This window comes from Coregonus clupeaformis, chromosome 17, assembly GCF_020615455.1.
Source record: "Coregonus clupeaformis isolate EN_2021a chromosome 17, ASM2061545v1, whole genome shotgun sequence".
NCBI lineage: Eukaryota > Metazoa > Chordata > Actinopteri > Salmoniformes > Salmonidae > Coregonus > Coregonus clupeaformis.
The window spans coordinates 38,136,980-38,209,068 of NC_059208.1; the positions used below are offsets into that span (position 1 = coordinate 38,136,980).

Sequence of the window (72,089 nt, forward strand, 5' to 3'; positions counted from 1 at the left end):
CAGCCCCAAAGCATGATGTTTCCACCCCCATGCTTCACAGTAGGTATGGTGTTCTTTGGATGCAACAAAGCATTCTTTGTCCTCCAAACACGACGAGTTGAATTTTTACCAAAAAAGTTCTATTTTGATTTAATCTGACATTCTCCCAATCCTCTTCTGGATCATCCAAATGCACTCTAGCAAATTTCAGACGGGCCTGGACATGTACTGCCTTAAGCAGGGGGACACATCTTGCACTGCAGGATTTGAGTCCCTGGCGGCGTAGTGTGTTACTGATGGTAGGCTTTGTTACTTTGGTCCCAGCTCTCTGCAGGTCATTCACTAGGTCCCCGTGTGGTTCTGGGATTTTTGCTCACCGTTCTTGTGATCATTTTGACCCCACGGGGGTGAGATCTTGCGTGGAGCCCCAGATCGAGGGAGATTATCAGTGGTCTTGTTGTCTTCCATTTCCTAATAATTGCTCCCACAGTTGATTTCTTCAAACCAAGCTGCTTACCTATTGCAGATTCAGTCTTCCCAGCCTGGTGCAGGTCTACAATTTTGTTTCTGGTGTCCTTTGACAGCTCTTTGTTCTTGGCCATAGTGGAGTTTGGAGTGTGACTGTTTGAGGTTGTGAACAGGTGTCTTTTATACTGATAACAAGTTCAAACAGGTGCCATTAATACAGGTAACGAGTGGAGGACAGAGGAGCCTCTTAATGAAGAAGTTACAGGTCTGTGAGAGACAGAAATCTTGCTTGTTTGTAGTTGACCAAATACTTATTTTCCACCATAATTTGCAAATAAATTCATAAAAAATCCCACAATGTGATTTTCTGGATTTTTTTTCTCAATTTGTCTGTCATAGTTGACGTGTACCTATGATGAAAATTACAGGCCTCTCTCATCTTTTTAAGTGGGAGAACTTGCACAATTGGTGGCTGACTAAATACTTTTTTTCCCCACTGTAGTTCAAGAAATAGAGTTAAGAAAATATTTACTAAATAAACTAAAGTAAAAAAATTCAGAAGTTTACATACACTAAGTTGACTGTGCCTTTAAACAGCTTGGAAAATTCCAGAAAATGATGTCATGGCTTTAGAAGCTTCTTATAGGCTAATTGACATAATTTGAGTCAATTGGAGGTGTACCTGTGGATGTATTTCAAGGCCTACCTTCAAACTCAGTGCCTCTTTGCTCGACATCATGGGAAAATCAAAAGAAATCAGCCAAGACCTCAGAAAAGAAATTGTAGACCTCCACAAGTCTGGTTCATCCTTGGGAGCAATTTCCTAAAACCTGAAGGTACCACGTTCATCTGTACAAACAATAGTACGCAAGTATAAACACCATGGGACCACGCAGCCGTCATACCGCTCAGGAAGGAGACACGTTCTGTCTCCTAGAGATGAACGTACGTTGGTGTGAAAAGTGCAAATCAATCCTAGAACAACAGCAAAGGACCTTGTGAAGATGCTGGAGGAAACAGGTACAAAGGTATCTATATCCACAGTAAAATGAGTCCTATATCGACATAACCTGAAAGGCCACTCAGTAAGGAAGAAGCCACTGCTCCAAAACCACCATAAAAAAGCCAGACGACGGTTTGCAACTGCACATGGGGACAAAGATCGTACTTTTTGGAGAAATGTCCTCTGGTCTGATGAAACAAAAATAGAACTGTTTGGCCATAATGACCATTGTTATGTTTGGAGGAAAAAGGGGGACGCTTGCAAGCTGAAGAACACCATCCCATCTGTGAAGCATGGGGGTGGGAGCATCATGCTGTGGGGGTGCTTTGCTGCAGGAGGGACTGGTGCACTTCACAAAATCGATGGCATCATGAGGAAGGAAAATTATGTGGATATATTGAAGCAACATCTCAAGACATCAGTCAGGAAGTTAAAGCTTGGTCGCAAATGGGTCTTCCAAATGGACAATGACCCCAAGCATACTTTCAAAGTTGTGGCAAAATGGCTTAAGGACAACAAAGTTAAGGTATTGGAGTGGCCATCACAAAGCCCTGACCTCAATACTATAGAGACTTTGTGGGCAGAACTGAAAAAGCGTGTGTGAGCTAGGAGGCCTACAAACCTGACGCAGTTACACCAGCTCTGTCAGGAGTAATGGGCCAAAATTCACCCGACTTATTGTGGGAAGCTTGTGGAAGGCTAACCGAAACGTTTGACCCAAGTTAAACAATTTCAAGGCAATGCTACTAAATACTAATTGAGTGTATGTAAACTTCTGACCCACTGGGAATGTGATGAAAGAAATAAAAGCTGAAATAAATAATTATCTCTACTATTATTCTGACATTTCACATTCTTAAAATAAAGTGGTGATCCTAACTGACCTAAAACAGCGAATTTGTTCTAGGATTAAATGTCAGGAATTGTGAAAATGAGTTTAAATGTATTTGGCTAAGGTGTATGTAAACTTCTGACTTCAACTGTAGCTCCTGGATGTCAGGAAGCTTAGCCCCAGCAATGTACTGGGCCATACGCACTACCCTCTTAAAGGGAGTGCTCCTAATCTCAGTTTGTTACCTGTATAAAAGACACCTGTCCACAGAAGCAATCAATCAATCAGATTCCAAACTCTCCACCATGGCCAAGACCAAAGAGCTCTCCAAGGATGTCAGAGACAAGATGGTAGACCTACACAAGGCTGGAATGGGCTACAAGACCATCGCCAAGCAGCTTGGTGAGAAGGTGACAACAGTTATTCGCAGATGGAATAAACAAAAAATAACTGTCAATCTCCCTCGGCCTGGGGCTCCATGCAAGATCTCACCTCGTGGAGTTGCAATGATCATGAGAACGGTGAGGAATCAGCCCAGAACTACACGGGAGGATCGTGTCAATGATCTCAAGGCAGCTGGGACCATAGTCATCAAGAAAACAATTGGTAACACACTACGCCGTGAAGGACTGAAATCCTGCAGCGCCCGCAAGGTCCCCCTGCTCAAGAAAGCACATATACAGGGCCGTCTGAAGTTTGCCAATGAACATCTGAATGATTCAGAGGAGAACTGGGTGAAAGTGTTGTGGTCAGATGAGACCAAAATGGAGCTCTTTGGCATCAACTCAACTCGCCGTGTTTGGAGGAGGAGGAATGCTAGCCTATGACCCCAAGAACACCATCCCCACCGTCAAACATGGAGGTGGAAACATTATGCTTTGGGGGTGTTTTTCTGCTAAGGGGACAGGACAACTTCACCGCATCAAAGGGACGATGGACGGGGCCATGTACCCGTCAAATCTTGGGTGAGAACCTCTTCCCTCAGCCATGGCATTGAAAATGTGTCGTGGATGGGTATTCCAGCATGACAATGACCCAAAACACACGGCCAAGGCAACAAAGGAGTGGCTCAAGAAGAAGCACATTAAGGTCCTGGAGTGGCCTAGCCAGTCTCCAGACCTTAATCCCATAGAAAATCTGTGGAGGGAACTGAAGGTTCGAGTTGCCAAATGTCAGCCTCAAAACCTTAATGACTTGGAGAAGATCTGCAAAGAGGAGTGTAACAAAATTCCTCCTGAGATGTGTGCAAACCTGGTGGACAACTACAAGAAACGTCTGACCTCTGTGATTGCCAACAAGGGTTTTGCCACCAAGTACTAAGTCATGTTTTGCAGAGGGGTCAAATACTTATTTCCCTCATTAAAATGCAAATCAATTTATAACATTTTTGACATGCATTTTTCTGGATTTTTGTTGTTGTTATTCTGTCGCTCACTGTTCAAATAAACCTACCATTAAAATTATAGGCTGATCATGTCTTTGTCAGTGGGCAAACATACAAAATCGGCAAGGGATCAAATACTTTTTTTCCCTCACTGTAGGTGTTCCTTTTGTCTAGGTGGGAAAGGGCAGTGTGGAGTGCGATTGAGATTGCGTCATCTGTGGATCTGTTGGGGCGGCATGCGAATTGGAGTGGGTCTAGGGTGCGGGATGATGGTGTTGATGTGAGCCATGACCAGCCTTTCAAAGCACTTCATGGCTACCGACGTGAGTGCTACGGGGCGGTAGTCATTTAAGCAGGTTACCTTTGCTTTCTTGGGCACATGGACTATGGTGGTCTGCTTGAAACATGCAGGTATTATAGACTCGGTCAGGGAGAGGTTGAAAATGTCAGTGAAGACATTTGCCAGTTGGTCCACGTATGCTCTGAGTACACGTCCCGGTAGTCCGTCTGGCCCTGAGGCCTTGTGAATGTTGACCTGTTTAAAGGTCTTGCTCACATCGGCTACAGAGAGCATGATCACACAGTCGTCCGGAACAGCTGGTGCTCTCATACATGCTTCAGTGTTGCTTGCCTCGAGGCGAGTATAAAAGGCATTTAGCTTGTCTGGGAGGTTCACGTCACTGGGCAGCTCGCACCTGGGTTTCACTTTGTAGTCCGTAATAGTTTGCAAGCCCTGCCACATCTGGACGAGCGTCAGAGCCGGTGTAGTAGGATTCAGTCTTAGTCCTGTATTGATTCTTTGCCTGTTTGATGGTTCGTCTGAGGGCATAGCGGATTTCTTATAAGCGTCCGGATTAGTGTCCCGCTCCTTGAAAGCGGCAGCTCTAGCCTTTAGTTCGTAAGTGGATGTTGCCTGTAATCCATGGCTTCTGGTTGGGATATGTACGTACGGTCACTGTGGAATGTTCGAATGTTTTGTACACTGAGTGTATAACTAGTGAAAAGAAAGCAGTCTGTCTTCAATGAGAGTATATGAAGGTGTCCAAGCTCAAAGTCTGCTTTTCAATGGACGACAGTGAATTGGTTTTACCCTGTTTGGGAGCAAATTACCCTTTCCTCCCCTCCTAATTTTTCAATTTGCTGTGTCATTTATATTTAATTGAGGATCTCATTGGGCCATATTAGTCCCACAAATAGGATGATATACTTTATAAAGAGGCCCTCGTAAACCAAACATCAATTGTGGCCCTTGGAGGAGACTAGGGCTCTCTGGAGATTGGGGGGTATTGTATAAGAGGCTCTAAATATTTCTTGGAAGGCAATCCTGGTTGCTGCTCCACTACCTAGTCCCACAAATAGGATGATATACTTTACTGAAGTGCTCCTTTATAAAGAGGCCCTCGTAAAACAAAACCTCACTTGTGGCCCTTGGAGGAGATTAGGGCTCTCTGGAGATTGGGGGGTATTGTATAAGAGGCTCTAATTATTTATTGGAGGACAATCCTGGTTGCTGCTCCACTACCATTATCTGGACAGTCTTTTTTCAATGGGGTTGTAATGAAAAAAAAAGAGTGCTGTGTCACTCTGCTAGTGTTTGCAACTCCTATTCTTTAACCAAATAGGAAAAGCTTGTTTTCACCTGCGGAGACCTGGGCCAGCATAGGAATGTAAAGGTATTAGTATTTTTAAACATCAGAGCACCTTGCAGGAAGGTTGCTTTTCTTTCTGTTTGAGGAAGTATAAATTTGTTCCCTTGATACTTAACTGTTCACAGACTGAAAACAGCAGCAGGCATGGCATAAACGTATTCTGCTTTGTGCACAAAGACAAACCCTACCCTGATATTCAAGCATATGGGGCCACATTCAAAAGCTTTAAAAGTTGGCAAATGATGTGTAAAATACAGTTGGCTAACAAAGTCTGTTAAACTTTTGTTTTCGTTGTCTACTTTTTCCTTTGAAAAGTTGTGAAAACATTTAATGGACACCTGAGCTTGCTATATACACTCAGCACTATATAACTTTACAAATCACTGTGAAATCACCAAAGCCTTAACCTCCTGTCTCTGAGTGGGGTGGCTGGTTATTTGCAGGGGTGATTTCAGATGACTTTTTGGCAGCAGATGTTCCCTTCAGCCTGTCGCCAGGATTCCTTAGGGACAGAAGGGCCACACATCAAAACGCCATTAGGCACCCGCTAGACGAGCGTGTGCCCAGACTGTCAAATTTGGGCCAAGCCACAGCCACCCTACCACCCTCTACCATCGCCATGTCTTTTGCCCTATCCGTCACCCCAACTGAACCCTTAGATGCAAAACTACACATCAAGAAAAGGAAATGTTTATTTCCTTGTCTTAAACACACCTTGTTAGACAAAACAATGAAACACCACCTGGGCGTGACCCTGGCCCCAGCTGAACTGAATGAGAGACACAGTGGTAGCAGACGGGGAGTCTGTGAATAAATTGATTAGGGAGCCTTTGACGGATGGTGTTTTGTAGGGGCGCACGACACACAGGATAATTAATTTGGCTAGGCGGAAAAGCCGTGCCAGGACCATTCATCTCGGCACAAATTTGGCAATTTCCCTTGGTCTAGGGGCTCAATTAAGGGAGTGTTTCCAACAGTTTGGGGGAATAAGGCGTGTTGAGGAAAACGCAGCGCTGATGTGTCAGATGCGTGTGTTAATAATGAAAGATTTAAGGAATGAGCGAAAGATAAAGGGGAAATAAAGGAATAACTGAAGGTGTATAAGCTCTGATCACACCAGGTAGATTCCACATGGAGGTAAAGTCATTTGCTATATAGTATACTCATGTTAAGCAAAACAACATAATTTAGCTATAGTCAATCTCTTGCTCTCCTACATGTGCAACAGTGCCAATAGCTGAATTGCATTCCTGCATTTCTGAATCCCCTGTCTGATGAGTTCCACCCCACCCTAGTCCCCACCCTCTGATTCAGTGTCTCTCTAGATGATTTATGTAGCAGGGTCACTGTATGACCTCTAAACCCGCCCCATCCATACAGCACCTGTCAACAAACCCCGCCATGCGTGCAAAATGGCAATTTTCCATCCTCCCTAAAAATCAATTCGGTGGGAAAGTACGAATGTGATAAGTAAAACAGGTGTGCGCTCTGAATATGCTAACGAGGGAGCTGAACTGCACGCGCCACTGGCCACAACTTCTGTCACGCTGCTGAATTAGATTCTACCCCTGGAACACAGTTTGCAGAGTGAGAGACGATGATGGGGAGCTTAGATTGGATACAAATGAGATGAGGGAGGGGGCACAGAACCCCTGGTCCCCTTCCTGGTCCCCAGAGTGTAGTGGGCTGGTGACATTATAGAGAGGCATATGGGAGGGGTGCAGACCCATATCTGTCAGAGACCAGGGTGGTACCCCCTCTGACCCCTATACCCTCCCCTAAGATATGCAAATGAGCTCATCAACCTTAACGAGGCCTAATTGGAGGAGTTTGCGTGTCCCTGAAGGTCAGAGGGCAGGTTACAGAGCCAGCACTGGGACAGCTTGCCACTTCCTGTTGGCTAAGGTCAAAATCAGTTTATTGGTCACGTACATATATTTGCAGATGTTATCGCAGGTGCAACGAAATGCTTGTGTTTCTAGCTCCAACAGTGTAGAAATAATACCTAGAAAACAATACACACATAATCCAAAAAGTAAAAAGAAAGAAATTAAGAAATATCAGAAATCGAGCAATGTCAGAGTCCGGAATATATACAGTGAGGAAAAAGTATTTAGTCAGCCCATTGTGCAAGTTCTTCACTTAAAAAGATAGAGAGGGCCTTAATTTTCATCATAGGACGACATGACAGACAAAATGAGAAAAATCAGAAAAACATTGTAGATTTTTTAATGAATTTATTTGCAAATTATGGTGGAAAATAAGTATTTGGTCAATAACAAACATTTTCAATACTTTGTTATATACCCTTTGTTGGCAATGACACAGGTCAAACGTTTTTCGTAAGTCTTCACAGGTTTTCACACACGTTGCGCTATTTTGGCCCATTCCTCCATGCAGATCTCTTCAGAGCAGTGATGTTTGGGGCTGTGGGCAACACAGTCAACTCCCTCCAAAGATTTTAATGGGGGTTGAGATCAGAGACTGGCTAGCCACTCCAGACTTAAATGCTTCTAGGGCCACTCCTGTGCCCGCGGTGTGTTTGGGATCATTGTCATGCTGAAAGACCCAGCACGTTTCATCTTCAAGCCCTTGCTGATGGAAGGAGGTTTTCACTCAAAATCTCTCATCGACATGGCCCCATTCATTCTTTCCTTACAGATCATGTCCTGGTCCCTTTGTAGAAAAACAGCCCCAAAGCATGATGTTTCCACCCCATGCTTCACTGTAGGTATGGTGTTCTTTGGATGCAACTCAGCATTCTTTGTCTTCCAAACACGACAAGTTGAGTTTTTACCAAAAAGCTATATTTTGGTTTCATCTGACATTCTCCCAATCCTCTTCTGGATCATCCAAAATGCACTTCTAGCAAACTTCAGACAGGCCTGGACATGTACTGGCTTAAGCAGGGGGACACGCCTAGCACTGCAGGATTTGAGTCCCTGGCGTAGTGTGTTACTGATGGTAGGCTTGGTTACTTTGGTCCCAGCTCTCTGCAGGTCATTCACTAGGTCCCCCTGTGTGGTTCTGGGATTTTGTTCACCATTCTTGTGGTCATTTTGACCCCACGGGGTGAGATCTTGCGTGGAGCCCCAGATCAAGGGAGATTATCAGTGGTCTTGTATGTCTTCCATCTCCTAATAATTGCTTCCCACAGTTGATTTCTTCAAACAAAGCTGCTCACCTATTGCAGATTCAGTCTTCCCAGCCCGGTGCAGGTCTATAATTTTGTTTCTGGTGTCCTTTGACAGCTCTTTGGTCTTGGCCATAGTGGAGTTTGGAGTGTGACTGTTTGAGGGTTGTGGACAGGTATCTTTATCGATAACAAAGTTCAAACAGGTGCCATTAATACAGGTAACCAGTGGAGGACAGAGGAGCCTCTTAAAGAAAGAGTTACAGGTCTGTGAGAGCCATAAATCTTGCCTGTTTGTAGATGACCAAATACTTATTTTCCACCATAATTTGCAAATAAATTCATTAAAATCCTTCAATGTGATTTTCTGGATTTTTCTCATTTGTCTGTCATAGCTGACGTGTACCTGTGATGAAAATACAGGCCTCTCTCATCTTTTTAAGTGGGAGAACTTGCACAATTGGTGGCTGACTAAATACTTTTTTTCCCCACTGTATATACAGTGGGGGAAAAAAGTATTTAGTCAGCCACCAATTGTGCAAGTTCTCCAACTTAAAAAGATGAGAGAGGCCTGTAATTTTCATCATAGATACACGTCAACTATGACAGACAGATTGAGAAAAAAAAATCCAGAAAATCACATTGTAGGATTTTTTATGAATTTATTTGCAAATGATGGTGGAAAATAAGTATTTGGTCACCTACAAACAAGCAAGATTTCTGGCTCTCACAGACCTGTAACTTCATCTTTAAGAGGCTCCTCTGTCTCCACTGCTACCTGTATTAATGGCACCTGTTTGAACTTGTTATCAGTATAAAAGACACCTGTCCACAACCTCAAACAGTCACACTCCAAACTCCACTATGCCCAAGACCAAAGAGCTGTCAAAGGACACCAGAAACAAAATTGTAGACATGCACCAGGCTGGAAGACTGAATCTGCAATAGGTAAGCAGCTTGGTTTGAAGAAATCAACTGTGGGAGCAATTATTAGGAAATGGAAGACAACAAGACCACTGATAATCTCCTCGATCTCGGGGCTCCACGCAATATCTCACTCCGTGGGGTCAAAATTATCACAAAATCCCAGAACCACACGGGGGACTAGTGAATGACCTGCAGAGAGCTGGGACCAAAGTAACAAAGCCTACCATCAGTAACACACTTACGCCGCCGGGACCCAAATCCTGCAGTGGCAGATGTGTCCACCTGTTTAAGCCAGTACATGTCCAGGCCCGTCTGAAGTTTGCTAAAGTGCATTTGGATGATCCAGAAGAGGATTGGGAGAATGTCATATGGTCAGATGAAACCAAAATATAACTTTTGGTAAAACTCAACTCGTCATGTTTGGAGGACAAAGAATGCTGAGTGCATCCAAAGAAAACCATACCTACTGTGAAGCATGGGGGGAAACATCATGCTTTGGGGCTGTTTTTCTGCAAAGGGACCAGGACGATTTGATCCGTAAAGGAAAGAATGAATGGGGCCATGTATCGTGGAGATTTTGAGTGAAAACCTCCTTCCATCAGCAAGGGCATTGAAGATGAAACGTGGCTGGTCTTTCAGCATGACAATGATCCCAAACACACCACCCGGGCAACGAAGGATTGGCTTCGTAAGAAGCATTTCAAGTGTCCTGGAGTGGCCTAGCCAGTCTCCAGATCTCAACCCCATAGAAAATCTTTGAGGGAGTTGAAAGTCTGTGTTGCCCAGCAACAGCCCCAAAACATCACTGCTCTAGAGGAGATCTGCATGGAGGAATGGGCCAAAATACCAGCAACAGTGGTGAAAACCGTGAAGACTTACAGAAAACGTTTGACCTGTGTCATTGCCAACAAAGGGTATATAACAAAGTATTGAGAAACTTTTGTTATTGACCAAATACTTATTTTCCACCATAATTTGCAAATAAATTCATAAAAAATCCTACAATGTGATTTTCTTGATTTGTTTTCCTCATTTTGTCTGTCATAGTTGACGTGTACCTATGATGAAAATTACAGGCCTCTCTCATCTTTTTAAGTGGGAGAACTTGCACAATTGGTGACTGACTAAATACTTTTTTTCCCCACTGTATATATATGACATATCATATTATTATTATTATATATATACACACACATTGCCTTCAGTATTCACACCCCTTGACCTTTTCCACATTTTGTTGTGTCACTGGCCTACACACAATACCCTACAATGTCAAAGTGGAATTATGATTTTGACATTTTTGCTAGTTAATTAAAAATGAAAAGCTGAATCAATCAATCAATCAATTTTATTTTATATAGCCCTTCTTACATCAGCTAATATCTCGAAGTGCTGTACAGAAACCCAGCCTAAAACCCCAAACAGCTAGTAATGCAGGTGTAGAAGCACGGTGGCTAGGAAAAACTCCTAGAAAGGCAAAACCTAGGAAGAAACCTAGAGAGGAACCAGGCTATGAGGGGTGGCCAGTCCTCTTCTGGCTGTGCCGGGTGGAGATTATAACAGAACCATGCCAAGATGTTCAAAAATGTTCATAAGTGACAAGCATGGTCAAATAATAATCAGGGAATAAATCTCAGTTGGCTTTTCATAGCCGATCATTTAGAGTTGAAAACAGCAGGTCTGGGACAGGTAGGGGTTTCGTAGCCGCAGGCAGAACAGTTGAAACTGGAATAGCAGCAAGGCCAGGCGGACTGGGGACAGCAAGGTGTCATCATGCCCGGTAGTCCTGACGTATGGTCCTAGGGCTCAGGTTCTCAGAGAGAAAGAGAGAACGAGAGAATTAGAGAGAGCATACTTAAATTCACACAGGACACTGGATAAGACAGGAGAAGTACTCCAGGTATAACCAACTAACCCCAGCCCCCGACACATAAACTACTGCAGCATAAATACTGGAGGCTGAGACAGGAGCGGTCCGGAGACACTGTGGCCCCATCCGAAGAAACCCCGGACAGGGCCAAACAGGAAGGATATAACCCCACCCACTCCGCTCAAAGCACAGCCCCCGCACCACTAGAGGGATATCCCCAACCACCAACTTACAATCCTGAGACAAGGCCGAGTATAGCCCACAGAGGTCTCCACCACAGCACAAACCAAGGGGGGGCGCCAACCCAGACAGGAAGATCACGTCAGTAACTCAACCCACTCAAGTGACGCACCCCCCAGGGACGGCATGAAAGAGCACCAGCAAGCCAGTGACTCAGCCCCTGCAACAGGGTTAGAGGCAGAGAACCCCAGTGGAGAGGGGAACCGGCCCGGCAGAGACAGCAAGGGCTGTTCGTTGCTCCAGCCTTTCCGTTCACCTTCACACTCCTGGGCCAGACTACACTCAATCATATGACCTACTGAAGAGATAAGTCTTCAGTAAAGACTTAAAGGTTGAGACCGAGTCTGCGTCTCTCACATGGGTAGGCAGACTGTTCCATAAAAATGGAGATCTATAGGAGAAAGCCCTGCCTCCCGCTGTTTGCTTAGAAATTCTAGGGACAATTAGGAGGCCTCGTCTTGTGACCGTAGCGTACGTATTGGTATGTACGGCAGGACCAACTCGGAAAGATAGGTAGGAGCAAGCCCATGTAACGCTTTATAGGTTAACAGTAAAACCTTGAAATCAGCCCTTGCCTTAACAGGAAGCCAGTGTAGGGAAGCTAGCACTGGAGTAATATGATCAAATTTCTTGGTTCTAGTCAGGATTCTAGCAGCCGTATTTAGCACTAACTGAAGTTTATTTAGTGCTTTATCCGGTAGCCGGAAAATAGAGCATTGCAGTAGTCTAATCTAGAAGTAACAAATGCATGGATTAATTTTTCTGCATCATTTTTGGACAGAAAATTTCTGATTTTTGCAATGTTACGTAGATGGAAAAAGCTGTCCTTGAAACAGTCTTGATATGTTCGTCAAAAGAGAGATCAGGGTCAAGAGTAACGCCTAGGTCCTTCACAGTTTTATTTGAGACGACTTTACAACCATCAAGATGAATTGTCAGATTTAACAGAAGATCTCTTTGTTTCTTGGGACCTAGAACAAGCATCTCTGTTTTGTCCGAGTTTAAAAAGTAAAAAAGTTTTCAGCCATCCACTTCCTTATGTCTGAAACACAGGCTTCTAGCGAGGGCAATTTTGGGGCTTCACCATGCTTCATTGAAATGTACAGCTGTGTGTCATCCGCATAGCAGTGAAAGTTAACATTATGTTTTCGAATAACATCCCCAAGAGGTAAAATATATAGTGAAAACAATAGTGGTCCTAAAACGGAACCTTGAGGAACACCGAAATGTACAGTTGATTTGTCGGAGGACAGACCATTCACAGAGACAAACTGATATCTTTCCGACAGGTAGGATCTAAACCAGGCCAGAACTTGTCCGTGTAGACCAATTTGGGTTTCCAGTCTCTCCAAAAGAATGTGGTGATCGATGGTGTCAAAGGCAGCACTAAGGTCTAGTAGCACGAGGACAGATGCAGAGCCTCGGTCTGACGCCATTAAAAGGTCATTTACCACCTTCACAAGTGCAGTCTCAGTGCTATGATGGGGGCTCTAAAACCAGACTGAAGCATTTCGTATACATTGTTTGTCTTCAGAAAGGCAGTGAAGTTGCTGCGCAACAGCTTTTTCTAAAATTTTTGAGAGGAATGGAAGATTCGATATAGGCCGATAGTTTTTTATATTTTCCGGGTCAAGGTTTGGCTTTTTCAAGAGAGGCTTTATCACTGCCACTTTTAGTGAGTTTGGTACACATCCGGTGGATAGAGAGCTGTTTATTATGTTCAACATAGGAGGGCCAAGCACAGGAAGCAGCTCCTTCAGCAGTTTAGTAGGAATAGGATCCAGTATGCAGCTTGAAGGTTTAGAGGCCATGATTATTTTCATCATTGTGTCAAGAGATATAGTACTAAAACACTTAAGTGTCTCTCCCGATCCCAGGCCCTCGCAGAGCTGTGCAGATCCAGGACAGCTAAGCCCTGGAGGAATACGCAGATTCAAAGAGGAGTCCGTAATTTGCTTTCTAATGGTCATGATCTTTTCCTCAAAGAAGTTCATGAATTTATCACTGCTGAAGTGAAAACCATCCTCTCTTGGGGAATGCTGCTTTTTAGTTAGCTTTGCAACAGTATCAAAAGAAATTTTGGATTGTTCTTATTTTCCCTCGATTAATTTGGAAAAGTAGGATGATCGAGCAGCAGTGAGGGCTCTTCTGTACTGCACGGTACTGTCTTTTCCAAGCTAGTCGGAAGACTTCCAGTTTGGTGTGGCGCCATTTCCGTTCCAATTTCCTGAAGCTTGCTTCAAAGCTCGGGGTATTTTCTGTATACCAGGGAGCTAGTTTCTTATGACAAATGTTTTTCGTTTTTAGGGGGTGCAACTGCATCTAGGGTATTGCGCAAGGTTAAATTGAGTTCCTCAGTTAAGTGGTTAACTGATTTTTGTCCTCTGACGTCCTTGGGTAGGCAGAAGGAGTCTGGAAGGGCATCAATGAATTTTTGTGTTGTCTGAGAATTTATAGCACGACTTTTGATGCTCCTTGGTTGGGGTCTGAGCAGATTATTTGTTGCGATTGCAAACGTAATAAAATGGTGGTCCGATAGTCCAGGATTTTGTGGAAAAACATTAAGATCTACAACATTTATTCCATGGGACAAAACTAGGTCCAGAGTATGACTGTGGCAGTGAGTAGGTCCAGAGACATGTTGGACAAAACCCACTGAGTCGATAATGGCTCCGAAAGACTTTTGGAGTGGGTCTGTGGACTTCTCCATGTGAATATTAAAATCACCAAAAATTAGAATATGATCTGCTATGACTACAAGGTCTGATAGGAATTCAGGAAACTCAGAGAGAACGCTGTATATGGCCCAGGAGGCCTGTAAACAGTAGCTATAAAAGTGATTGAGTAGGCTGCATAGATTTCATGACTAGAAGCTCGAAAGATGAAAACGTCATTTTTTTTTGTAAATTGAAATTTGCTATCGTAAATGTTAGCAACACCTCCGCCTTTACGTGGATGCACGGGGAATATGGTCACTAGTGTAACCAGGAGGTGAGGCCTCATTTAACACAGCAAATTCATCAGGCTTAAGCCATGTTTCAGTCAGGCCAATCACATCAAGATTATGATCAGTGATTAGTTCATTGACTATGACTGCCTTTGAAGTGAGGGGATCTAACATTAAGTAACCCTATTTTGAGATGTGAGGTATCACGATCTCTTTCAATAATGGCAGGAATGGAGGAGGTCTTTATCCTAATAAGATTGCTAGGGTGAACACCACCATGTTTAGTTTTGCCCAACCTAGGTCGAGGGCACAGACACAGTCTCAATGGGTATGGCTGAGCTGACTACACTGACTATGCTATTGGCAGACTCCACTAAGCTGGCAGGTTGGCTAACAGCCTGCTGCCTGGCCTGCACCCTATTTCACTGTGGGGCTAGAGGGAGTTAGAGCCCTATCTATGTTGGTAGATAAGAGGAGAGCACCCCTCCAGTTAGGATGGAGTCCGTCACTCCTCAGCAGGTCAGGCTTGATCCTGTTTGTGGGTGAGTCCCAGAAAGAGGGCCAATTATCCACAAATGTTATCTTTTGGGAGGGGCAGAAAACAGTTTTCAACCAGCGATTGAGTGCTGAGACTCTGCTGTAGAGCTCGTCACTTCCCCTAACTGGGAGGGGGCCAGAGACAATTACTCGATGCCGACACATCTTTCTAGCTGATTTACACGCTGAAGCTATGTTGCACTTGGTGACCTCTGACTGTTTCATCCTAACATCGTTGGTGCCGACGTGGATAACAATATCTCTATACTCTCTACACTCGCCAGTTTTAGCTTTAGCCAGCACCATCTTTAGATTAGCCTTAACGTCTTGAGTTAATAAGTACTCAACCCCTTTGTTATGGCAAGCCTAAAATAGTTCAGGAGTGCTTAACAATTCACGTAAGTTGCATGGACTCACTGTGTGCAACAATAGCGTTTCACAAGATTTTTTTAATGACTACCTCATCTCTGTACCCCCACACACAATTATATGTAAGGTCCCTCAGTTGAGCAGTGAATTTCAAACACAGTTTCAGACCAGGGAGGTTTTCCAATGCCTCGCAAAGAAGGGCACCTATTGGTATATGGGTAAAAATAAAAAAGCAGACATTGAATATCCCTTTGAGCATGGTAAAGTTATACTGGACAAAAATATAAACGCAACATGTAAAGTGTTGGTCCCATGTTTCATGAGCTGAAATGAAATAATTTGTCCATATGCACAAAAAGCTTATTTCTCTCCAATTGTGTGCATTTCTCCTTTGCCAAGATAATCCATCCACTGACAGGTGTGGTATATCAAGAATCTGATTAAACAGCATGATCATTACACATGTGCACCTTGTGCTGGGGACAATAAAAGTTACACAACACAATTGCACAGATGTCTGAAGTTGACGGAGCATGCAATTGGCATGCTGACTGCAGGAATGTCCCTCCCAGAACAACGCATGGCTGCACCCCTGCCCAGTCAAGTGAAATCCAAAGATTAGGGCCTAATGAATTAATTTCAATTGACTAATTTCCTTATAGATTTGTTATATGTGTGCTATTTCTACGCTTCCTGTTCTTAAGTTTTGTTTTTGCTTTCGGTTTTGTACACCAACTTCAATCAGCTGAAAATACAATACTTTGGGTTACAGAAAATATATTTCACAGCGCTTTAGATGGTACAATGATTCTCTACACTATACTTGCTTGTTCTGTTACATAAACTGAAATTAGGCAAATGATTCAAATTTTACCAAACAGGAAATGGCGGAGCAATTTCTGCATAGTGCATCTTTAATCCATTTTGAATTCAGGCTGTAACACAACAAACATTTGGAATAAGTCAAGGGGTATGAATACTTTCTGAAGGTACTGTATATATAATGGTGTTTATAACAGTATACGAATAGAAAAGGTGTATACAGCAGTAGTTATATAGGATGAGCCATGACTATAATACAGTATATACAAGTAAAGCGGTTAAAACAGTATACACATTATTAAAGTGACCAGTGTTGAATGACTATGTACATAGGGCAAAGCAGTCTCTAAGGTGCAGGGTAGAGTACCCGGTGGTAGCCGACTAGTAACAGTGATTAAGGTTCAGGGCAGGGTACTGGGCAGAGGCCGGCTAGGGGTGCCTGTTTAACTGTCTGATGGCCTGGCAATAGAAGCTGTTTATCAGTCTCTCGGTCCCAGCTTTGATGCACCTGTAGTCTCCTCCTTCTAGATGGTGGTGGGGTGTACAGGCTGTGGCTCGGGTGGCTGAGGTCCTTGATGATCTTCTTGACATTCATGTGACACTGGGTGCTGTAGATGTCCTGGAGGGCAGGTAGTGTGCCCCCGATGATGCGTTGGGCTGACCGTACCACCCTCTGGAGGTGAAATTGCCGTACCAGGCGGTGATACAGCCCGACAGGATGCTCTCAATGGTGCATCTGTAGAGGTTTGTGAGGGTCTTAGGGGCCAAGCCTAATTTCTTCAGCCTGCTGAGGTTAAAGAGACACTGCTGTCCCTTCACCACACTGTCTGTGTGAAGGGACCATTTCAGGTCGTCAGTGATGTGCATGCCGAGGAACTTGAAGCTTTTTACCCTCTCCACTGCAGCCCTGTTGATGTGGACGTGCTCTCTCTGCTGTCTCCTGTAGTCGACGATCAGCTCCTTTGTTTTGTTGACTTTGAGGGAGAGGTTATTTCCTGGCACCACTTCAGGGCTCTCACCTCCCCTCCCTGTAGGCCGTCTCATAATTTTTTTGTAATCAGGCCTACCACTGTTGTCGTTGACAAACTTGATGATTGAATTGGTGATGTGCGTGGCACGCAGTCATGGGTGAACAGGGAGTACAGGAGGGGGCTGAGCACACACCACTGTGGGGGCCCCAGTGTTGAGGATCAGCATGGTGGATGTGTTGTTGCCTACCTTCACCACTTGGGGTCAGCCCGTCAGGAAGTCCAGGACCCAGTTGCACAGGGACAGGTTCAGACCCAGGGCTTAGTGATGAGCTTGGAGGACACTATGGAGTTGAAGGCTGAGCTGTTAAACAGATTTAAAATCCACCTACGCTTGTTAAACACATTTAAAACTAATAAGCTGAAATGTGTCCATTTCAAAAAGCAAAAAGCTTTCAGGCTATGGTGGATGGCACAATGGAGCAAGGTATACATTTTGTGCTTATTTTTGTCTTAATAGGGTAGTACTTTGATAAGACTGACTCGTCAATCATCGGTGAGGACTGTTCATCATTGTATTGGAAACCAGGGCAGTCTGGCTGACAGCAAAGGTTGCACAGTCAGAAATTGAGGTTCCATAGAGCTATTCCGTTACAACATACTGCCACCTACTGGGTATAGAGGACAAGTGCATCCTAGAGAAAGAGGTGGAAGCAATCTTACCCACAAAAAAGTTCCATTAAAGGAAAAGGTTAAAAAAGTTAAAGTGCGAAATTATTTAACATTGGCAAAACAATGGAAGAAATACAATTTTATTTAAAACAAATTGATTCCAAATTTCGGGTTTGTTACAAAGTTAGTGTTTATGAGAAACAAAAAATACTTTAAAAAGTTTATTTTTTGAAGTGAGTCTAATTTAGTTAGTTTGTAGGTTTCATTTGTTTAAATAATTTATTTCTAAAGAGTTGCATACATAGTACAGTAGTTTGTCAAACACCACCTGTATTCCCAGTGCAAGTTACTCTTCCCTCATCCTCACGCCACTCCTTAAATTTCCCTCCCTTCCCCAATTAATTTCTCCTCTCGCCGAACCTCCCCGGCGGACTGCGAGATCTGTGGCTAAATAGTGGACTGCGCTGGCCAATCCAATAGATCAAATCACCGCGCCTACGGCTTCCACGACCCCAGCCACAGCAAAGTTTGATACTAGAGTAGCCTACGTGAGATTTCATAACTTTTAAAACCATGACGAGAGAGAGACTGTCAAAGAATACAGCAAAGAGCTGCTGTTTTTATGAGTGAGTTCATGTCTACGTTTATTCAGCACTGTTAACACTGTTTTTATTCAACACTATTACAAAACATAAAAATGCGAGTCTCCCTACAGTGTGATTCTGCAACTTCGGGCACTTTGGGCCCTGCAAGCTTTCAGAAATTAAAACTGATTGAAACACCATTTTACTAGTATTATAATTGTCTTTGATTTGTCTAGAAACAATATCTGATAATGGCTTGGATCATACTATTCAGGAATGTACACTGCTCAAAAAAATAAAGGGAACACTTAAACAACCCATCCTAGATCTGAATGAATGAAATAATCTTATTAAATACTTTTTTCATTACATAGTTGAATGTGCTGACAACAAAATCACACAAAAATTATCAATGGAAATCAAATTTATCAACCCATGGAGGTCTGGATTTGGAGTCACCCTCAAAATTAAAGTGGAAAACCACACTACAGGCTAATCCAACTTTGATGTAATGTCCTTAAAACAAGTCAAAATGAGGCTCAGTAGTGTGTGTGGCCTCCACGTGCCTGTATGACCTCCCTACAACGCCTGGGCATGCTCCTGATGAGGTGGCGGATGGTCTCCTGAGGGATCTCCTCCCAGACCTGGACTAAAGCATCCGCCAACTCCTGGACAGTCTGTGGTGCAACGTGGTGTTGGTGGATGGAGCGAGACATGATGTCCCAGATGTGCTCAATTGGATTCAGGTCTGGGGAACGGGCGGGCCAGTCCATAGCATCAATGCCTTCCTCTTGCAGGAACTGCTGACACACTCCAGCCACATGAGGTCTAGCATTGTCTTGCATTAGGAGGAACCCAGGGCCAACCGCACCAGCATATGGTCTCACAAGGGGTCTGAGGATCTCATCTCGGTACCTAATGGCAGTCAGGCTACCTCTGGCGAGCACATGGAGGGCTGTGCGGCCCCCCAAAGAAATGCCACCCCACACCATGACTGACCCACCGCCAAACCGGTCATGCTGGAGGATGTTGCAGGCAGCAGCCGTGGTCCAGACTCTGTCAACGTCTGTCACGTGCTCAGTGTGAACCTGCTTTCATCTGTGAAGAGCACAGGGCGCCAGTGGTGAATTTGCCAATCTTGGTGTTCTCTGGCAAATGCCAAACGTCCTGCACGGTGTTGGGCTGTAAGCACAACCCCCAACTGTGGACGTCGGGCCCTCATACCACCCTCATGGAGTCTGTTTCTGACCGTTTGAGCAGACACATGCACATTTGTGGCCTGCTGGAGGTCATTTTGCAGGGCTCTGGCAGTGCTCCTCCTGCTCCTACTTGCACAAAGGCGGAGGTAGCGGTCCTGCTGCTGGGTTACTGCCCTCCTACGGCCTCCTCCACGTCTCCTGATGTACTGGCCTGTCTCCTGGTAGCGCCTCCATGCTCTGGACACTATGCTGACAGACACAGCAAACCTTCTTGCCACAGCTCGCATTGATGTGCCATCCTGGATGAGCTGCACTACCTGAGCCACTTGTGTGGGTTGTAGACTCCGTCTCATGCTACCACTAGAGTGAAAGCACCGCCAGCATTCAAAAGTGACCAAAACATCAACCAGGAAGCATGGGAACTGAGAAGTGGTCTGTGGTCACAACCTGCAGAACCACTTCTTTATTGGGTGTGTCTTGCTAATTGCCTATAATTTCCACCTGTTGTCTATTCCATTTGCACAACAGCATGTGAAATGTATTGTCAATCAGTGTTGCTTCCTAAGTGGACAGTTTGATTTCACAGAAGTGTGATTGACTTGGAGTTACATTGTGTTGTTTAAGTGTTCCCTTTATTTTTTTGAGCAGTGTATATATTGAGCCTTCCACAAGCTTCCCACAATAAGTTGGGTGAATTTTGGTCCATTCCTCCTGACAGAGCTGATGTAACTGAGTCAGGTTTGTAGGCCTCCTTGCTCGCACACGCCTTTTCAGTTCTGCCCACACATTTTCTATAGGATTGAGGTCAGGGCTTTGTGATGGCCACTCCAATACCTTGATTTTGTTGTCCTTAAGTCATTTTGCCACAACTTTGGAAGTATGCTTGGGGTCATTGTCCATTTGGAAGACCCATTTGCGACCAAGCTTTAACTTCCTGACTGATGTCTTGAGATGTTGCTTCAATATATCCACAAAATTTTCCTTCTTCATGATGCCATCTATTTATGAAGTGCACCAGTCCCTCCTGCAGCAAAGCACCCCCACAGCATGATACTGCCACCCCCGTGCTTCACGGTTGGGATGGTGCTCTTCGGCTTGCAAGGACCCCCTTTTTCCTCCAAACATAACGATGGTCAATATGGCCAAACAGTTCTATTTTTGTTTCATCAGACATTTACATTTTAGTCATTTAGCAGACGCTCTTATCCAGAGCGACTTACAGTTAGTGAGTGCATACATTTTCATACAGACCAGAGGATATTTCTCCAAAATGTACGATCTTTGTCCCCATGTGCAGTTGCAAACCGTAGTCTGGCTTTTTTATGGCGGTTTTGGAGCAGTGGCTTCTTCCTTGCTGAGCGGCCTTTCAGGTTATGTCGATATAGGACTTGTTTTACTGTGGATATAGATACTTTTGTACCTGTTTCCTCCAGCATCTTCACAAGGTCCTTTGGTGTTGTTCTGGGATTGATTTGCACTTTTCGCATCAAAGTACGTTCATCTCTAGGAGACAGAACGAGTCTCCTTCCTGAGCGGTATGACGGCTGCGTGGTCCCATGGTGTTTATACTTGCATACTATTGTTTGTACAGATGAACGTGGTACCTTCAGGCATTTGGAAATTGCTCCCAAGGATGAACCAGACTTGTGGAGGTCTACAATTTCTTTTCTGAGGTCTTGGCTGATTTCTTTTGATTTTCCCATGATGTCGAGCAAAGAGGCACTGAGTTTGAAGGTAGGCCTTGAAATACATCCACAGGTACACCTCCAATTGACTCAAATGATGTCAATTAGCCTACCAGAAGCTTCTAAAGCCATGACATAATTTTCTGGAATTTTCCAAGCTGTTTAAAGGCACAGTCAACTTAGTGTGTAAACTTCTGACCCACTGGAATTGTGATACAGTGAATTATAAGTGAAATAATCTGTCTGTAAACAATTGTTGGAAAAATTACTTGTGTCATGCACAAAGTAGATGTCCTAACCGACTTGTCAAAACCATAGTTTGTTAACAAGAAATGTGTGGAGTGGTTGAAAAACGAGTTTTAACGACTCCAACCTAAGTGTATGTAAACTTTCAACTTCAACTGTATACACTTGCTTGTGACAGCTGAAAACATTTATTTATCATGGAAAATAAAATATTTCCACCCAACCCTTTTATGATAACAACCATATGATTTCCCCAATTAAAACAAATCAATCAATGTAAATTATGCATAGTATAAAAAATATGAGTTTGGTGGAAATGACAAGGTGTGGTGGAAATGACATCTATGTAAAAAAAACAAAAAAACATTTTGAACAACAACCATTGTTAAACATTGAATTAATATAAGAGAAAGTAAGATTCCAAAAGTAGCCGATGGGCAGAGTTCAAGGAAGTAGGCCTGTGTTTTCGAGAGATGGGCCCAGATATCAGAGGGGTCATGCTGCATAGAAGAGCTCAGTGAGCAAAGTGAAACTGTATCATTTGTGGTATATCCAACACGTGTGGAGGGTCACCTGCTTGTGAGAATCACCAAAGTGAACTGCCTGGATTTCACTGGTGTATTTACACAGGTAGTTCTCTGCAAAGTCAATATGCACGATGATCTCCTCTCCCCAGATTCTCTTTTGATTCTCTCAGTTTGGAGTATTGGTGCCGAATGTTGTACACGTGTTTCCCAACTTCTCTTTCAATCCTTTGGAGAAGTCCTCCAGTAGAATCTGCAGTGTGCCACACACCTTTTCTTTTACTGTAAAATGTACAGTGAACTTCTCCATGTTTTTTTTTTCTCTCTCTCTCTCTCTCTCTCTCTAAACCACTGTCTGCTCACCAGCATCAAAGGCAGATGTTTAAGCTCTTTTGCTTGGCAAAGGGAGCATTCTGTGTACAACGACTCAATAAGGTTCTCAATGTTGTTGCAGCTGATCACTTTGTGATACTGTAGTTTTTCTGCCATGAACTGGAGGTTAGCGTGGGTTTGCAGAGGCATGTGTCCCTATCCTGGACTATTGGCTTGACAACCCAAAAAGGATGTATTTTGCAGAATTCCTAGTAGGACATTTGAATCTCTGAATATTCCATCTTAAACTTCTGATAAATGTTCTGAATTGTGTCATTCCAAGAAGCGCTTTTTCTTTTTCTTCTTGTTCCTCGTTAATGTGTCCTTTTTCCCTGTTGTTGCTCTCACTGTTGTCATCACGTTCATAGAATCTAGTGATTTTCTCTTCTGTGGCTGTGGCTCCTAGAATATTGAAGAATTGTTGGCCTGTTTTCATTTGCCCTCATTGCGTTTGCTGAAAATCCAAATTCTCTGTGTGTGGCTTTGACCAGGCCATACTTTCTCAGGATGTTGCCTCTGAGCATTTTTGAAGCCACTTTTTTGTCCTTTGCACTGCGCATTTTGAAACAAAATCCTTCTCAAGTTCTTCGGAGTTCCCTTCATTTGCTGTTTTGTCTTTGGGGAATCTTGTCTCTCCATTTTCTTCATCATTCGATCATACCGATTTTTGTATTTCTCAGCTTTCCGTAAAGCATTATCAAGTTTGACATTTGTCATACAAAGATCTCTGCATGTCTTTGAGCGACCTCTTCCAACCTTTTTCCTTCCAGCAAGTATTCAACTTCTCATTCCTTTTGCAGACGATGAGGAAGGGGTATCAGGGCATGCGCATCAGGGGAAGGTAAATTAGGGGCAGGTATGTTGGCCTCTGGCTGCAAGTCATCTGGTGACTGAGGTGGTGTGTTGCCTGATAGGTAGGTCTCCATTGCAACTGTTCTCTTTAAAGTCTGTCTTCTATTCCGTTGGTTGCATTTCCATTGCCTTCTCTTGCTTCTTTGTTCTCGCTTTGTAAGCTCAGAGATAGATCTCCCTTCTCTTTTTTCTTCCAGTATCTCTCCCTGTCTTTTTGCAGATGTTCCTGGTATCGTATAGGATAATTTTTTATTTTGTTTCTATGTCTGTGACCTCTGTGCTGTTTTATGTGGCATCTTCTAAAAAAGAAAAACACTACTTAGTTTTCAACCTTGGAGCATTTTCTAGATTAATTGAATTTAAAACATGATTAAATAAGCCTAAAGTTTTTAAAAAACTTTACAAAAAAACTAATAACAATGGATTTTTGTCATTTCCACCACGTTCTGTCATTTCCACCAGAGTTAAGTTTGTGATGGAAATGACTGTGATGGAAATTACGCTTCTACCGTTTTTGGAGAAAAATGACAGGCTGTTTAGCATGCTTTAGCTAGTATTACAACCAGCATATAGTTTACATTAAATACATAAAATATAAAGATGTTTTACAAAATTCCACAAATTAAAGAAACTTGGTTACCATGGAAACTTATTTTGACACTGAAGCACATGGCTGCAGCTGACAGTTGTTCCAGATGTGATGTCCAGAAGTTGAAGAAAAATCTAGGTAAATATTGCTTGTGTACAGAATATTTTTGTCAGTCATTTCCAAACAGGCTATAATATATATAATATATTATATATAATATATATATAATATAGGCAAAAGGGGGCTGGTTCTAATCCCAGAGCGATAGGTGAAAATCTGTGCAACTAGCCTGTAAGTCGTCTGGATAAGAGGTTCTAAATGACGAATTATTTATTATTTATAATAGCCTGTTTGGAAATGACTGACAAAAATATTCTGTACACAAGCAATATTTACCTAGATTTTTCTTCAACTTCTGGACATCACATCTGGAACAACTGTCAGCTGCAGCCATGTACTTCAGTGTCACAATAAGTTTCCATGGTAACCAAGTTAACATTCTCTTGAAAAAACTTTATTAATGAGGAATTTGTCCTCAGTGGTGGAAATGACACCACTACCAAAGGACAGGTATATTTTGTGTAAAAAACGATATAAAAGGGTATACTCACAATAAATATTGAAATAGATTTTATTGACTTTTTCTCTAGTAGATAACATTATATAATGTGTAATTAATGTTTTCTCATAGACAAACATAGTAGAAGCTCAAAGGTCGGTCAGGGACAAGGGCAAAACAGTGACATGTAGGTATAAAATGCATCTGAAAAGTAGCTAAAATACTTGATAGAGAGGTGTTAAAAAAGTCTGGGGTGATTGTAGTGTGAACTTAACATGTAACTAAACATTTTTAAAAATACAATTCCTAAAAATGTAGCCCGAGGACATAGAAGTACCCGTAGTTGCAGAATCACCCTACTATGAGTAGCCAGGTGTATCGATATCCCTGCGTTTGTATTATTATTAGCAGCCCATCATGTGTATTTTAATATTGAGGAATATTTCACTTTCTCTAGTCATAGGAACAACATAAATTTGTGCATGAGGCAGATGCAGTGCAAATCGAGTTTCGCCTTCAGGTGGAAGACGGTTTCCCCTCTCTCTGGTCAGTCTCACCGGAGGAAAGGAAGGGGAGAGCAGGGACAGTGAGAGGCAAACCCTCTGCTGCTCTCTCCCTCCCTCTGCTGAGACTAATGCCGTGTTCAAAACAACTGGCAACTCGGAAATCTCAGACTTCCGAGCGTTCAAGACAACTGCGAACTCGGGGAAAAAATGAGATCCGAATGGAAAAAATAGTTTTGAGCGGTCATCCAACTCGGAATTCCAAGTCGGAAACTCAAGCATCTTTCTAGAGCGCTGACGTTCCGACCTGAAGATCACTCGTTGACCTCGTTTTTTTTTCTGAGTACCCAGTTGTCTTGAAAGCACCATGACCATCAGATGCAGGTACCATCAGTCCAGTAAAATAAAAAAGCAAATTATTTGCAAATTATTTCAATTTATGCTCACCTGTGCCTCGCAAGTGCTACACCAACTGATCTATTTTATTATCAAAGCTCGAGTTTTGAAATATAATATGGTCTGAGAATAACAATATTGGCAGGCCAGGCATATAGCTAATATGCTGTGATAATGTATTAGGCATACTGCACAAACCTCATTCCTACATAACTGTTTTTATTAGGTTAATGTAAAAAAAAAAAAATGAAGTCATGTTTAAAAGAAATCTGAGCGGTAGATCTTGGCTTGCTTTTTGACTACGAAAGTGATATTGACTCAGAAAAGGTTGGTGACCACTCCCCTTTTCTCCTCCCCCTTCGACCGCTCTTCCTCCTCACTCTCTCCAGCTCAGCCCCAGTGTCTGAGCGATGAAGGAGAAGATGTGTGTATCCTCCAGGATGGCCTTAGTGGTAGGCTTGCCCGCCCCGTGCCCGCTGCAGGTGTCCACCCGGACCATGAGAGGCTGGCGCTGCCCGGAGCTGCTGCCCACACCGTGCTGCAGTGTGGCACAGTACTTCAGGGTGTGGAGGGGCACCACCCTGTCATCATGGTCGGCAGTCAGTAGGAGCATGGCAGGGTAGGCAGCGCCAACGTGAGGGGCAGGGGGGAGGTTGTGGAGAGGGGAGTACCTGAGGGTGAGTGGAGGGAGCGATAAAGAATTGAGTTCTACCAAATACAAATTACGAATGCGGCGTCCAATGCAAGTGTTCACGTTCAGTATGTGATGTATGTTTAGTTTGTGTGTGTGATTGAGTATGCCAGACTTACTTGATGAGCCATTTGAACTGCTCAGGATGGTCTGCACAGCCATAGTCAGTGGTCCAGGCGTGGCCAATGGTGAACTTGTGGAACTTGAGCATGTCCATCACCCCAACCTTAGCCACAGCACAGCCAAACAGGTCCGGACACTGGTTCACACACGCCGCTGGGTTTGAAAGTGTGTGTGAGAGAGCGATAGAAATAGATAGATACAGAAAGACATGTCTTACACTTGTTATATGTGTAATTACACTTCTTAAACATACCCAACTCACTCTTTGACAAGTACACACACACACACACACACACACACACACACACACACACACACACACACACACACACACACACACACACACACACACACACACACACACACACACACACACACACACACACACACACACTACAGCAAAATCCAATCTTTCCTAAATGGCCAGACACACTGGTGGGATTGTAAAACGTTTGCCTGTCGACAGTACTTAGCACCTCTGAAGAGTGTCGGCAGTCAATCTCTTGTGTTCACACAACAAAGACCTTGGATGTCGTCACCCACTCAGCCTTGTTGAAACACTCCAAACCAGAATGTAGCAGTAGTGTTGTTTGGCAATGCATATCTGTGCGTATTGCTTATGGTCTAGAGTCCAAGCTGTCTGCACTAATGTTATTTTGTAGAAAGCCCTTGTTGATACTACAGAAATGGCCACAGCTAGATAACATTTAGTTAGTTAACGTTAGCATATTCGCTAGCTAGCACAACATAGCAAGATAGCTAGCTAAGAACACTGCACTAACTCAGCAGCTAACACAAACAGCTGTTTTATGAAAACTAGCAAATCCATTGTGATTTAATTATAATGTCAATCAGAGCTGCCAACTCTCAAGCGTTGGCCGTGAGATACGCATTTGACCCTCTTCTCATGCTCTCACGGCATACCTCTTATATCTCACACATGGAAAAGTACTGCTTTTATTTTTCTAATTAGTTTGAAAAAAATGCACCTCAAGATTAGTGGAACTGAATGGAGAGAGAGAACATTCTCAGCTGAGTTTATAAAACTGTAAAAAGAGCAGCACGGTAGTGCTGTTTATGTACAATGTCGTCAACAAAATTAGGTTGCTTTTACTCCTGTCCCTATTATTGCAGAATTCAGCCTTTTGACAGCATGTACTAAAGTCGATTTAATCCACACTTGCATTAGTCCCCTCCTTTGGTGATTGGCATTTAGGCTGTGACAACGAAAAGGCAGCAGACAGACCTACAGTCTGTTTTAGCAGGGAAGTTTGGTAGCGTGACCTGATTTGTAACTATGAAAATCATTTTGTCAAACAGATTGTGAACCGAAAAGTGGAGGGAAAATAGAGGATAGAAAAATAATTTGGTTAGGGTGTAGGGGCAGATTTATGTCCTCTTGTCTTCAGGAGATTTGTATTATCTATTGACTTTATTTAGTCTGATCAGTGGGAGGAGGTCGTCGGGTAAGCTTGGCGTCGGGTAAGTTTGGCTTTATACATAGCTTGGGCTTTGTCGAGTAAGGCTTAAACTATGTATTTAGATTGTAGTTAGGTATTGTAGGTAGGTATCGTGGGTTGTTGTAGGTAGTTGTTGTATGTAATTATTGTAGGTTAGTATTGTATTCGGCGGTGCCGGGTGTAGCACGAAGCTAGCTAGCTAGCTAACTCACCACCTGGACTAGCTGGCGAGTAGCTATTAGCAACGATATAGTTGTTTCACGCCTGAGAGTGCCTGTAATTACGCCAGCTGGCTGCCTACAATGGTTACATACAATAACTGCCTACCATTCAGCTGTTTTCTAACCTCATTGTCTGAACCGTTAACGTTAGGTAGCAAGTGGCTACTGTGCTTGAAAATTAGCAAGCTTGTTGCAACCTGGATAGCTACTTGTAAACAATAGCTGGAACGACCGAGCGAACAGACGCGAACTGGCTGAGTCAATTCAGTGGCTAGCTTTGCACTTGGCTAGCTAACAGTAGCTGTAAGTCATAACCTACACTTGTGTTTTGTTTTTTACATATTGATAGCCCGAGTCGCTCAAGGAATTCTGGACATGGGTGACTAGTTAACGTTAGTTTGGCTCTCTCTGTGTGTTCGTGCCGTGAAAGGAGGGGTTCTTCTTTGTCTGAAAGCAATGGCTAGCTAGTTTGCTAACTATTCTAGCTAACTAACTGGCTGAATAAGTTGACGACGGACTCGCTCAAGCTGTCGGGACTAACCCACAACGTTAGACACGGACACGAACGATCTGCTTGTGTGTTGATACACTGGTGGTTGTTGTGGCTGAGTATTGGCGCTAAACCCTGCTGCTGGAGACCGGCATGCTAGCTGGCTGTGGCGTCTTATGACGAGGTGCCCGGACGTTTTTCACGGAATAATACTGCACCTAGTTAGCTAGCTGAATAAACTAGGTTAGTCTATTCCTAGAAAACATTGAACCGCTGTAGTTTACAACAATTATAGTTTCTGAGGTGGAAGTTGGGAGAGTTATATTTGGGAGTTGTGGTGAGGGAGGCCCCGCTCTCTCCTTTCCCAGATGTTTAGTTCATTTTATTCCGATCTCCTCTGCATTATTGTAGCCATCTGCTGCAGCCTGTCAACTATGCCTCTGCCTATCCCTGTTCTCTCCTCTCCGCACAGGCTACACAAACGCCTCACACCGCGTGGCTGCTGCCTCTCTAACCTGGTGGTCCCTGCACGCACGACCCACGTGGAGTTCCAGGTCTCAGGCAGCCTCTGGAACTGCCGTTCTGCTGCCAACAAGGCAGACTTCATCCCAGCCTATGCTACCCTCCAGTCCCTCGACTTCTTGGCGCTGACGGAAACATGGATTACCACTGAAAACACTGCTACTCCTGCTGCTCTCTCCTCGTCTGACCACGTGTTCTCGCATACCCCGAGAGCATCTGGTCAGCGGGGTGGTGGCACAGGAATCCTCATCTCTCCCAAGTGGACATTCTCAATTTTTCCCCTGACCCATCTGTCTATCTCCTCATTTGAATTCCATGCTGTCACAGTCACTAGCCCATTTAAGCTTAATATCCTTGTCATCTATCGCCCTCCAGGTTCCCTTGGAGAGTTCATCAATGAGCTTGACGCCTTGATAAGTTCCTTTCCTGAGGATGGCTCACCCCTCACAGTTCTGGGGGATTTCAACCTCCCCTACGTCTACATTTGACTCATTTCTCTCTGCCTCCTTCTTTCCACTCCTCTCCTCTTTTGACCTCACCCTCTCACCGTCCCCCCTACTCACAAGGCAGGCAATACGCTTGACCTCATCTTTACTAGATGCTGTTCTTCTACTAATCTCACTGCAACTCCCCTCCAAGTCTCCGACCACTACTTTGTATCCTTTTCTCTCTCCCTCTCCTCCAACACTACTCACTCTGCCCCTACACAGATGGTAATGCGCCGTCGCAACCTTCGCTCTCTCTCTCCCGCTACTCTCTCCTCTTCCATCCTATCATCTCTTCCCTCTGCTCAATCCTTCTCCCTCCAATCTCCTGATTCTGCCTCCTCAACCCTCCTCTCCTCCCTTTCTGCATCCTTTGACCCGGCCGGCTCGGTCCTCCCCTCCAACTCCGTGGCTTGAAGCCTCATTGCGAGCTCACAGAACAGAGCTCCGGGCAGCTGAGCGGAAATGGAAGAAAACTAGACTCCCTGCAGACCTGGCATCTTTTCACTCCCTCCTCTCTACATTTTCTTCATCTGTTTCTGCTGCTAAGGCCACTTTCTACCACTCTAAATTCCAAGCATCCGCCTCTAACCCTAGGAAGCTCTTTGCCACATTCTCCTCCCTGCTGAATCCCCCCCCCCCTCCCTCTCTGTGGATGACTTCGTCAATCATTTTGAAAAGAAGGTTGACGACATCCGATCCTCGTTGTTAAGTCAAATGACACTGCTGGTCCTGCTCACACTGCCCTACCCTATGCTTTGACTTCTTTCTCCCCTCTCTCTCCAGATAAAATCTTGCGACTTGTGACGGCAGGCCGCCCAACAACCTGCCCGCTTGACCCTATCCCCTCCTCTCTTCTCCAGACCATCTCCGGTGACCTTCTCCCTTACCTTACCTCGCTGATCAACTCATCCTTGACCGCTGGCTATGTCCCTTCCGTCTTCAAGAGAGCGAGAGTTGCACCCCTTCTCAAAAAACCAACACTCGATCCCTCCGATGTCAACAACTACAGACCAGTATCCCTTCTTTCTTTTCTCTCCAAAACTATTGAGCGTGCCGTCTTTAGCCAACTCTCTTGCTATCTCTCTCAGAATGACCTTCTTGATCCAAACCAGTCAGGTTTCAAGACTGGTCATTCAACTGAGACTGCTCTTCTCTGTGTCACAGAGGCTCTCCACACTGCTAAAGCTAACTCTCTCTCCTCTGCTCTTGTCCTTCTAGACCTGTCTGCTGCCTTTGATACTGTGAACCATCAGATCCTCCTCTCCACCCTCTCCGAGCTGGGCATCTCCGGCGCGGCTCACTCTTGGATTGCGTCCTACCTGACCGGTCGCTCCTACCAAGTGGCGTGGCGAGAAGCTGTCTCCGCACCACGTGCTCTCACCACTGGTGTCCCCCAGGGCTCAGTTCTAGGCCCTCTCCTATTCTCGCTATACACCAAGTCACTTGGCTCTGTCATATCCTCACATGGCCTCTCCTATCATTGCTACGCTGATGACACACAACTAATCTTCTCCTTTTCCCCCTTCTGATAACCAGGTGGCGAATCGCATCTCTGCATGTCTGGCAGACATATCAGTATGGATGACGGATCACCACCTCAAGCTGAACCTCGGCAAGACGGAGCTGCTCTTCCTCCCGGGGAAGGACTGCCCGTTCCATGATCTCGCCATTACGGTTGACAACTCCGTTGTGTCCTCCTCCCAGAGTGCGAAGAGCCTTGGCATGACCCTGGACAACACCCTGTCGTTCTCCGCTAACATCAAGGCGGTGACCCGATCCTGTAGGTTCATGCTCTACAACATTCGGAGAGTACGACCCTGCCTTACACAGGAAGCAGCACAGGTCCTAATCCAGGCACTTGTCATCTCCCGTCTGGATTACTGCAACTCGCTGTTGGCCGGGCTCCCTGCCTGTGCCATTAAACCCCTACAACTCATCCAGAATGCCGCAGCCCGTCTGGTGTTCAACCTTCCCAAGTTCTCTCACGTCACCCCGCTCCTCCGCACACTCCACTGGCTTCCAGTTGAAGCTCGCATCTGCTACAAGACCATGGTGCTTGCCTACGGAGCTGTGAGGGGAACGGCACCTCCGTACCTTCAGGCTCTGATCAGTCCCTACACCCAAACGAGGGCACTGCGTTCATCCACCTCTGGCCTGCTGGCTCGCCTACCTCTGCGGAAGCATAGTTCCCGCTCAGCCCAGTCAAAACTGTTCGCTGCTCTGGCACCCCAATGGTGGAACAAGCTCCCTCACGACGCCAGGACAGCGGAGTCACTCACCACCTTCCGGAGACATTTGAAACCCCACCTCTTTAAGGAATACCTGGGATAGATAAAGTAATCCTTCTACCCCCCCCAAAAAAATAAAAATAAATAAATAATATAATATACATAGTAAAGTGGTTATCCCACTGGCTATAAGGTGAATGCACCTATTTGTAAGTCGCTCTGGATAAGAGCGTCTGCTAAATGACGTAAATGTAAATGTACTGTGCTTGTCAGCAAGAACACTACTGTTATTCCCCACACTTATTTTATTATTCCACTTCTTCCCAATTTTGCCAGTGTAATCAAATATCTGAAATTTGATATGCCTACTTGTCTTAAAAAATGAATTATATGAGGCTATGTATTATTGAAGCCATTCATGGACAGTTTTAAATAAGTCATACAAATAAGCATTGGATATTAAATGCTCCAGGAATGAAATATAATTTGACATTTTAGTATTGTGCACATGCTAGGCAGAGATGGTAGTGGGACTCAACTCATAAATGCATCATATATCTATGTATCATATGTCTATGTAGAGTAAGATGATGACAAGGAGCTTAAACTAGTAGACATAAACCACCTGAATATTGATATTCATTAGATTTTTCTTGAAGATTGGGTGATTGAAAATTTTCCAAAATCATGGCCATTAATATGGAGTTGGTCCCCCCTTTTGCTGCTATAAAGCCTCCACTCTTCTGGGAAGGCTTTCCACTAGATGTTGGAACATTGCTGCGGGGACTTGCTTCCATTCAGCCTCAAGAGCATTGGGCACTGATGTTGGGCGATTAGGCCTGGCTCGCAGTCGGCGATCCAATTCATCCCAAAGGTGTTCGATGGGGTTGAGGTCAGGGCTCCGTGCACGCCAGTCAAGTTCTTCCACACCAATCTCGGCAAACCATTTCTGTATGGACCTCGCTTTGTGCACGGGGGCATTGTCATGCTGAAACAGGAAAGGGCTTTCTGTCACGATCGTCTAAAGGAGCGGACCAATACGCAGCGTTGCGAGTGAACATGATGACTTTATTAATTAAAGCAACCACGGAAAAACAACAAAAGACGATAGTGAAGTCCAACAGACAAAATACTGAACCTGGAACAATAACCCACAAAACACAGGAGAAAACACACAGAATATATATGGCTCCCAATCAGAGATAACGAGCCGACAGCTGACACTCGTTACCTCCGATTGGGAGTCATTAACCAATCACCAAAAACACAAACAAATGAAACTCACCCAACCCAACACCACCAAATGAAATACACCCTGGCTCTAACACACAGTCCTTGGAGCCAGAGTGTGACACTTTCCCCAAATTGTTGCCACAAAGTTGGAAGCACAGAATCGTCAGTCCAGTTCAAGTGTTCAGCAGTCTGATGGCTTGTAGATAGAAACTGTCTCTGAGCCTGCAGACTCTCTCTACTGCGGTCCCGTTGATGTAGATTGGGGCATGTTCCCACCTCTGCTTCCTGAAGTCAAAATTAAACTCCTTTGTTTTGCTGATGTTAAGGAAGAGGTTGTTGTCCTGGCACTACAATGCCAGTTCACTTACCTCCTCCCTATAGGCTGACTCGTCGTTGTTGGTTATCAGGCCTACAACAGTGGTGTCGTCAACAAACTTGATGGAGTTGGTGTCGTGCAAAGCCACGCAGTCGTGGGTGAACTGGGAGTACAGCAAAGGGCTGAGGACACACCACTGGGAGGCCCATGTGTTAGGAGTCAGTGTGGATATATGGAGGCTTGAGGGTAGCTGAAGGATAGGATTAAAAACAAACAAAATATAACTATTGTAAAATACATTGTGTCCGTAAAATGTATATAGTATGTATCAGCTGGAAGTAGAAGCCTAAGTGTTGTTGTCCATTAGTTTACTTCAATTAGGGGAGGGGTGGTAGGGTTAGGGAAAATAAAGGAAAATATACAGTGAGGGAAAAAAGTATTTGATCCCCTGCTGATTTTGTACGTTTGCCCACTGACAAAGAAATGATCAGTCTATAATTTTAATGGTAGGTTTATTTGAACAGTGAGAGACAGAATAACAACAAAACAATCCAGAGAAACGCATGTCAGAAATTTTATAAATTGATTTGCATTTTAATGAGGGAAATAAGTATTTGACCCCCTCTCAATCAGAAAGATTTCTGGCTCCCAGGTGTCTTTTATACAGGTAACGAGCTGAGATTAGGAGCACACTCTTAAAGGGAGTGCTCCTAATCTCAGCTTGTTACCTGTATAAAAGACACCTGTCCACAGAAGCAATCAATCAATCAGATTCCAAACTCTCCACCATGGCCAAGACCAAAGAGCTCTCCAAGGATGTCAGGGACAAGATTGTAGACCTACACAAGGCTGGAATGGGCTACAAGACCATCGCCAAGCAGCTTGGTGAGAAGGTGACAACAGTTGGTGCGATTATTCGCAAATGGAAGAAACACAAAAGAACTGTCAATCTCCCTCGGCCTGGGGCTCCATGCAAGATCTCACCTCGTGGAGTTGCAATGATCATGAGAACGGTGAGGAATCAGCCCAGAACTACACGGGAAGATCATGTCAATGATCTCAAGGCAGCTGGGACCATAGTCACCAAGAAAACAATTGGTAACACACTACGCCGTGAAGGACTGAAATCCTGCAGCGCCCGCAAGGTCCCCCTGCTCAAGAAAGCACATATACATGTCCGTCTGAAGTTTGCCAATGAACATCTGAATGATTCAGAGGAGGACTAGGTGAAAGTGTTGTGGTCAGATGAGACCAAAATGGAGCTCTTTGGCATCAACTCAACTCGCTGTGTTTGGAGGAGGAGGAATGCTGCCTATGACCCCAAGAACACCATCCCCACCGTCAAACATGGAGGTGGAAACATTATGCTTTGGGGGTGTTTTTCTGCTAAGGGGACAGGACAACTTCACTGCATCAAAGGGACGATGGACGGGGCCATGTACCGTCAAATCTTGGGTGAGAACCTCCTTCCCTCAGCCAGGGCATTGAAAATGGGTCGTGGATGGGTATTCCAGCATGACAATGACCCAAAACACACGGCCAAGGCAACATAGGAGTGGCTCAAGAAGAAGCTCTGGATAAGAGCGTCTGCTAAATGACTAAAAAATGTACAAAAAATAAATAATACTTATTTCCCTCATTAAAATGCAAATCATTTTATAACATTTTTGACATGCGTTTTTCTGGATTTTGTTGTTGTTATTCTGTCTCTCACTGTTCAAATAAACTGATAATTTCTGTGTCAGTGGGCAAACGTAAAAATCAGCAGGGGATCAAATATTTTTTCCCCTCACTGTATATATAAAACAAATATATATATATATATATATATATATATATATATATATATAAAAGAGTCAGTGTGGATGAGGTGTTGTTTCCTATCATCACAGCCTGTGGTCTGCCCCACAGGAAGTCCAGAATCCAGTTGCAGAGGGTGGAGTCCAGACCCAGGGCTCTGAGCTTGGTGTCGAGCTTGTAGGGAACAATAGTGTTGAATGCTGAAATGTAGTCAATGAACAGTATTCTCCCATAGGTGTTCCTCTTGTCCAGATGTGGATCTGTTGGAGCGGTAGGTCAATTGGAGGGGGTCCAGTTTGCCTGGTATGCTGGCCTTGATGTGGGCCATGACCAGCCTCTCGAAGAACTTCATGATGACCGTGGTGAGTGCGACGGGGCAATAGTCATTTGGGCATGTCACCTTGTCTTTCTTGGGCAATGGGATGATTGTGGTCTCCTTGAAGCAGGTGGGTACTACACCCTGGGACAGGGACAGGTTGAAGATGTCTGTTGTCCTTGTCACATGCGTCGCAAGTCTGGGTTGTCGAACATCAATTGAAGTTTGAGTCTGTATTGTCTTTCTGCGTCCCTAATGGATTTGCGGCGCTCATACCTGCTTGCCTTGCATCACCGCCAGGGACCGTTCTGCTGACATTGAATGCTGCAGTACAGGCTCTCAGCATGGTTGTGGTATGTCCATATTGTTATTGTGGGTACAACATCATTAACACATCATCAACACATCAGCAGCAGATTTTAATTTAGAATGGAAAATTAATGTGTTTATGCAACAAATGTTAGTACACCGAATCGCACCGAATCATTTCAAACTAAAACATATGGTTCCTGTATTGTATCTGAGCCCATGTATCTAGATACGTATGGTTCCTGTATCGTATCTGAGCCCATGTACAGTAGATCAGGGGTCACCAACCCTCCTGGAGAGCAAGCAGGATTTTCATCCAGCCCTATTTTAAAGAGAGCGTTCACCCAAATTACAAAATACAAAATGTTTGTGTCCATACCTTGAACGCAGTATATGGACAAGGAGACTGCAATCTATGATTTGGTTACCCACTGCCATCAACCATTAATATGATTATTTCCTGAGCAGAGCCTTGGTGTAGTGGTGTTACGGTCCCCAGCAAGAAACTGGGTCCGTAACTGGGTCCCCCAGTCTCTCAAACAGAAGGGGGAACTAACAAAGAGTCACTGACCACAACCAAAACAGGTGGGGTTTTAGGAGGGGTTCTGACACTCATGGGGATGTCCACTGAAAGTTGACTAGCAACAACAACTGGGACCGAAAAAGACACCCACCATGAGCGCACACTAAATTTGCCCAAGCAGAGGCAAACAAAATAAAAAAAAACACCAAACTTAAAGTCAGCAAATCAAAAAGTGGAGCAAAACAACTAAACTAAAAGGTGTTAACCCTCCACATCTCTCAAGACAACTGGAGCGCTGGGCCAGCCACTCTTAAATATCACCTGGGCCAGCCCAGGTGAAACACCTTCCCACTAACGAGATGACAAATCAGCACTGGTGTAACTGTAACACATACTGACTAACAAGGTGACACCAAATCGGTGCGCCCCCGTGGCACGTGTCACACACGTGTCACACAAAACTTTCCACCTGAGAACAGGGATAAATTCCTGCTTCCAACCTTCCCACTGTTTCTAGCATTTGCCTGTCTCCCCATCTCATTACTGTCTGAATAAAGTGTCAAACCACAACAAAAAAGAAAGTATATATTTAGCCCCCAAAAATCTCTAAGTCGTCAAATTTTTTGTGTTCATTTAATGTTCAAAGTATCCTGAATACACCTGACCTGTGGTTAAAAATATATATTGTCCACCCTGGTCATAGGCCTAAGCCATGTCAAAATATGTACAATTGCAGGAAATGAGCTTTAAAACAGTAACATTTTCAGTCTAGGGGTTGTGCCAGGGGACAATGAAATTCAGATAGTAAATCTCACTCCAAGCTTTCTTCAAAAGTTGGCAGCCCTGTGTCAATACTAGCTACAGTGGTTAGCTAGCTTTGAGGAAGTATTTAATGTTGTGTGCATTGTGTCTGCATTTAGCTGGCTCTCATACCATAGCCTACACTGCATATGAAGTCTGACTGGCTCATCTGTGGATGTACCAAAAACAATCCCTATTTTTGTTAATTATTTTTTTACTCCCCCAAGTGGGGGTTCGTGCGCTCTGATTGGCTCAGTCAAGTTGTTGGCTACTGACAAGCATTACGATTCTACAAGTAGAATCGGTATGTTCGTCACTACCGGGTCTGCACGCAGCAGGTACCACTTTTGTTCTAGCAAGGAACGGGCTCCCACTGTGGTAAATACCTATCGGCAGTGAGATTCTCGGTGTGTTTCATGCTATAGAGATAGAGAGAAAGACCTGTCTTACACTTGTTACATGCGCAATTACACTTTTTAAACATACCCAACTCACTCTTTGACAAGCACACACACACACACACACACACACACACACACACACACACACACACACACACACACTACAGCAACATCCAATATTTTGTAAATGGCCACTTAAAATAGGGAAGTACACTTTAGTTGGATTTGTACAATGCAATACGGTTGGCAGTCTTTCTAAATCATGTAACTAACTACTGTTAATGTGCTGTCTAATCACTGAACTAATTGAAGCTAAGTAGCCAACTACTATTTGATGGATTTTACATTAACAATTATACTGAAGATATAAAAAAAATGAAAAGAGATAATGCGGTTTTGATTGATCGAACTAGGAGACAATTTAGAAAGATGGCCTTAACACACACAACCTTCCCCATCCTCTCTCCATACCCACGAGCAGGCCCCCATTGGAGGCTCCGTTGATGGCTATGCGGCTGGCTGTGGTGTAGTTCTCTTGGATTAGATACTCTGCTGCACACTGGAAGTCATCAAAGCAATTCTGCTTGTTCCCCAGGGTACCACCTAGACAGAGACAGGAATTCAACTCTAGAAAGGATACTGCCATAGTCCACAGATAATATAATAATATATGCCATTTCGCAGACGTGCATGCATTCATTTTACACACTATCCTGGCCTTGCAAGTGCCATGCTCTACCAACTGAGCTACAGAGAGACTGGGGCCGGGTATCAATAGTCATAGCTACAGTAGTTTCCATCTTATTCACTCCCCCCCAAGCATGACATGAAGGCAAAATAGTGGAAAGCTGTGCTAGTGAATATAGACTAGCGAATCGCAGCCCGTAGGTTTAACATACTGTAGCTTTATTTAACCCATTTCTATGCTTCTTCAGGTGGTGAAGATACGGTACCTTTGTGCCAGGTCTGTCCGTACTCCCCTCCTCCTCTGATGTTGGCTACAGCCAGGATTCCCCCCAGGTGTCTGACAAACAGCAGGTATGGAACACTGACAGAGAGAGAGAGAGACAGAGAGGGAGGGGTGATGGACAGGTGTCACTCAAATCAAACTGACTCAGAATACAGATCATTTGGATGAATTATATACTTATGAATTCCTGGAGGGGAAAGATACATAATGTTCCGTTGGAGAGTCATGCATTGTGATACTAACTTGTAGTATGGTTGGATGGAGTTCTGAAAGCCTCCATATCCGTACAGGAAGACAGGATGTGATCCATCCTTCTTAAGGCCCCGGGCGTGCACCAGGAACATGGGGATTTTAGTTCCATCCTTACTGGGGTAAAACACCTGAAACACACAGCAATGTTGACATACTGAGATTGTCAAGATACTGTAAATTCTTACTGTAAGTAGTTGTAATCTGCTGTTGTCTTACCTGGTTGGTTTCATAGTCCTCCTGTTGGATACCCTTCACCTCCACCTGTCTGAACACTGTGGGTTCTGGAGACGCCTGGCTCAGGTCACAGTGGTAGATCACACCTGGGAGAGACACGACACATAGGGGTTAGAGGTCATAGAGAGGTCAAAGGTTATAGATAATAAGGACGTTGGCGGGAGGGTACCCAACAGTAGTATTCAAAGTTAGTCTTCCTTTGTGTTGAATGTAAGTTGTCACTCCATACTAATAGTGAGAATATTAACCCTAATGAATAATAATTAAGTGAAAAGACAAGGAGGCATAAACACATCAGGTTATGCCAATGAACATCACCTTTATGTTCATAGGTTAGTCACAATAAATTACATAACCTTTTCATGTCTAACACCACAAATTAAGTTGAATATCCCCTACTAGACAGTACAGTACCTGGCGTGGTGAAGGAGGTGAACTTGTAGAAGAAGTCAGAGTGTTTCTTCTTACAGCTGAGGCCCACCACAGTGCCCACGTCCAGAGGCAGATCTCTGACCAGACCACCAGTGGACAGCTCATACAACTGCAGGATGTCCTTCACATCATGGACATAGTTGACCAGCAGGTGGAGCTGGTTCACACAGGCCACGGAGCCTAATGGAAGACAGAAAATGCTTACAATGTAGGCTACTTGGGTTCCTTCTGAGCATATCAGCAGGTCTAGAATCAGTTATTTCTGTTTAAAACTTGAAACACTTTCTGCTAAATAATGAAACTGGCCTTGGATTATAATAAAAGCATAATGCACCAACAACCTGACATACAGTGCCATTCAAAAGTTTGTACACACCTACTCATTCAAGGGTTTTTCTTTATTTTTACTATTTTCTACTTTGAAGAATAATAGTGAAGACATCAAAACTATGAAATAACACATATGGAATCATGTATTAACCAAAAAAGTGTTCAACAAATCAAAATATATTTTATATTTTCAAATAGCCACCCTTTGCCTTGATGACAGCTTTGTACACTCTTGGCATTCTCATAACCAGCTTCACCTGGAATACTTTTCCAAAAGTTTTGAAGGAGTTCCCACATATGCTGAGCAATTGTTGGCTGCTTTTCCTTCACTCTGCCGTCCGACTCATCCCAAACCATCTCAATTGGGTTGAGGTCGGGAGATTGTGGAGGCCTGGTCATCTGATGCAGCACTCTATCACTCTCTCTCCTTCTTGGTAAAATAGCCCTTACACAGCCTGGAGGTGTGTTGGGTCATTGTCCTGTTGAAAAACAAATGATAGTCCCACTAAGCCCAAACCAGATGGGATGTCGTATCGCTGCAGAATGCTGTGGTAGCCATGCTGGTCAAGTGTGCCTTTGAATTCTAAATAAATCACAGACAGTGTCACCAGCAAAGCATCCCCACACCATAACACCTCCTCCTCCATGCTTTATGGTGGGAACTACACATGCAGAGATGATCCGTTCACCCACACCGCTTCTCACAAAGACACGGCAGTTGGAACTAAAAATCTCCAATTTGGACTCCAGACCAAAGGACACATTTCCACCAGTCTAATGTCCATTGCTCGTGTTTCTTGGCCCAAGCAGGTCTCTTCTTATTATTGGTGTTCTTTAGTAGTGGTTTCTTTGCAGCAATTCGACCATGAAGGCCTGATTCACACAGTCCCCTCTGAACAGTTGATGTTGAGATGAGTCTGTGACTTGAACTCTGTGAAGCATTAATTTGGGCTGCAATTTCTGAGGCTGGTAACTCTAATGAACTTATCCTCTGCAGCAGAGGTAACTCTGGGTCTTCCATTCCTGTGGCAGTCCTCATGAAAGCAAGTTTCATCATAGCGCTTGATGATTTTTGCGACTGCACTAGAAGAAACTTTCAAAGTTCTTAAAAATGTCCATATTGACTGACCTTCATGTCTTAAAGTAATGAGGGACTGTTGTTTCTCTTTGCTTATTTGAGCTGTTCTTGCCATAATATGGACTTGGTGTTTTACCAAAAAAATAGGGTGATCTTCTGTACAACACAACCGATTGGCTCAAACACATTAAGAAGGAAAGAAATTCCACAAATTAACTTTTAAGAAGGCACACCTGTTAAATGAAATGCATTCCAGGTGACTACCTCATGAAGCTGGTTGAGAGAATGCCAAGAATGTGCAAAGCTGTCATCAAGGCAAAGGGTGGCTATTTGAAGAATCTCAAATATAAAATATATTTTGATTTGTTTAACACTTTTTTGGTTACTACATGATTCCATATGTGTTATTTCATAGTTTTGATGTCTTCACTATTATTCTACAATGTAGAAAACAGTAATAATTGAGAGAAAAACCCTTGAATGAGTAGGTGTGTCTAAACCTTTGACTGGTAGTATATATAGGATCCAATTTCATGGCAAATTATTGCAAGGGGGATGCAATTTTTGTTTTGTTTTCCAATGTTAAAGTACAGTGAGGGAAAAAAGCATTTGATCCCCTGCTGATTTTGTACGTTTGCCCACTGACAAAGAAATTATTAGTCTATAATTTTAATGGTAGGTTTATTTGAACAGTGAGAGACAGAATAACAACAACAAAATCCAGAACAACGCATGTCAAAAATTTTATAAATTGATTTGCATTTTCATGAGGGAAATAAGTATTTGACCCCCTCTCAATCAGAAAGATTTCTGGCTACCAGGTGTCTTTTATACAGGTAACGAGCTGAGATTAGGAGCACACTCTTAAAGGGAGTGCTCCTAATCTCAGCTTGTTACCTGTATAAAAGACACCTGTCCACAGAAGCAATCAATCAATCAGATTCCAAACTCTCCACCATGGCCAAGACCAAATAGCTCTCCAAGGATGTCAGGGACAAGATTGTAGACCTACACAAGGCTGGAATGGGCTACAAGACCATCGCCAAGCAGCTTGGTGAGAAGGTGACAACAGTTGGTGCGATTATTCGCAAATGGAAGAAACACAAAATAACTATCAATCTCCCTCGGCCTGGGGCTCCATGCAATATCTCACCTCGTAGAGTTGCAATGATCATGAGAACGGTAAGGAATCAGCCCAGAACTACACGGGAGGATCTTGTCAATGATCTCAAGGCAGCTGGGACCATAGTCACCAAGAAAACAATTGGTAACACACTACGCCGTGAAGGACTGAAATCCTGCAGCGCCCGCAAGATCCCCCTGCTCAAGAAAGCACATATACAGGCCCGTCTGAAGTTTGCCAATGAACATCTGAATGATTCAGAGGAGAACTGGGTGAACGTGTTGTGGTCAGATGAGACCAAAATCGAGCTCTTTGGCATCAACTCAACTCGCCGTGTTTGGAGGAGGATGAATGCTGCCTATGACCTCAAGAACACCATCCCCACCGTCAAACATGGAGGTGGAAACATTATGCTTTGGGGGTGCTTTTCTGCTAAGGGGAGAGGACAACTTCACTGCATCAAAGGGACGATGGACGGGGCCATGTACCGTCAAATCTTGGGTGAGAACCTCCATCCCTCAGCCAGGGCATTGAAAATGGGTCATGGATGGTTATTCCAGCATGACAATGACCCAAAACACACGGCCAAGGCAACAAAGGAGTGGCTCAAGAAGAAGCACATTAAGGTCCTGGAGTGGCCTAGCCAGTCTCCAGACCTTTATCTCATAGAAAATCTGTGGAGGGAGCTGAAGGTTCGAGTTGCCAAACGTCAGCCTCGAAATCTTAATGACTTGGAGAAGATCTGCAAAGAGGAGTGGGACAAAATCCCTCCTGAGATGTGTGCAAACCTGGTGGCCAACTACAAGAAACGTCTGACCTCTGTGATTGCCAACAAGGGTTTTGCCACCAAGTACTAAGTCATGTTTTGCAGAGGGGTCAAATACTTATTTCCCTCATTAAAATGCAAATCAATTAATAACATTTTTGACATGCGTTTTTCTGGATTTTTTTGTTGTTATTCTGTCTCTCACTGTTCAAATAAACCTACCATTAAAATGATAGACTGATCATGTCTTTGTCAGTGGGTAAACGTACAAAATCAGCAGGGGATCAAATACTTTTTCCCCTCACTGTATAATGTGTTAGGTATTCTTCACACACTGTTGTTTCTCTTGTCCAATAGATGGCAGTATGCTTTTCATAATTGTAGTACAGCATGGGACACAGACTTCCTGTTTACTCCTTTCACCTCTCAAATGGACTTTGTCTAAGGTACAGCAACTATACTGGACATTCTAGTATAGTGAGTTCAACCAAAACAAAGAAGTGCAATGCTAGTAAGTCAAGTTGAGTATAAATAGAACAAATGTCAATAATATAGCTTGAGTTTGCTGATTTCCAACAGTGTGTGTGTGTTCATGCAGTTAAGGTTTTACTTGTGTGCGTGTGTATTGTTCTAGGAGTGTGTGTGTATAGAGAGAGAGAGAGAGCGAGAGAGTGAGCAAGCGAGCCCCACACCCTTGACCCTCAATACACTGAGCATACGTCACAAACCACCTGTTAGAACCTCCTAAGACCTTCACAGCACACCCTCAACCACAGATACGGCAGTAAACATCTGTGGCCCCACATTCAGTACTGATTAAAATCTCTCAGCTAACAGAATGTTAGGCAGATGAAACACCACTGCTCTAATGATATTAGTCAATATGGTAGCAATATGTTTTGGTGAAGAACATCCTTGTGGTATGTAAAAGGGATAAACTTTACATGAGAAGCAACTCACTTTCATATGACCAGGGCCGCTCTTCCCATTAGGTAAGATTAGACAGCCACCAATGGCGGCACTTGAATTTGGGGCGGCATTTTGATCGGCTGCTACACCGCCGACGGCACCCCAGCCACCAGCTCATAGCGTTGCTGCAGTTCCCGCCCTCACCCTATTCCCGCTTCTCCCGAAGTTCACTTCCACTATCCTTGGTAGCTATGGTGATGTGTGTGTTTATATGGGATTATCCAATTGTGAAATATTAATAAAAAGGAATCTGCCAATTCAATGATTGTTTAGTTTTTTATGTTTGTGTATGATGAAGACGATTAGTGATTAAGGCAGTAGCCTAAACTAGCCTGTTAAATGTTAGCTAGCTATTACTAGTGGATATAATTTTAACTTAAAGTAAGCTATAGAGATTTGAAACAATTTGCTACCATGTCTAAGAGACAAAAACTCTCTCTCTCCCCTCTCTCTCTCCCCTCCCTCTGTCTCTCTCAGATAATTTGATTTCAGGACCATGGACAGCTACAGAGAGAAAACTTCGCTGACTGCAGAGGAAAGAGGCAACTAGGCGGAGACTAAATAAATAAATGCTGAAACTGATGTTGGACAATCAGATTCGCTATGTAAATAAACAAAATTCGTTAAGGCTGGGTCATTGACAAAGTTTATTTTACACTGCTCCAGCGAAACGAGGCCCGCCATGCATTTATGAAAGCACTTGTTTCTAAAGCTCAAATGATCTCACTCTTTTTTACAGTTCTACAGGAATATTAAAATATATGTTAAATATGTTATGTAATAGTGTTATTTTTATTGTAATTGTAACAATTATGGGATCGTGCCATGTGGGATAACAGGTGGCATATTATTAATAAGAAACTCGGTTTCCTACTATAGGTAGTTGGCTGCAAAGTAATAGCAACATTGTAACTCTCCGATGCAGGGGTTAAAGTAAAATCCCTTCTGCCTGGTAAGGGACCTCCTATATGTGCACGTGTGCACCAACATTTTTTATGGGCCTAATCTTCCTATTCCAAAATATAAGTGGCAAGCCTACCTGTTTGACAGACACAATTATGCTATCCATAGATGTCGGTATAGCCAAATACTCCAATACTGTCGGATGCACTGATTAAATGCCTGGGAAGGGCTTGGTGTGTTTGGTTAAAACCAGGGCTCGAATTGAGGGAGGGTATCACATACCCCCTGTGCTAAAGAAAAGGGCAAAAAGGATATCTATTGTTTGCTTTATATTTTGAAATAAATGCATAAAAAGTATCCAAATGATATCAAGCGTTCTATAACGATGCTTAACTCGGTGATGCCTTATGGTACAAACAAGCTCTAAAATGCCTGCAAAAGACTTAACTCTGATGCATATGGGGATATATTGATTCCTCTCTAAGACTTTCTGAAGCTGAGCTGCAGTCGAGGAGATAAAAAAAATTCGTCGGTAGAGCCTCTGTCTGGGTGGAAAGGTAACTTTTGAAAGTGCCATGCTTAGATTCATAAGGATGTTTATGATGTAATTATTTCCAAACAAGACACTGGTTTGACATTGAGAAAAAAATGTTTGTCTCACCTAGGGCGGCAGAAAGTCCAGGGCTGGCCCTGCATATGATCTGCCCGACTACATTGAAGACGTGTGCCAGATCTTACAATGCCTGGAAGTATCTTATGACCTAGGGCTGACCAAGTTGCTTGCTACGTCACACATTTTAAAAATGTGATTCATGAGACAAAGTTCCCGTACTTCCAAAGTTTCACTTTTTATTTAAAATGCATGCTATGAGGAAGGTCGTTTAACCATGACAAGAAGTTCCCACTCACTGTGGTCGATAGACTGAAACATGAACATGTAAATCAAAAAAGTGAAACTTGGCAAGTAGCCTGACCATACTAAAAACGTATTTGACTCCCTTTAGTCCAGTGGTCTAAACACATAGAAACGCGAAAGCAGCACAAAAAACACATTTGGCTTATCACCATCATCATGATTAGGTCATTGGGTCATATCAGTTGTTTTAGTGGTGGGCTGGAACCAAATCCTGCACACCCTGTAGCTCTCCAGAACCAGGGTTGGATACCACTGCTCAGGTTTCTCTTACCCAGGACGTCCTTGTCGTGCTGGGGTAGGAGGGTCCTCCAGTGGTTCTTGTCTGGTTTCTCCAGGTCAATGTTGATCAGGCAGTAGCGAGGGGCATCCAGGTTGGTGCGGAAGGTGAACACACTGCCCTCATTGGTGATGTAGGAGTACTGCGCCTCAAAGTTGTCCACCAGCTTCACCCAGGTCAGCAGGCCTATAGGTACAGTTGCAGTCAAATATATTGGCACAGATGCAGTCAAATATATTGGCACAGATGCACTATGCAATGGAGCAGAATGTGGTTGAATGGCTATTTTTACTCTGTAGGCTGCTCATCACAGGTGAGATAAAGTACCAGTAAACGACAATCACTTGCCTCCAACCACATTAACTTGTTAATAATTTAGTCCAGGCCATTTTTGACTTGGAAGTGAAAAATCTCAATTTCAGTTTTGATATGATATTCATGGTCATGTGCAGTTGTACATGAAATACCAAAATGTTTTCAATTTATTTTACAATAAATTGTGAATCGTACAAATATATTTGACTGCATCTGTATAGGACAATAAGAACTAGTACCTTATTGAGACGCACCTATGATGTGAGGTATTCATACAGGGTCTGATTAAGATCGTAGGGACAGACCTGTGATGCCATTGGGCAGCTTCTCCAGGTCACAGTACCATAGCTGGTTGACTGGCTCACAGCCCTCTGTGATGTTGAGCACTGCATACCTGCCGTCATCCGACACCTAGAGAGAGAGAGAGAGAGAGAGAGAGAGAGAGAGAGAGAGAGAGAGAGAGAGAGAGAGAGAGAGAGAGAGAGAGAGAGAGAGAGAGAGAGAGAGAGAGAGAGAGAGAAATGATCTGATGCTTTAGTACTAGCTGATGCTATCCCTACATTAGCAATGTGAGTGATTACTTACAAACTGAGAACAAAAGATAGAAAGATGGATCCAGGATTGAGAGAGTCAAACAAGGTGGAGGAGAGAGACAGAAGTGAGGGAGATGAGACAAAGAGAGTGACAGAGTGATAGTTGTAGATTCATATGGAGAATGTGGTGGACAACAGGTGGGAAATGTAAAGAAAAAGCATTCTCTTTTAAACTCACTGTTACTCCACTGTGCCATTTTGGATGGTCAGGAAATTCAGCCACCAGGATGTCCTCTGATTGGTTGGTGCCAATCACATGGTAGTAGAGTTTCTGATTGAGGTTGGATGTGGTCTCTGTGCCTGTGGAGCAATGCAGAAAGCTGTGTGTGTTTTTCAATGTGTTTGTGCACTTATACAGTAGATATACTATGTTGTACTGTATACAGTAGATAACATGCTGTATGTGTATGTGTTTATGTCTGTGTGAGTCTCACCATCAGCCTTGCCGTCCTGCCGGGGGTAACAATTATAAAACACCCCGCGGGCATCGTGGGTCCAGGCCAGGCAGCTGAACTTCACCCTGTCCAGGACATCAGGCAGCGTCATGAGGTCATCAGCCTTCAGGAAGTGCAACGTCACCCAGTCGGAGCCGCTGGAGCTCAGGCCATACGCAAAGTACTCGCACTCCTCCGACAGGCGCCCCACTGGAAGGAGAAGGAGAGAGAGGCAAGGAGAGAGGAAGAGGAAAAATAGATATTACCGGTACATTGTGTGATATTATAGTGTATAATGTACAGTAGGCCTATCATTTATATATATTTTTGCAATATACTCTACCTTTGTCACAGCAATAAAATCAAATAACAGAGGAGAAATGTAAATTGCTTGACAAGAGAGGAGGAGGAATTGTGAGGGCTCAGGTTGAGACATAAAAAGTTATGGTGTGTGTTTGTGTGTATTACAGTAATCAGGAGCTCACTCTTCAAGGCTACAGTCCCATCCTCAGACAGTGTGTTTGGGTCAAAGAAGACTGTGGCCGGTCCGTCCAGAGAGTCCTGCACATAGAGCACATCCTGGTTCTGCAGGCCCTGGTTATGGAAGTAGAAATACCTACAGACAGAGGAAACCAGTTATATTTGTTATACCATGGAGAGCATCAGACACACATACAGTGCCTTTAAAAAGTATTCACACCCCTTGTCTTATTCCACATTTTGTTGTGTTACAGCCTGAATAAAAAAATTGACTAAATATATTTTTTTCTCCCCCATCTACACATAATGACAAAGTGAAAACATATTTTGCAATGTTTGCAAATGTATTGAAAATGAAATACAGAAATCTCATGTACATAATTATTCACACCGAGTCAATACTTTGTAGAAACACCGTTGGCAGCGATTATAGCTTTGAGTCATCATGGGTATATCTGTATCAGCTTTGCACATATGGATTTGCAGATTTTCTCAAGCTCTGTTAAGGAGTAAGTTTCACACATGCTACACAGGCAGTTATTGCGTACTTACCCCTTTGGCCCTCATTGTTGTGCATTTTCTTGGAAATAAGTGTGCAGGCTTTTGTTCCAGCCCAGTACTGAATCTTTTGATTAGTCCTTAAACTGCTTTTTAACCTGTTTCCTCCCTTGTAGGGGCAGCTGTATTTTAGTTCCTAACCTGTTTATTTCCCCATAGAGAATGATAGAGGCCTCTAGTGGCCAAAAGGCCATTTTAGCATGGACAGCACCATTGAGGGCTTCCACCATGTAGTCAACTGGGTGGGACTTCCAACTTCATTGGCTGATCCCTCCTGGTGACCCTGTTGGAGTCATGTCCAATCGGCTCATCAGAAGGGATCAGGCAATCTTGAAGAAGAAAATTGACAAGTTCAAAATGGAGATAGCTTCAATGGCGCTGCCCGTTCTGTCACAGACGCTATATTGGCACAGATACAAAGATGAGTCCTCTCTCTCTATGTTGTTTCCTCTCTTGTAGAGGCAGCTGTAGTGATGCTTTCACCAAATTGTGCCAAAAAACTGTTCATAACTCGGAGCCAGAGCATGTGAGCGGAGTTGAGCGGTTGCAAATCCCACTCATGGTACCGCTCTTGCGCTTCATGTGCTTTCCTACCGCTCCACGCTCACAGGAAAAAACACTGCAGCTCCAAATTCGCTCCATTCATTAAAATCACAATTTAACCAACACCCATCTATTTTTGTGACTACCTGGACCTACCAATTGTTTTTTAAGTATTGAAACCAAACCATATGGATTTGAATTAAACGTATTTGAATCTCCAGTCAAATTAGGCACACTCCGCTCCTCGCTCCGCTCCAGCTCCTCTCCAGCTCAGCTCACATACTCTGCTCGGACCTTCATTATCTGTTCAAAATGCACATTAGTGACATCTTCTGGTCAGCATTAAATAGCATGTTTTTAGCAAAACGCCTTGCCGCAGCGGTAAGTCGTTGGCTTTACTAGCCTATAATCAATTGGAATACCAGGTTCTAATTTTACATTATGTTTCCCTTTTTTGCCTTCAAGTTTACTATTTTTTTTTTTACGGAATCTATGCCATTATTTGGGATGCTGAAGATAGAAGCTATACTACATAAAACAAATTATTTGAACAACTGTGCAGAAAGTGTGATTTCACATAAAACAATTTTCTAAATAGTGTGTCTTCAACAGGATTTGACCTCGTACCCTCACATCCCTGAATGTTCCATAGTTCCCTCTCTACTTGCTAAGCCACCGGTAAAGTGAAACTTTTTGTACAAAATCCTGACTATATTTGTACGGTTTGATGGATTGAGTTTATTAGACCTTTTCTTTTTTGTATACATACGTAAGGGTGCTCCAGCCAGTGATGCCTCCACATTCAATTTAAGAAAATCATCAAGGATAACACAATAAAGCTTGAAAGCTTGTTTCCATTGTGGTCCTTTTGGAGGGGGGGCGGGGTGCAGCAAGGTTAGGCAGCAATGGTAGTGGCAACAAACAACGACAGACAAAATTGTTGTTTGTTTCATAAAATGAGTTAAATAGTACAGATCCATTTCCTAATAAACAACTCTAGTCAGGTACATCTCCCTTGTCTCACATACCCATAATATACAGTATACAACATTCAATATCTTACATATACAAACACAAGACAATCACAATATGATACACAATAGGCACCAAAAGGCAGACCATATGCGATCCCAGGCACTTTCATCTCACCCACGTATTGTGCGTAGTCTTACGACTCACTTTGAGACATGCTACTATTTAGCTATTTTTTCAGTGAGAACTTGAAACTGCCTATGGAGGTTATATGTTTCAAATTCTTTGGAAGACTATTCTAAAGAATGGCAGCTGAGTACAAAAAGGTTTCTTTCCCCATACTACTATTAAATCTAAAAGGAACAGCGTCAGTTTCACTCCTTCTAGTGGATTAGTTATGGTTATCCTGGACCAAGCTAAAGTCATTACATAGGTACCTGGGGACCATATTGTGGACAAGCGTATGTACAAGACACACTTTAATCTGACAGACTCTCTCCTCCACTTTGAGCCATCTGAGGCTTTCAAAGTGGGAAGGGTCAAGATTAATACGTGCTGGAAGTTTAAGAATAATTGTGACTAATTTGTTCTGAGATGTCTGCAGTTTGTTTTTAATTGTCCAGTAGAGGTCGGTGTTTGAAAGCAGCTTGGAATTGAAGAAAGCACCAGAACCACGGCGAAATCAGTGGGATCTTGCAGTTTGCAACACACGGTTTGAAAAAGCACGTCATCAAACTAAGCTTTGGACGTCATGGATGACATACTTCTGATAAAGTGATACACGCATCGGCACACTGCTTCGAAGTTAGCTGCAATAGATTTTGACGCATGCCTCGGTGCTCCGGTATCAAACGTAACATAGGGGCAGCTGTATTTTAGCTCCCTAACTTGTTTCCTCTCTTGTAGGGGCAGCTGTATTTTAGTTCCCTAACCCGTTTCCTCTCCTGTAGGGGCAGCTGTATTTTAATTCCTAACAGTTTCCTCTCTTGTAGGGCCAGCTGTATTTTAGTTCCTACCCGTTTCCTCTCTTTTAGGGGCAGCTGTATTTTAGTTCCTACCCGTTTCCTCTCTTTTAGGGGCAGCTGTATTTTAGTTAACCTGTTTCCTCTCTTGTAGGGGCAGCTGTATTTTAGCTCCTACCCATTTCCTCTCTTGTAGGGCCATCTGTATTTTAGTTAACCTGTTTCCTCTCTTGTAGGGCCATCTGTATTTTAGTTCCTAACCTGTTTCCTCTCTTGTAGGGGCAGCTGTATTTGGGGTAGTCAGAGAGCTCAGTTAGCCGCTGGTGAAACTGAGGCCTAACCGCACACTGCTCCAGGAATGGCATGGTCATCTTATTCTGTTCCTCCACAAAGGCCTGGACAAAACAAACACATGTCAGTGTTCAGGAATAGGTAGCTGCAATACTGAAACAAATCAGTTGTCATTATGTGTCTTTCCAGATTGCATCACAATTACCTTGGTTTCTTCACTGTCAGGATCTTCCAACCAGGCATACGGGTCACATATCTTAACCCCATGGTAGTCATCCACCTACAGGATAGAAATACAACACTTACTATAAGTATGACTGCATGTACGGAAAGAAAAACAAAGAGGCTCTGTCACACAATGTTTGTAAAGGATGTGTAATGACCCCAAAGCAGAGTTGGTTGACAGCTGAGTTCTAAAGAATGTCAGTAAATTGCCTTATTTAAATATTACATTGATTGAATGGGGTTTGATGTGGCAATGTCCAATGGAATTCAGATAACTTAAAGATTAAACATTTACTGACTGATTTATAGCCTACAACAGTGTATGACACATGGCTAAAGATAAAAGTAACAGTCTTACTCAGAACTACAGGCCTTCGTTAGAACCTGTAGAGGCAAAACCAAATTGGAAACAGAAACCATTATTTTTCTCAGGGTTACTCAGCTTAGCCCATATAGAATGATAGAGGCCTCTAGAGGCCAAAAGGTTTTATTAGCATGGGCAGAGCCATTGAGGGCTTCCACCATTGTAATGTAGTCAACTGTGTTGGACTTCCAACTTCATTGGCTGATCCCTCCTGGTGACTCTGTTGAAGTCATGTCCAACTGGGTCATCAGTAGGGATTAGCCAATAAAATAAATATAAGACTACTTCAAAATTGAGATTGCCTCAATGGCGCTGCCCGTTCGCTCATAGACGCCATGATGTGAACTATTAAGGGATGCTTTCTCTATCATTCTCTATGGCTCAGCCACACTGACTTTGCACAAAGTGAAGGCCTGCTCGTTTTTGCTCTCTTATGCTGCAATCTCTTCCTGATTGTGCGGCTACCCCTTTAAGACAGAATGGTCGAAAGAGAGAGGAAGCAGAGAGAGCAGTTCGAATTTGACACCGACCTTACTCTCATCTCTCCGAGCTGCCGGGTAGTTAAATGCCATGGTAGAGTGTCTAAATGTGTCCGTATGTCTCTTCAAGCCGTTTGTACTTTTCCTTTCTCTGTTAGCCCGCCTGCCTATCTGTACTACTCCACACCCTGAATGACTCAGTGACAGATAGCCCAAAGTGAAAGTGAAATCATGTTCTTCTTCTTCTATGAAGTTTTATGGCGAACTACACCAACTGTGCCACCTACTGGATGGGATGAGAACTGCGAAATAATAGGAGAAAAGGGGGAAAAACATACTCCTAATATTCCAAAAAGTAAACTAAAAACTAAAATGTACTCTTTCAGTCTGATTTAAATGACTAATCATATTCCTCTCTCGGGTTTCAACATAGAGATAGATAGAGGAATCTAGTGCCCAAAAGCCCGTTTTAGCATGGGGAACACCATTGAGGACTTTCACCATTTTTAAGTAGTCAACTGGGTGGGACTTCCTATGGGTTAAGGAAGGATCCCATAATTCCACCCAGGTCATCAGGAGGGACCAGCCAATGAATTATAATTGTGAGCAAACATTCCATAACTGCAGGTGGCAGTAAATCGGCAACCTTGGCTTTAAACCTTTTCAAACAACACACTCCAGGTGGCAGCCTTTCAGTTTGTTTACCAACTCATAGAAGTAGTATTAGAAGAAAATTGACTACTTCAAAATGGAGATGGCCTCTGGCGCTGCCCATGCTCTCACAGACACCATAATGGGTTAGATACAATGTTGCATCCTCTAACTATCTCTATGGGGTTGACACACTTACAACTATGGTCTGCCCTGCTCCCAACAGGATATGATGTCATCATCGATTCAGTCAGGCAGGTCAGGGCAGGGCACATTCAGTGGGGCCATGACTAGAGCAGAAAGCAGGGGTGGAAATCTACATTGTCCAAAAATAAAATAAAAGATGATGGCATCTCCCAAAAAGTTTGCAACAATAACTTTTTACAATACATAGGTGGTTGGGATGACGGCCCAACTTGGGATGGGGATGGGTTTTAGCGGGGGAATTAGTGGAGAACAATTGGAGGGTTATTTAGTAACATTGCAAATATCATATGGACACTCAATCACTATGGTATTTTCTATTGGTAAATCTACAAACATATATAATGACAAATAGATTTGAAACTTGTATCTCATTATGGTATGTGGTGAAATGAGTATAGCCAGTTATAATTGTAATGGCTTAGCAGATAATAACAAAAGAAGAACAATATTTACATGGCTCAAAGAGAAGGAATATATTATCTATTGTTTACAGGAAACCCATTCAACAATTCTAGATGAAGTTGCGTGGAAAAAGGATACAAACAATCACACTCATGCTCTTAAGGAAATTGTGAATGTCATGGATACATTAGAACTAGTAGATATATGGAGGCTTAAATATCCTGATCTAGTGAGATATACATGGCGGAGACTCAATCAAGCTAGTCGTCTTGACTTCTTTCTTATGTCATTCTCGTTGGCACCAAAAGTTTAAAAAGTGTTGATAGGGGACAGAATGCGGTCGGACCATCATATAATTGGCATATACATTACTCTTACTGAATTTCCACGTGGGCGAGGATATTGGAAATGTAATCAAAGCCTATTGGATGATAACTTGTTTTTAACTAGGACAGAGGAATTTATAACTGATTTTTTCCGACATAACATAGGTACAGCAAATCCCCTTATTGCAGGGGTGTCAAACTCATTTTAGCTCAGGGGCCACATGGAGGAAAATCTATTCCAAAGTGGGCCGGACCGGAAAAATCATGGTATATATAACTTAAAAACAACAACTTCAGATTGTTTTCTTTGTTTTAATACGATCAACATACAACATAAAGCTGGAGCCTGAGGACAGTGTGTCCAAAATAGTACAAGCACAACATCACTATTAATCATAAAACACGTCAAGTTTATTTGAAAATTCTAAAGAAAAAGAACACACAAACACACAATGCCTCAGTGATTAACAGAACTGTTTCACAGATCACAGAACTATATCAGAGTGTCATTTCTCAGGCAGAAATGTAGATAAAAATAATGAAATCCTGTTCCCCAAACAAGTGCAAGAACCACAGAGTCAAGAATAGGTTAAATATACAAATAAAATAAAATCAATTAAAAACAATAGCACATCAACATAAAAACATATAAACATAAAGCTGGAGCCTGAGGACAGTGTCCAAAAGCACAACATCACTATTAATCATAAAACACCTCAAGTTATTTGAAAGTTCTGAGGACAAAGAACACACAAACACACAATGCCTCAGTGATTCACAGAAGTATATCACAGATCACAGAACTATATCAGGGTGTCATTTCTCAGGCAGAAATGTAGATAAAAATAATGAAATCCTGTTCCCCAAACAAGTGCAAGAACCACAGAGTCAAGAATAGGTTAAATATACAAATAAAATAAAAACAATTAAAAACAATAGCACATCAACATAAAAACATATAAACATAAAGCTGGAGCCTGAGGACAGTGTCCAAAAGCACAACATCACTATTAATCATAAAACACCTCAAGTTATTTGAAAGTTCTGAGGACAAAGAACACACAAACACACAATGCCTCAGTGATTCACAGAAGTATATCACAGATCACAGAACTATATCAGGGTGTCATTTCTCAGGCAGAAATGTAGATAAAAATAATGAAATCCTGTTCCCCAAACAAGTGCAAGAACCACAGAGTCAAGAATAGGTTAAATATACAAATAAAATAAAATAAATTAAAAACAATAGCACATCAACATAAAAACATATAAACATAAATCTGAAAGCGTTGCTCAAACTCCCGTAACAGTCCCGTTATTTTATCTTTGAACCGCTTCATGTCTGCCACATGTTGGGTCGCGCACACATTTTTCAGACAGGGGAAGTGAGCTGCATCACCACCGGCAAGTTGCGTCTCCCACAATGACAGCTTCAACTTGAAAGAACGTATGCTGTCATAATACTGCGTGACAACTTTGTTGCGCCCTTGCAGCTGTTTGTTCAAGTTATTCAGGTGCTCTGTAACATCCACCATAAATGCAAGGTCCTGCATCCATTCTGCGGAATGAAATTCTAACACTGGTTTGCCCTTTTCTTCCATGAACTGTTCAATTTCTTCTCGTAAATCAAAGAAACGCCTCAGCACAGCACCTCGGCTTAACCATCTTACCTCAGTGTGGTATGGCAGGCCATAGATGTGGTCTTTCTCTCTGAGAAGGCTGTCAAACTGACGGTGATTCAGGCTTCTGGATCAGATGAAATTAACAGTTTGGATGACCACCTTCATGACGTTATCCATCTTTAATGACTTGCAACACAAAGCCTCCTGGTGCAAAATACAGTGAAAAGTCAAAAAATCACGTCCTCCATTTGCAGATTGCACTTTCTCTCTGAACTTTGTCACAACGCCTGCTTTTTTTCCCGATCATTGAGGGCGCACCATCTGTAGCCAGGCTGACAGCGCGGGACCAGTCCACTCCGACCCTGTCCAGCGCGCCCGACGAGTGCGGTAAAAATATCAGCTGCTGTCGTTGTATCTGTCATCGGCACCAACTCCACGAACTCCTCGGTGACGGTCAATGTGTCATCAACTCCGCGGATGAAAATGGCCAGTTGTGCAACATCTGTAATGTCCGTGCTTTCATCAATTGCAACTGAAAACGCAATAAATGACTTTACTTTTTGCTTCAACTGGCTGTCCAAATCCACTGAAAGATCGGAAATCCTGTCTGCAACTGTGTTTCTTGTCAGGCTGATATTTGAAAAGCCTGCCGCTTTCAGGGCACACAATCTCCGCTGCCTTCATCATGCATGTTTTTACAAATTCACCCTCACTAAATGGTTTTGAAGCCACTGCGATTTCATTAGCAATGAGGTAGCTAGCTTTCACTGCAGCGTCACTGATGTCTCGGCTGTGAGTAAACACAGACTGCTGTTTCTTCAGACCCGCCAACAGTTCATTCACCTTCTCTCATCTCCGCTGTCCTTGAAAGTTGTCATATTTGTCGGCATGAAGACTCACATAGTGGCGGCGAAGGTTATATTCTTTCAGCACTGCAACATGCTCTGAACACACCAAACATACAGCTTTCCCATTCAATTCCGTGAATAAATAGGATGACCATTTTTCTTGGAACACTCTGCACTCTGTGTCCACTTTTCTCTTTTTTGACAGAGACATATTGGGGCAATGAGGGTGCCAAAGCACATAATGTTAAAAGTAGAAGCCGTAATAAATATCGCGGGCAAAACAAAGTAGCTCATTGGCTGCACGTGCTTGACCTACTTGCTCTGCCCCGGTATAAACAGTTTGCTTGCTTAACACAATTGCTATTGCGCCATCCAGTGGACGCAATTGGAACAGCAGTTTATTTTATTGAAAAATTGCAGCGCATTTTTATACTTTACAAAATTATTATTATTAATATTATTATTATTTTTTTTTTATTATTTTTTTTTATCATCTCGCGGGCCGGATTAAACCCGTTTGCGGGCCTGATCCGGCCCGCGGGCCGGACGTTTGACACCCCTGCCTTATTGTATGGGACACCTTTAAATGTGCCTTTAGAGGCCATGCAATTCAGTACTTATCTCGAAAACAAAAGCAATTTAGGTCAAAAGAGTCCACACTAATAAAGGAAACAGAAGGTCTAACAGAACAGATAGATAGCAATAAAAACTGTAACATAGAGGCTCAGAATAAATTAGAGGAAAAACAAAAAGAAATTGAGAAACTTATTCAAGAAAGATCAAGTGTAATATATTATAAAAATAAAGCAAACTGGATGGAATATGGGGAAAAATGCACCAAATTATTTTTTAATCTTCAACATAGGAATGCTACCAAAAATTATTTATTGAAACTGGTTACAAATGAAGGAGTCATCCATGATTCACCAAATTATATTTTGAAGGAGGAAACAAAGTACTTTAAGCATATGGTTTCATTTCAGTCACCTCCATCTCCTCTAACTGAAGCAAATTGTAGAGAATTTTTTTCTATTGATAATGTAAAGTTAACAGCCATACAGAAAGGCTCATGTGAAGGTGAAATTACAGAGGAGGAACTTCTGGATGCAATTAAAGACAAAAATTATACTTAAATCCGAACTGGTTCTCTAGCAAACTAGTAAGATTGTCTCACCCAATGTTCAAGAAGGGACTTTTTCCCTTTATTCAGATTACAACCCCTCACTTTCAGATATTTGAAAAGGAAATAATCTCCCAAATATCACTATTTCTAAAACAAGCCATAGAAAGTTGGTTGCAATTTCAATTTAATCCTCCAGAAATGACAGAACAAATATTGCAACAAATATTTTGGTTAAACTCAAATATACTATTTGATTAAAAAAAACGTTATTTTTTTAGATAAAAAAAAAAAAAGGTATAATGTTCGTAAATTATATTATCAGTAGGAATGGTGGAGTTATGCAGCTAACAAAAACATATGGAAATGTCTGCTCTATCCAAAATTACAACCAAATAATTGCAGCATTACCGCAAAAATGGAAGAGGAAAGTGGAAGGATGAAAAAGTAAGGAACTTGTCTGTCAGCCTTGCATTAAAGAACATAATTGGTTACAGAAAATTGTGATAAATAAAAAGGTTTACCAGTTTCATTTAAGGACCGAAAGATTGACAGACATCCCATATAGTTTGCAAAATAGTTGGGAAGAGATTTTTGATGTACCGATTCCATGGCATAGTGTTTATGAACTGATACGCAAAACGACGCCGGATTCAAAATTTATAATTTAAATAATTATATACAATTCTTGCTACCAATATAATGTTATTTGTATGGGGGATACAATCTTCCCAGCTCTGAAGATTTGGCTGTGAAGAGACATAATCATTAGATCATTTGTTTTGGTACTGTCCATTTGTAGCTTGTTTCTGGACACAGGTCCAGGAATGGCTGAAGGATTGCAATATTTGCATGGAGCTGACCCTGCAGATAGCACTACTGGGTGATCTGAAAAGTCATAGTCAATCGATCAATAATATAATAATACTTTTAGCAAAAATGTTTATTTTCAATTCACAAACTGTAGAAACAATGAGAATAGAAAGGTTCAGAACTTTTGTAAAACATCACAGTACAGTTGAAAAATATATGGCAAATAGAAATCCAATATGGATGGTGTTAAAAGATAGATAGATGGGAGGTTTTGAATGGAGTTGAAGGATGGGACTAATAACAACAAGATAACTAGTGTAAGACATGCTGTGTCCCTAATAAGTATATGGGTTATATATTGTGAGCTTTTGTGAAAGAGCACAGTTGGAAAGATATGGCATATAGAAGCATACCAGATGGACATCATGAAAATGATCGGAGGAAGTTCAGGAGTAAAAACAAACAAAATATAATTATTGACTGTGTCCATAAAATGTATATAGTATGTATAAGTATGAAGTAGAGGCCTAAGCATTGTTGTTCACTAGTTTACTCCAATTAGGGAAGGGATGGTGGGGTTGGAAAGTAATAAAGGGAAATATATATATTTTTTAAGGATATGTATGTATATATATATGTATGTATATGCATATATGTATGTGTATATATATGCGAGAAAAAGAAAAAAAACATATGAGGGATTGGAAGTGATGCAGACAATTACATTGATGGAAGTTACAATCTACAGTGGGGAAAAAAGTATTTAGTCAGCCACCAATTGTGCAAGTTCTCCCACTTAAAAAGATAAGAGAGACCTGTAATTTTCATCATAGGTACACGTCAACTATGACAGACAAATTGAGAAGAAAAAAAATCCAGAACATCACATTGTAGGATTTTTAATGAATTTATTTGCAAATTATGGTGGAAAATAAGTATTTGGTCACCTACAAACAAGCAAGATTTCTGGCTCTCACAGACCTGTAACTTCTTCTTTAAGAGGCTCCTCTGTCCTCCACTCGTTACCTGTATTAATGGCACCTGTTTGAACTTGTTATCAGTATAAAAGAAACCTGTCCACAACCTCAAACAGTCACACTCCAAACTCCACTATGGCCAAGACCAAAGAGCTGTCAAAGGACACCAGAAACAAAATTGTAGACCTGCACCAGGCTGGGAAGACTGAATCTGCAATAGGTAAGCAGCTTGGTTTGAAGAAATCAACTGTGGGTGCAATTATTAGGAAATGGAAGACATACAAGACCACTGATAATCTCCCTCGATCTGGGGCTCCACGCAAGATCTCACCCCGTGGGGTCAAAATGATCACAAGAACGGTGAGCAAAAATCCCAGAACCACACAGGGGGACCTAGTGAATGACCTGCAGAGAACTGAGACCAAAGTAACAAAGCCTACCATCAGTAACACACTACGCCGCCAGGGACTCAAATCCTGCAGTGCCAGACGTGTCCACCTGCTTAAGCCAGTACATGTCCAGGCCCGTCTGAAGTTTGCTAGAGTGCATTTGGATGATCCAGAAGAGGATTGGGAGAATGTCATATGGTCAGATGAAACCAAAATAGAACTTTTTGGTAAAAACTCAACTCGTCGTGTTTGGAGGACAAAGAATGCTGAGTTTCATCCAAAGAACACCATACCTACTGTGAAGCATGGGGGTTGGAAACATCATGCTTTGGGGCTGTTTTTCTGCAAAGGGACCAGGACGACTGATCCGTGTAAAGGAAAGAATGAATGGGGCCATGTATCATGAGATTTTGAGTGAAAACCTCCTTCCATCAGCAAGGGCATTGAAGATGAAACGTGGCTGGGTCTTTCAGCATGACAATGATCCCAAACACACCGCCCGGGCAACGAAGGAGTGGCTTCGTAAGAAGCATTTCAAGGTCCTGGAGTGGCCTAGCCAGTCTCCAGATCTCAACCCCATAGAAAATCTTTGGAGGGAGTTGAAAGTCCGTGTTGCTCAGCGACAGCCCCAAAACATCACTGCTCTAGAGGAGATCTGCATGGAGGAATGGGCCAAAATACCAGCAACAGTGTGTGAAAACCTTGTGAAGACTTACAGAAAACGTTTGACCTGTGTCATTGCCAACAAAGGGGTATATAACAAAGTATTGAGAAACTTTTGTTATTGACCAAATACTTATTTTCCACCATAATTTGCAAATAAATTCATTAAAAATCCTACAATGTGATTTTCTGGATTTTTTTTCTCTCATTTTGTCTGTCATATTTGACGTGTACCTATGATGAAAATTACAGGCCTCTCTCATCTTTTTAAGTGGGAGAACTTGCACAATTGGTGGCTGACTAAATACTTTTTTCCCCACTGTATCTGCAATATTAAAGCTGATCTACCCCCTAAAAAATAAATAAATAAAGTATTGAAAAAAAATACATAGGTGGTCTTATATATTAAAAGGTTGTTGTAGTGTTTTTGGGAAATGCCATCACCTTTTCCTTTTTTTGGACTACATTACTTTACCCAGATGAGTACACAATTTAAAGACGTTTAGTAGCACTGGCATATCTAAATTCTACTGGAAATCTGAGTGTGTATGAACAAGGGATTTTGTTTGGTGTTAGTTAGTGGATGAGTGTAATAGAAGTGTATTTGTTGGATTGTGTATTTTTTGGGATTGCTTACCACATGTTGGAGAGAGAGGATTTTTGTATGTGGGTTGTTGACATACACATGTCGTAGGAGTGTGACAGGGACCACTTTTCGAAGTCCTTACTTGTGCGCGTGTGTTACTTCTCTATGAACATTGTCATTGAAAACTGGTCACTTTAAAAATGTTTACATAATGTTTTACCCACTTTATATGTATATAGTGTTTTCTAGTCATTGCTCATCCTATATAACCACTGCTGTACAGACCTTTTCTATTCGTATACTGTCCATACACACCATTATATGTACAGTGGGGAGAACAAGTATTTGATACACTGCCGATTTTTCAGGTTGTCCTACTTACAAAGCATGTAGAGGTCTGTAATTTTTATCATAGGTACACTTACATTTTAGTCATATAGCAGACGCTCTTATCCAGAGCGATTAGGGTTAAGTGCCTTGCTTAAGGGCACATCAACAGATTTTTCACCTAGTCGGCTCGGGGATTAGAACCAGCGACCTTTTGGTTACTGGCACAACGCTCTTACCCACTAAGCTATCTGCCGCCACTTCAACTGTGAGAGACGGAATCTAAAACAAAAATCCAGAAAATCACATTGTATGATTTTTAAGTAATTCATTTGCATTTTATTGCATGACATAAGTATTTGATCACCTACCAACCAGTAAGAATTCCGGCTCTCACAGACCTGTTAGTTTTTCTTTAAGAAGCCCTCCTGTTCTCCACTCATTACCTGTATTAACTGCACCTGTTTGTACTCGTTACCTGTATAAAAGACACCTGTCCACACACTCAATCAAACAGACTCCAACCTCTCCACAATGGCCAAGACCAGAGAGCTGTGTAAGGACATCAGGGATAAAATTGTAGACCTACACAAGGCTGGGCTGGGCTACAGGACAATAGGCAAGCAGCTTGGTGAGAAGGCAACAACTGTTGGCGCAATTATTAGAAAATGGAAGAAGTTCAAGATGACGGTCAATCACCCTCGGTCTGGGGCTCCATGCAAGATCTCACCTTGTGGGGCATCAATGATCATGAGGAAGGTGAGGGATCAGCCCAGAACTACACGGCAGGACCTGGTCAATGACCTGAAGAGAGCTGGGACCACAGTCTCAAAGAAAACCATTAGTAACACACTACGCCGTCATGGATTAAAATCCTGCAGCGCACGCAAGGTCCCCCTGCTCAAGCCAGCGCATGTCCAGGCCCGTCTGAAGTTTGCCAATGACCATCTGGATGATCCAGAGGAGGAATGGGAGAAGGTCATGTGGTCTGATGAGACAAAAATATAGCTTTTTGGTCTAAACTCCACTTGCCGTGTTTGGAGGAAGAAGAAGGATGAGTACAACCCCAAGAACACCATCCCAACCATGAAGCATGGAGGTGGAAACATCATTCTTTGGGGATGCTTTTCTGCAAAGGGGACAGGATGACTGCACCGTATTGAGGGGAGGATGGATGGGGCCATGTATCGCGAGATCTTGGCCAACAACCTCCTTCCTCAGTAAGAGCATTGAAGATGGGGTCGTGGCTGGGTCTTCCAGCATGACAACGACCCGAAACACACAGCCAGGGCAACTAAGGAGTGGCTCCGTAAGAAGCATCTCAAGGTCCTGGAGTGGCCTAGCCAGTCTCCAGACCTGAACCCAATAGAAAATCTTTGGAGGGAGCTGAAAGTCCGTATTGCCCAGCGACAGCCCCGAAACCTGAAGGATCTGGAGAAGGACTGTATGGAGGAGTGGGCCAAAATCCCTGCTGCAGTGTGTGCAAACCTGGTCAAGACCTACAGGAAACGTATGATCTCTGTAATTGCAAACAAAGGTTTCTGTACCAAATATTAAGTTCTGCTTTTCTGATGTATCAAATACTTATGTCATGCAATAAAATGCAAATGAATTACTTAAAAATCATACAATGTGATTTTCTGGATTTTTGTTTTAGATTCCGTCTCTCACAGTTGAAGTGTACCTATGATAAAAATTACAGACCACTACATGCTTTGTAAGTAGGAAAACCTGCAAAATCGGCAGTGTATCAAATACTTGTTCTCCCCACTGTATACACACATACATATATACATATATAAATATACAGTACCATTCAAAGGTTTGGAGACACCTACTCATTCAAGGGTTTTTCTTTATTTTTACTATTTTCTACATTGTAGAATAATAGTGAAGACATCAAAACTATGAAATAACACATATGGAATCATGTAGTAACCAAAAAAGTGTTAAACAAATCAAAATATATTCTATATTTGAGATCCTTCAAAGTAGCCACCCTTTGCCTTGATGACAGTTTTGCACACTCTTGGCATTCTCTCAACCAGCTTCACCTGGAATGCTTTTCCAACAGTCTTGAAGGAGTTCCCACATATGCTGAGTACTTGTTGGCTGCTTTTCCTTCACTCTGTGTTGTTGGCTGCTTTTCCTTCACTCTGTGGTCCAACTCATCCCAAACCATTTCAATTGGGTTGAGGTCGGGTGATTGTGGAGGTCAGGTCATCTGATGCAGCACTCCATCACTCTCCTTCTTGTTCAAATAGCCCTTACACAGACTGGAGGTGTGTTTTGGGTCTTTTCCTGTGGAAAAACAAATGATAGTTCCACTAAGCGCAAACCAGATGGGATGGCGTATCACTGCAGAATGTTGTGGTAGCCATGCTGGTTAAGTGTGCCTTGAATTCTAAATAAATCACAGACAGTATCACCAGCAAAGCACCCCTACACCATAACACCTGTGGGAACCACACATGCAGAGATCATTCATTCATCTACTCTGCGTCTCACAAAGACACGGCGGTTGGAACCAAAATTCTCCACTTTGGACTCATCAGACCAAAGGACAGATTTCCACCGGTCTAATGTCCGTTGCTAGTGTTTCATAGCCCAAGCAAGTCTCTTCTTCTTATTGGTGTCCTTTAGTAGTGGTTTATTTGCAGCAATTCGACCATGAAGGCCTGATTCACACAGTATCCTCTGAACAATTGATGTTGTGTCTGTTACTTGAACTCTGTGAAGCATTTATTTGGGCTGCAATTTCTGAGGCTTGTAACTCTAATGAACTTATCCTCTGCAGCAGAGGTAACTCTGGGTCTTCCTTTCCTGTGGCGCTCCTCATGAGAGCCAGTTTTATCATAGCGCTTGATGGTTTTTGCAGCTGCACTTGAATAAACTTTCAAAGTTCTTGAAATTTTCCGGATTGACTGACCTTCATGTCTTAAAGTAATGATATCACGTTTCAGGAGAAGACCCAGAAAAACCGGGGGGAAAGTTTGCGGGACTCAACCCGGAGGGGCAGATCTTGGGTGGACAGCCATACCTTCTGCCCAAGACGATACCGGGGAGCTGGGGTCCGGTGGCGGTCTGCTTGATGTCGATACCTGGAGGTGGTCTTGAGAATAGCCGACCAGGCTCTCCTCCAGGTACGACGACAGCGGCGGACAAACATCTGGCCGAGGGTATGCCGACCTCTTCCTCTTGCTCCGGGAAGAGCGGGGGCTGATAACCCAGGGAACACTCAAAGGGCAAAAGACACGTGGCAGAGCAGGGAAGGGTGTTGCGGGCGTTTTCGACCCACACTAGTTGCTGGCTCCAGGTGGTGGAGTTGGCGGAGACCAGGCAGCGCAGCGTCGTCTCCAGGTCTTGGTTAGCTCACTCCGACTGGCCGTTGGACTGAGGATGGAAACCGGAGGACAGGCTGGCTGACGACCCAATGAGTGTGCAGAACGCCTTCCAGAACCGGGACGAGAACTGAGGACCCCGTTCAGAGACCATGTCCACTGGGAGTCCATGGATCCGGAAGACGTGCTGCTCCATGAGCTGGACCGTCTCTTTGGCAGAGGGTAGCTTGGGGAGAGGAATGAAGTGGGCGGCTTTGGAAAACCTGTCCACAACTGTCAGGATGGCGGTGTTGCCATCAGACGGGGGAAGACCCGTGACAAAGTCCAGGGATATGTGAGACCAGGGACGGTGAGGAACAGGCAGAGGTTGGAGGAGACCAGCCGGAGCTTGCCGAGTAGTCTTGTTCTGCGCAGAGATCGTGCAGGCGGCGACAAACGCGGAGACGTCAGGAACCATGGTAGGCCACCAAAAGCGTTGTCACAAAGGCCAGGGTCCGACGGGAGCCCGGGTGGCAGGCAAGCCTGGAGGAGTGGGCCCACTCAGGAACAAATATCCGGTTATCTGCCCCCCCCACCCTGGGGTTCAGCTGGGAATGCTGCGCCTTCCGGACCTGCTTCCCTATTCCCCAACTGAGTGCCTGTCGCCAAGCACAAGGTGGGAAGGATGGTCTCGGATTCCGGGGGTGTAGCCGCGGGGCTATAGCGGCGTGACAGCGCATCTGCCTTGACATTCTTGGATCCCGGTCGGTATGAGAGGGAGAAGTTGAACCGGGTGAAAAGCAGGGCCCAACTAGCTTGCCTGGAATTGACATGCTTGGCGGTGCGGAGATATTCCAAGTTCTTGTGGTGTGTCCACATAATGAACGGATGTTCCGCCCCCTCCAGCCAGTGCCTCCACTCATCCAACGCCATCTTCACCGCGAGAAGCTCACAATTCCCCACATCATAATTCCTCTCCGTGGTGTTGAGGCAATGGGAGAGGAAGGCGCAGGGATGTAACTTGAGGTCCAGGGCCGAACGCTGGGACAGGACCGCCCCAACTCCGACATCCGAAGCATCGGCCTCCACCACGAACTGGCGGGACGGGTCAGGATGTACCAAGATGGGAGCAGTGGTGAAACGGTGTTTGAGGTCCCGGAACGCCCGGTCAGCAGCTGGGGACCATGTGAACGGAACCTTGGGAGAGGTGAGTGCAGACAGAAGGGAAGCCAGGGTGCTGTAAGCCCGGATAAAGCGGCAATAAAAGTTGCAGAACCCCAGGAAACGTTGCAGCTGCACTATGGACGTAGGCTGGGACCAATCCACCACCTCCATCTGTATATTCCCTGCAGCGATGATGTAGCCCAGGAAGGGGATGGTGGAGCGATGGAATTTGCATTTCTCCACTTTCACAAAAAGCTGGTTCTCCAGGAGGCGTTGGAGGACCTGTCGGACGTGGAGCATGTTCTTGGGCAGAGCGGGAGAAGACGAGGACGTCGTCGAGGTAGACGAAGATGAACCGGTTCAACATGTCACAGAGAACATCATTAACCAGGGCCTGGAACACAGCTGGAGCATTGGTAAGGCCAAATGGCATGACCAGATACTCGTAGTGACCGCTGGCCGTGTTGAAGGCAGTCTTCCACTCGTCCCCCTCCCGTATCCGCACCAGGTGGTAGGCGTTCTGTAGGTCCAGCTTGGAGAACACGTTGGCCCCCTGGAGCGGCTCGAAGGCTGAGGAGATGAGTGGTAGCTGGTAGCGGTTCTTCACCGTGATGTCGTTGAGGCACCGGTAGTCGATGCACGGGTGCAGGGTTTTGTCCTTCTTCTCCACAAAGAAGAACACTGCGCCGGCTGGGGAGGCAGAAGGACGGATGAACCCGGCAGCTAGGGAGTCCTCAATGTAGGTCTCCATAGCCTTGGTCTCCGGACTCGACAGTGAGTACAGTCGTCCCCGGGGCGGAGTGGTGCCTGGGAGAAGGTCGATTCCACAGTCGTAGGGTTGGTGCGGCGGCAGCGAAGTGGCCCGGGCCTTACTGAACACCTCCCGGAGGTCCTGGTACTCCGCAGGAATGGCGAAGAGGTCCGATGCAACTTCCGAGCCCCCAGGAAGACGTCCCGGGTTAGGCAGCGCTAACTTCAAGCAATGAGCATGGCAGAACGGACTCCAGCCCATGATGGCACCAGTAGACCAGTCAATAAAGGGGTTGTATCGCTGGGGCCAAGAGAAACCCAATACTATGGGAATCTGAGGAGACTTAATTAGCAGGAATTGGATTGTCTCGCTGTGGTTCCCTGATACTCGTAGGTTAATGGGGGTGGTATTGTGGGTGACCCGGCCTATAGAGTGCCCATCCAGCACTCTAACATCCATGGGAATGGAGAGGGGCTGAGTGGGATTGCCCAGCTCTGACACCATGGTAGTGTCCATAAAGCTCTCATCGGCCCCAGAGTCGATGAGTACCCGGATAGATTTCGAAAGGTTCTCCCACAGCAAAATGGCATGAAAGGGGGTGCGAGTAAGGGGAGAGGAAAAGCTATCCGTATGGCCCACTAGAGTACTCGCTCCTACCTGTGAGCCTGGTCTTTTAGTGGACAGGTGGACACAAAATGACCAGTAGTCCCGCAATACAGGCAACTCTTTGTGTGAAGCCTGTATTGCTTTTCGGCTGGAGACAGCCTAGCTCTGCTTAGTTGCATCGGCTCGGGAAGAGGTGAATCGGCAGACTTCGGAGACTCTCGGGGAAACTCGGGTTCCCGTAGTCGCCCATTGATCCGAATGGCCAAAACGATGAGCGAGTCGAGATCCGTTGGTAGTTCCGGGCTGCAAGCTCGTCCTTTATTTCCTCCGATACTCCGTGCAGGAACGTGTCGAACAGCGATTCCGGGTTCCAAGCACACTCAGCTGCCAACGTGCGGAAATCCACTGCATAGTCTGCCACACTGCGGGATTCTTGCCGAAGCTGGAGTAACTTCCGGGCAGCCTCAATCCCGGACAATGGAGCATCGAAAACGTTCTTTACATCCTGCATGAACTCCTCCAGACTGAAGCATACGGCCGACTGTTGTTCCCACACTGCCGTAGCCCAGGCGAGAGCGCTCCCGGACATCAGCGTGATGAGGTACACTATCTTAGAGAGGTCCGAAGGGAAGGTGGAGGGCTGCAGCTCGATGATGAGCGAACACTGAGCGAGAAACGCCCGACAGGTTCCCGACTCTCCAGCGAAGCATTCCGGGGGAGGTAGGCGGGGTTCTCGGGAAACCGGGGTGGCCGGGGAGGCCACACTGCTAACAGCCGGGTTACTGAGGGCCTGGGAGGTTACCGTCGTCATAGGCTGCCTAACAGACAACCCGTGGAATTGCTCCAGCAATGTGTTAAACGCTTGGTCATGGCGTTCGGCCAAGGTCTGGAACCATGAAGCAACTCCTCGTGCCTTTTCGATGGTGGCTCCTTGGGAGGAGATGGCGTTGCGGAGCTGGTCCGAGTCATGGCCAGTTCATACTATCACATTTCAGGAGAAGACCCAGATGCAGACAGTGTCGAAGTAACAAAGGTTTATTACAAAAACAGGGGGAAGGCAAACGACAGGTCAAGGGCAGGCAGAGGTCAGTAATCCAGATCAGTGTCCAAAAGGTACAGAACGGCAGGCAGTCTCAGGGTCAGGGCAGGCAGAGGTCAATAATCCAGGGTGGTGTGACAAGGTACAGAGCAGCAGGCAGGCTCACTCAGGGTCAGGGCAGGCAGAATGGTCAAAACCGGGAAAACTAGATAACAGGAACTTGAAAAAGACAGGAGCAAGGGAAAAAACGCTGGTAGGCTTGACGAAACAATACGAACTGGCAACAGACAAACAGAGAACACAGGTATAAATACACTGTGGATAATGGGGAAGATGGTCGACACCTGGAGGGGGGTGGAGACAATCACAAAGACAGGTGAAACAGATCAGGGACTGTCGTTTCTCTTTGCTTATTTGAGCTGTTCTTGCCATAATATGGACTTGGTCTTTTACCAAATATGACTATCTTCTGTATACCACCCCTACCTTGTCACAACACAACTGATTGGCTCAAACGCATTAAGAAGGGAAGAAATTCCTCAAATTAACTTTTATCAAGGCACACCTGTTAATTGAAATACATTCCAGGTGACTACCTCATGAAGCTGGTTGAGAGAATGCCAGGAGTGTGCAAAGCAGTCATCAAGGCAAAGGGTGGCTACTTTGAAGAATCTCAAATATAAAATATATTTTGATTTGTTTAACACTTTTTTGGTTACTACATGATTCCATATGTGTTATTTCATAGTTTTGATGTCTTCACTATTATTCTACAATGTAGAAAATAGTACAAATAAAGAAAAACCCGGGAATGAGTAGGTATGTCCAAACTTTTGACTGGTATATGATTGTGTCTGTGCATTCAAGAGAGTGTGTAGGTATTTATTATACTAGTGTGTGTCCAGGCATTTATGTACTTCTCTACAAATCCGTACGTGCATAATCTGTGTGATGCTCCCGTCACGTCTACCATGTTGACACGTGTCTGTCAACCTGCCCTCTGAGGTATGGCTGCTGTGGGGGTGTTGTAGTTCCTGAACGGAAGGAGACAGACAGGGTGGAGAGACTTCAGAGCAGGATGGGCCAGTGTGTTTGGGCCTGAGGTGAGGACGGATAGCCAACCCTTGAGGACACAGACAGGTGAGTGAAGCTGTCAGGACACGGGATGAGACACAACACCACAGGAAACAGGTAATGTTGCTAACACAGATCTGTCCTTACCACCACCACCTCTACTCTATTGGACAACAGGATCCTGGAACCAAAACAGCATACACAAATGTAATACTGCACAAGCCCGCTGAGAGAGAGGGAGAGAGAGAGAGAGATTGAGAGGGAGAGATGTGTGTCCAAACTTTTGACTGGTACTGTATGCATGTACTTACCGTGCACTAAGCACACACTATTCACAAGAATTGGAGAGCGAAATACAGGGTAATACAGTACATCCTTTCATAGACCATAGTGTTGTTTTTGATGCTGTAGCTGTGTCATGATTAACATGATAAAAGAGAACAGATTCTGATAAAAAGTCACCTGACTATTAGACATTCAGCAAGTCATACCCAAAAGGAAATTATGTCGCCAATCAACCTTTTCCCATTTTTCTAGACAACGTTCCTTATAACTCAACACAATCTGGTTATAAAAATATCAGTAAAAAATAACTGACAAATGACACAAATACATAGGTGATAAGCTCATGATTTCTTTACGTTATTACGTTTCTGCCGCAGATCACTTTTCTGAGGCGACTACTGTGCTTTTTATTGAAGTAGTGTGATAATGCCTAATTCCGTTTATGAGGTTCATGATGACTGTTTATGGCCTTGAGAGAGAGTGAATCACTCGCTCTCTCTCTCTTTCTCTCTCGCTCCATCCTCTATGGCCCTCAGGTATTCACCTGTTACCTAATGGAGCAGGTGTTTTGGACTCCCCTGACCACAAACACCACTACACTCAACACACCACACACACAACAACCCTGGGTGATCCTCTCAACACTGGGAAAACATGAAACGTTTTTAGAGTAATTAGCCTGTCAAGCAGACCGTGATTGTTGCTTCACTGTTTTTGTGGTCAAAAACAGCTGCTGCTACTACTACTTTTCAGTAGTAGACTATTAGTGATATGTTCATTTGTCATGTGTCTAAGGCTTGAGGTCTATGTTGTATGCTTCCATAAGATTTTGTGAAACAGAAACATCGTTTGTGAAGCATAAAAAAGCATACAAGATACTGTAAACAGTCGAAAACAAGATGCTGTAAACAGTCAGAAACAAGATGCTGTAAACAGTCAAAAACAAGATGCTGTAAACTGTCAGAAACAAGATGCTGTAAACAGTCAAAAACAAGATGCTTGTTTTTTGGTGAAACATTACTTTAGTCATAAGAGTGTATATTTTACACAAACTATTTTTAAGCTTGGTGTGAGTGTGAGGCTGTGAGCCTTCACAATTTACTATTATTTCTCTATTGAGGTTTCATAGATTAATTAACTGAGAAATAACATGGATTTGTGTAAACATACATTTGTTGTGATATGGCGCAGCCATAGCGCATCATGGATTACCCCTAAGGTTGGAGAGAACAAAAACAGGTTTTGTGTTTCAGATGTTTAATCTGTCTAATCCATAAAGCTGTGAAAACGACTTGGGGAAGGAGGGAGGGAGGGAGGGAGAGGTGAGGGAAGAGAGTCATGCAGTCATACAGAAGGACAATCTTGGTCTAATTAGTGTTGCAGTGAAAAGCAAGACTGTGTCCCAAATGGCACCCTATTTCCTATATAGTGCATTACTTTTGACCAGGGCCCATAGGTCTATAGGGAATACACTCTTAGAAAAAAAGGTGCTATCTACAGTCGTGGTCAAAAGTTTTGAGAATGACACAAGTATTGGTCTTCACAAAGTTTGCTGCTTCAGTGTTTTTAGATATTTTTGTCAGATGTTACTATGGTATACTGAAGTATAATTACAAGCATTCCATAAGTGTCAAAGGCTTTTATTGACAATTACATTAAGTTTATGCAAAGAGTCAATATTTTCAGTGTTGACCCTTATTTTTCAAAACCTCTGCAATCCGCCCTGGCATGCTGTCAATTAACTTCTGGGCCACATCCTGACTGATGGCAGCCCATTCTTGCATCATCAATGCTTGGAGTTTGTCATAATTTGTGGGTTTTCGTTTGTCCACCCACCTCTTGAGGATTGACCACAAGTTCTCAATGGGATTAAGTCTGGGAAGTTTCCTGGCCATGGACCCAAGATTTTGATATTTTGTTCAACGAGCCACTTAGTTATCACTTTTGCCTTATGGCAAGGTGCTCCATCATGCTGGAAAAGGCATTGTTCGTCACGAAACTGTTCTTGGATGGTTGGGAGAAGTTGCTCTCGGAGGATGTGTTGGTACCATTCTTTATTCATGACTGTGTTCTTAGGCAAAATTGTGAGTGAGCCCACTCCCTTGGCTGAGAAGCAACCCCACACATGAATGGTCTCAGGATGCTTTACTGTTGGCATGACACAGGACTGATGGTAGCGCTCACCTTGTCTTCTCCGGACAAGCTGTTTTCCGGATGCCCCAAACAATAGGAAAGGGGATTCATCAGAGAAAATGACTTTACCCCAGTCCTCAGCAGTCCAATCCCTGTACCTTTTGCAGAATATCAGTCTGTCCCTGATGTTTGACAGCATGTGGTCTCTCGAGTGGCGCAGTGGTCTAAGGCGCTGCATCGCAGTGCTAGCTGTGCCACTAGAGATCCTGGTTCGAATCCAGGCTCTGTCGTAGCTGGCCACGACCGGGAGACCCATGGGGCGGCGCACAATTGGTTTAGGGTAGGGGAGGGAATGGCCGGCAGGGGTGTAGCTCAGTTGGTAGAGCATGGCGTTTGCAACGCCAGGGTTGTGGGTTCAATTCCCACGTGGGGGTCAGTATGAATTTTTTTTAAATAATGTATGCACTCACTAACTGTAAGTCGCTCTGGATAAGAGCGTCTGCTAAATGACTAAAATGTAAATGTAATGTTTTTCCTGGAGAGAAGTGGCTTCCTCGCTGCCCTTCTTGACACCAGGCCATCCTCCAAAAGTCTTCGCCTCACTGTGCGTGCAGATGCACTCACACCTGCCTGCTGCCATTCCTGAGAAAGTTCTGCACTGGTGGTGCCCCGATCCCGCAGCTGAATCAACTTTAGGAGATGGTCCTGGCGCTTGCTGGACTTTCTTGGGCGCCCTGAAGCCTTCTTCACAACAATTGAACCTCTCTCCTTGAAGTTCTTGATGATCCGATAAATGGTTGATTTAGGTGCAATCTTACTAGCAGCAATATCCTTGCCTGTGAAGCCCTTTTTGTGCAAAGCAATGATGATGGCACGTGTTTCCTTGCAGGTAACCATGGTTAACAGAGTAAGAACAATGATTTCAAGCACCACCCTCCTTTTGAAGCTTCCAGTCTGTTATTCTAACTCAATCAGCATGACAGAGTTATCTCCAGCCTTGTCCTCGTCAACACTCTCACCTGTGTTAACGAGAGAATCACTGACATGATGTCAGCTGGTCCTTTTGTGGCAGGGCTGAAATGCAGTGGA

The 72,089-nt window shown here is 43.7% G+C and overlaps 1 protein-coding gene across 3 annotated transcripts; it reads right to left on the reverse strand.

The window, feature by feature from the left end:
- Positions 1–25,523: 25,523 nt before the first annotated feature.
- On the reverse strand, positions 25,524–51,914 carry LOC121586378 (prolyl endopeptidase-like). 3 transcript variants are annotated; one of them, XM_041903005.2, is made up of 15 exons: positions 51,749–51,914; positions 50,835–50,909; positions 50,600–50,733; positions 47,309–47,439; positions 46,824–47,033; positions 46,568–46,689; positions 46,102–46,207; positions 45,476–45,667; positions 39,102–39,299; positions 38,670–38,773; positions 38,445–38,581; positions 38,185–38,279; positions 37,703–37,834; positions 26,120–26,276; positions 25,524–25,980 (listed from the first exon to the last, which is right to left on the reverse strand). In XM_041903005.2, the coding sequence occupies exons 1-15, from the start codon at positions 51,788–51,790 to the stop codon at positions 25,686–25,688; spliced, it is 2,130 nt and encodes a 709-aa protein (XP_041758939.1). In that variant the 5' UTR covers positions 51,791–51,914; the 3' UTR covers positions 25,524–25,685. The 3 variants fall into 3 exon arrangements, with proteins under 3 accessions (XP_041758939.1, XP_041758937.1, XP_041758938.1); XM_041903003.2 differs by having other exon boundaries at positions 51,754–51,823; XM_041903004.2 differs by lacking the exons at positions 50,600–50,733; positions 50,835–50,909; positions 51,749–51,914 and adding an exon at positions 50,475–50,525.
- Between the last annotated feature and the right edge of the window lie 20,175 nt (positions 51,915–72,089).

What these genes read in the sequence shown, in the direction of transcription:
- LOC121586378 (XM_041903005.2), bottom strand. Translation starts at nt 51,790, where the DNA reads ATGGCATTTAACTACCCGGCAGCTCGGAGAGATGAGAGTAAG. An exon ending in CTCGGAGAGATGAGAGTAAG is followed by an intron (nt 50,910 to 51,748) that starts GTCGGTGTCAAA and finishes TCTATCCTGTAG; the next exon opens with GTGGATGACTACCATGGGGT. An exon ending in CTGACAGTGAAGAAACCAAG is followed by an intron (nt 50,734 to 50,834) that starts GTAATTGTGATG and finishes TGTTTTGTCCAG; the next exon opens with GCCTTTGTGGAGGAACAGAA.